This window comes from Phaseolus vulgaris, chromosome 9 (assembly GCF_051622355.1).
Source record: "Phaseolus vulgaris cultivar YP4 chromosome 9, ASM5162235v1, whole genome shotgun sequence".
NCBI lineage: Eukaryota > Viridiplantae > Streptophyta > Magnoliopsida > Fabales > Fabaceae > Phaseolus > Phaseolus vulgaris.
In genome coordinates this window covers 25,840,782-25,907,475 of record NC_143506.1, presented here as the reverse complement: position 1 = coordinate 25,907,475, position 66,694 = coordinate 25,840,782, and the positions used below count along the sequence as shown (strand labels likewise).

Here is a 66,694-nt window from a genome sequence, read left to right as displayed (position 1 = left end):
TGAAACTCATGGTATTTTACGAAGATTCTTAAACCCATGGTATTTAATGGAGGTTTTTAAACCTATAGTATTTTACGGATGGTTTCAAACCCATGGTATTTTACAGAGGTTTTGAAATCCATGATACTTTACAAAGGTCCTTAAACTCATGGTATTTAATAGGGGTTCTGAAAGACTTTTCCTGAGGTTTAAAAAAACCCCAGGGAACACCTTCCCCAAGGATGGTTTAGCGGGGGAAACTGTAACCATGTGTAAATGACTTAATAGAGGTTTTAACCCTAGATAATGTAAAAATAAACTCATGTGAAAACCATCTTTTCTTGTAGTGACCTGAACTTGAACAAATGCTCACTAAGAGCTCCAAATCGTATAATTGTTCAAGGGTAGTTTAACTCTATCTGAGATTTTGATCGGACAGTCCTGTAGAGTTCACTGACAGGAGTCCAATGGTGAACTCCAATCGTTGATCTGATGAGTGAGGAAGTTAGAATCTTAGAGAGAAGGTAGAAGAAATGAAAAATGTGATTTTAGAAAGATGACGGTTCTTTTATAATTGAAACCTCAATAACTGAATTTCTATTTATATACTTTTTTCACTTTAATAATAAATTATTCAGGTGACATTTTAATTGTACCACTTCTAATTTAGGACTAATTTTCTTAATCCTTACGCTATAGAATTGACAAAATTAAATTAAGGGTTTTCTACCCTATAAGAACTAAGTAGAAAGAGCAAGAGAATTTTGTTTTTCAAGAAACCTAATGAGATTTTATAAAATGGCTTATAGATTCTGATAAGTCTCCTAATTCTTTTATAAATATTGTAGAATACAACATATATCATAACATACTATCTAAGATTCTTACAAGATAATTTGTTGAAAGTTGAACCCTACAAAATCACACAATATCTACAAGTGATAATTATCTCTTAATATGTTTTCATTAGATAATAACTTTTACAAAACTCGTATGTAAAATAATTAATTCATTTTATTTTATAGATATTTTTAATTATAATGATACTTTAACTCCTTTATTTTGGATACAACTACTTGAAAATCTGACTATAGTAAATCTTATTATAGTAGTAGAAATTTTATATATATATATATATATATATATATTGTTATTTTAAGCATCCATATTATATATCATAACAAGTTGGTAAGTAATTGTATCTTTATCATTAGTCACTATAATATAATAATCCATACTCTTAAATATAATATTTATTGATTATAACTTTTAATTTTATAAAATAACATTTATTTGGTAGTTATTTGCATTATTGGGTAAGATACTCTTATAAAACTAAATTAAACCTTTTATGTTGTACCACCTACCCCATCACATTTTTGCTTTTATTTTCGCATGACATCATCTTGTTGTAAAAGAGTACATTTAGCCAATAAAGCAGACATTTTTGGAGGTAAGTTGAAGACATAAAACTTCTGCGAAATTTAAAACAGAATGTTTTTAGCACGGACTAAAGTTGATGAACTTAAGATGAAAAAAATGGTAACCATGATATGATGAAAGTAAATATAACTGTAGTAGAGATTCTGAAATTATGCGACGATGTAATAGCAGCATAAAGAAGGAAGAATCTGAGGAGAAACATACAAACGATGGACAGTACAAAAGAAGTACAAAGCAAAGTAAACGATTTATGAAAGATACGTAATCCAGTACGCATTTTTTGGTAGCTGAAAAGAAGACCTCCATTGCTATACATATGTTGTTCATTTCATAACGTGGCGTGGGAGGTTCTACACATATAATAATAGTAATAACTAAATACATCTATTACTAACTATGCCATATGCCAGTTACTAAACCAGTAATACATCAAGACTCCATGCATGCATCTAGAAGGGAAGGTGGGCGCTGCCCACAGACACGGAGCTCGAAGCGGCGGCGCTGTTCCTCTCCGCGTGACAAAGCTGACGGAGCTTCGTCGGAACGTACCAAATGGAAAGACGAGGGTGCGCGTTGAATATGGCATCAATGTCCCAACCTTGACGCGCTGCGATGGCCACAAGGGGCTTGTAACATGCTTGTCTCCATGCTCCAACGTTCTCTCCTCTCTCCTTGAACGCCCTACGAAGCTCGTTCGACACATCCTCGTCGAGACAATGTAAGGCGTAGCAGTGGACGTAGTGTCGCATCTTTGGCTTGTTGATGTAGCTTGCTCCAGCTTTCTTCGCGTACCTAAACACCTGATTTGTCACCTGCACTCCCAACTTCTAGTTAGTGTGCATATATATATATGAATAAACATCTTGGTACGGCAAAAACATATGAAAAGGACAAAAACAAAATTATGTTGTGTAATGAAAATGAGTTGGGAGTGTTAGAGTAATGGTAGGCAGAAAAATAGGTGTGACAAGGGAAGAATGATATTAATAATAAGGGTGTTGGTGAGGGAGATGAGATGAAATTAACAGAATGAGAAATGATAGATAGGGGTGGATAGGGATTGTTATGAGGGCATGCAAGGATCCAGTGGGTGTAAGGGGAAATGGGGAACTTGCAAGACTTGGACTTGCGGGTGGTTGAGGTGAAGTGTGGTAGGGAAGGAGGTGTAACTGGATAATTCACTTGGCTGTACGGAGACAAAATTCCAGTTTTAAAGGAACATGGACCCCTCACGAGACTCCCTGACTTGTCACGTGTTCCGCGGCAACGTCACGGCAACACAACATTATTCAAACGGAACTACACAACAACACAAGTGAGTGGCAGAGTCAGAGTTATCAGAAGAAAGGCACGGATGAGTGAGTGATGCAGGACTCATGACAAGAATACCTTGGTGGGGCACTTTTCACCACGGTCCTTCGCGATGGCCTGAACTTGCATCAAGAACTCACGGCACTGCTCGTAGAGGTGAAACAGATAGTCCAACCCATTCTTCTTCCCACGTGCAACCTCCCCAGGCTCCGTCACGATGAACGGGTGCTCCCTCTGCCTCTCACATCCTCCACCACTGTTGTTGTTCCCTTCCTCGTTCTCTTCTCCCTCCTCATCCTCAACATCCTCGTTCTCCTCCTGCTGAAGATTCGCCTTCATCCGAGTCCTCCGTCTCCTCTGCTGCTTCCTCCTCTCCTCCGCCGCAACCACCTCCCACGTGCTCCCTCCCCCGCTCCCCACCGCCTCCTTCTCTCGTTGCACCACCGGCTCCTCCGACAAACCTACAATATAATATCAATCTCAATACCCCTCTTCATCATTCATCATTCATCATTCATCATTCATTATATCATATATATTTATACACACACTTTTCTTCTCCAGGAGATCCATAGATCCATTTAAGAGACTATTACATTCTTAGCACAGGTTCTTTCTTTTCTAGTCCACGATGCACACTCACGGAATACCAAATTGTTCAGCCTATTGGCTACGTACCTGCTGGCTTTTATGTTGTAACATAGAACAGTAGTTTAATATAACAGTAGAATAATTTAGGTAGGGAAACTTCTGTTTCAAATTTAATTAGCCAAACGATTATAAAGCTGCCCAACGTAGTACCATGTAATAATTATCATTATTGTAATAATAATAATACTAACTATAAACGATGACACAGTTACTGCACATACAACAAGAGCTGCGTTATGAATAAGTTAATTAGGTATGATGTACCTTCCTGAGAGAGGGCATCGAGGGCGTTGGTGGTGGTGGTGTCGGTGGAGAGGAGGTTGCTATTGCGGCGTTTGATCTCGTCGTCGTCGATGCGACGTCGTTCGGCTCTGACGGCGGCTTTGATGCCGTAGCGTTCGCCCACGAGGAGGTCCCAGCGGAAAATCTGGGAGAGGCTGTTCATCATGTCGTCGAGCTCCTCGTCCTTCATGTCAACCAGCGTGCTCACGGTGAAGCCGAGCTCGGCGATCTTGGCCGCCGTGTAGTAGCGTATGCCGTAGGCCTGGAAGAGCTCCTCGAGGCCGCCGAGTTCGCGGGGAGCAGCCCTGGCGAGGTGGTAAGCCGGGGCAACGGGGGGCGGGGCGACGGCGTAGTCAAGGAGAGGCGGCGGGGGCCGAGGAGGCGGTGCGGCGGGGAGGACGGTGCGTGGGTCCCACTTGAATAGGCTGGCGGTGAATGCGTCCGGATCCATGGTTTGGAAAGTGAGGAGTGGGAGGTGGGGTGCGTGTGTGGTACTGTTTGGGTGGAGATAAAGGCGAAAAGCATAAAGGTGGCGAAAGAGAGAGGGGTTAATTTCCTGTGCAGAGAGAAAGAGAAAGAGAGGTGTTAATTCCCCAAACTACCCTTTTCCATGATTCTGATTTGATTCTGGGGTGTTTTTCCCGAGACTGGTTCGGGGTTGTGGTTCCTTGTTCTCACCTCCTTTTGCGTCTCAGTGAGATCTTTCTTGAAACTCTTCAGCCTTGGTTCCCTTTTAGTTACTCTCAAACTGAACTCCCCCCAAACAAACTACCAAACCTTCCCTCAACAAAAAATCCAACACTCTCTTATCAACTTTTACGTCATAAAATTAATCTCTCATCATAGAAGATGAGCTTTGACTTATGATTTGACTGATTTTTTTGGGTTTGTCAATTCTGTTTCCTCATATATGTGTTGGTGTGTACTTAATCAGGGTGGTCCTCACAGTGTTACAGTTTTGCTTAAACAACAGTTAGAGTGGCCATTTCGGGTTATAGCTGTGATTTGAAGGTTTGGAAAGGCAAAGACATGCATGAAAATTGGGGCAAGCAAAGCATAATTGCGTAGGTTAATTGTGGTTGTTTTTTGAGTTGGCGGGTTTTACGATTATGAAGTCGATAGTGGAAGTTTAGTACGTGAAATGTTTTTTTGTTTGTCTTGGGAAGGCGTTTACTTTGTCCATGTCCCAATCCCACAGGAATTTATTGATCCTAGCGACTCTTATTCTCTCGCGTTGTCTCGTCTGTAATCAAATTTATCTGCTATACATTCCCGTGAAATACTTCTCAAACACTTTCCAACTCAACATATCTTCTTTTCATGTCATTTTCATCCCAAACACAACCCAAAAGATATCTTTTAACTCATCTCCTACTACTAATCCATCACAATCATTTCATTTTCGCCTTTACTTTCTTCCTCGCATATTAACATTCCATCACTCCCTCTAAATAAAGGGATACAGTTCAAAAGTGAACTGCACTCCTAAACTAATCAAGTTAAAATGAATTTTTATGTTGAAGATTATTTTTTCATATAAATGAAATAAAATAAAGTGCTGAGACACATGCATTTGTCAAGAAACTGCATATAGGATCAAAATTTGGGAGTAGTAACCAAAGATCTGATTTTTTTTTTGTCATTTTTAAGATAGGATTTGACATTATTTCATAAGTTAAACATTCCTGTATGTCTAGAAAGATAAAATGCAAGTCTATATACTGCAATTTGTCGGGCACCATTTTCTTCCATTATATAAAAAAAAGATTCTTCTGTGATTGCAACAACTGCACAGAATTTTATAGCTGGAAAATTATTTCAGAAACCATAACAAAATAATTTATTAATTTGCATTGTATTGGATGCAGCAGCAGGAGCCGACAGTTCATTTTATCAACTGCATGTGATCTTGGTCCTATTGGAGAAATTTGATTTAAAAATACTTTCATTTTAAAGCATTTACAATAAGATTATTTCCTTTAATCATATTAGTCTCATGTCATCATCCACTTATGATATTAGCATCATGAATTGGAGTTTGATATTTTCTTTAAAAAGTTGCTAAACTTTATGGATGAAAGTCTACTACTGATCGATATGTAGAAGAAGTGGTATTGATAGGTTTTTGAGTTTGAATAATATAATATCTCACTAACTGATATTTATACTGCGATATTTAATCGATTTCAATGCGTGTTAGTTACTTTTAATATATGCAAAATACACTACTTTTACAAGTGATTAATTTTCACTATCTTGGATGAATATTTTCTTATTTATTTATTGGGTAATACAACTTATTTTTCTCTTTTTATTGTTTACTTTCTTTCTTTTTCATCTAAATTCAGTTTATCTGGTGGAATGTTATGAGCACCACCGAAAATATGTATTAAAACTCTGAAAAATACGATTAATCTGTCTCGTGCAGAATTAGGCTATGTTTGGAACCACATTTGTATTACTGTGAATGAAGATTCACACATTTTAAAGCAATCACAATACAAAATAAAACTAATAATTGGTAGACTATTCTCCTTTTCACACTTAGATTTTGTTAAAGTTATCTTCAACGAATTTCTCATTTTCTACTCTTACTTAGTAGTTGATATACATGTATGTATGTATGTATTATGTATTATGCTGTAGGCTTAGCCTAGGGCGGCACCTTAAATATTGAAGTCCGTAAGGCCCAGTACGGCAAAGGCCTTGTAACCAACCACTAACTTTCTGTCATGCCCTAAGCTCCCTCACCCTACACTTATGGTTTAATGTAAAAAGTTACTCAAACCTACTCATAAATTATTCCCAGAAAAAAACCCTAATATATTAGTAACACACCTTTTGTTTACAAATTGATTGAATTGTACTTTATTTATATCTTGTTATAGTTTTTATAGTCATTATCACTAATATAATTGTTCATATTTGGTTAAACTTTTTTTGTGTTTTTTTTTATGGTTTTTGAAAAAAAAAATTGTGGGAAACTCGTTTTTTTTTTAACTTTTATCAATATTAAAATAAGTCTCATAATGATATAAAAAAATACTAATAATGGTCATCACTTATTATGAGTAATGTTGCAACGTGAAACTTTAATAATAAAATATACGTCTACATATGTAAATAAATCAAATAGTACGGAACTTCTAAGCTAAAAAGAAAACAAAGACTAAAAGAATTACATCCATAAAGTAAAATGGTCATATGAAATATTGTGAGCATAATTATACACAATATTTTGAAAATTAATATATAATATGAAATATTTTAATTGAATAATAGTTTTTATTATTTTGATTATTTAGTGAGTAATAACAAATTTAATTTAACTAAGAACTATCTGACTATTTTTTATTCTATTGCACTTGTTTTGAAATGAATACCTATATCCACGATACAAAAGTTTATTATAGTACTATTTTTATAAACTACTTGCACCATAAACTTATTGATTTTAATAATAATTTATTTAAAATTAATGATATTTTCAATTAATTGATAATATTGTGTATCAGTCCAACAATAATGAATGAAAATATGCTTTGGGAATTGCAGATCACAACAAATAAAAAGCAAACAAACATAAATATAAAAAAAAAAAAGTTGTTTAGTATCTTATATAAATTAAGTATTTTAGTTTGCATTTCTCCCATAACGTCATATTATAGTGATAAATTAGTTAAATTTACTAATATGATAGTTAGAAATATTACACATATATCGGTAATAAATTAGTTAAAACTAATCATAAAACGAATACAATGTCTACTATTTCTGTAATCATACAGTGTATTCGTATAGTCTATAGTGAGAAAGTCGACCTTAGTAAGAATTCATTGTATTAAGGTTTACCTATAATATAATATTGTATACAAATCAGAATAAAGTTTTTGACTTAATTAAATTATAAATTTTAGATATCTTTAATTTTTAAATCTAGTTTCTCTTAAAAAAATTCATTTATTAAATATCTAAACTATTAATACTTTTTATTTTGATTTCTATCTTCAAATGAACTACACAACCATTTGATTCTGTAGTCTCAAATAAAACACCACGAATTTAGAAAATAAAAAAATAAAGTTCTAAAACCTAATTATCTTTATGAAAAAATGACATCATCTCATTTTATAAAATAAATATTAAAATAAAAATTAAATCCAACATGTGGAGAGCCAAAACAATGACGTTTGATAAAGGTTACATAATTTCATTTTGTTATTGTTATGTAAAATTAAATAGTCACATGATTTAATTAAAGAAAATAGAAAAAACTCTGTCTTAGTAGAACACAATTTTGTAGACACTTAATTGAAAATATTTAAATTACAAAAAATTAAAATTTAATTAAGCTGTATTTTTATTTTTTATATAGAGATACACAAGGATGCAAAGTAACAACCACATCAATTAACAACAAAATAGAACATTAAATACTCTACTAAAAATATATAAATTGTAAGTAATCAATATAATATAATTTTTAATAAATATTTAATCGAGAATATTCAAATTCATCACACACTTAAATTTAATTAAACCTAAACTTTTTATTAAACATCAAAACAAGATGTAACTTTGTTGGAAGGTAACAATTTTAAGAAAAAGGGATTGAAATAAAATATTATTGAATTAATTTAGGTCAAAATATTACTTTATGTCTTTGATTAAAAATATAGAAGTTTTTCGTTTGATATTAGTGAAAATGCAAATAGATAAACGAAGTGTAGAACATATAAACAAAATACGGTACCTAACTTTATAATTGACACGCCACCAAGAAATGTAACATTAAGTCAACAACAAAAGACACTTGGATGCAAACAAGGAACCTTCGTTTTCTCCATTTTACCCCTTCTCCATGTATTCACAAGTAAACAAACACTAATAAACAAAAAGCTGCATGCATGCAACTTTTTCTATCGAAATTATATTTATAATAATGAATAAATAGTATTTTTTTTATACTGTGTTTCAATTGCAAACTATCACAGGGTAACTTGGTTAACTTTGATAAAACTATGTTTTAGAATATAAATAAAGTGATGTTGAGTTTTCTAATTATAATAAGTTGATAAAATGAGAATAAATAGTTGGGACACACACACAAAAACCAGTAAGATGAGGTGCAGAAAGTTATATACAGTAAAGTTTATAATTGTTCAATGATGAAGGAATTGTGAGGAATGGAAAGCATGCAGTAGTGAAATGGTTAAAATATGAGAAAAATAATAGTTTTGTCCGATTGATATAAAAGTATGAGGCATTAAGAAGAGTTGAAAAGCTATGTGATAAAGAGAAGAGTGTGTTGAAATTGGGATATTGAAAAGGTGAGAGTGAATGGAGAAAGGTGGGGTTGGTCTGTTTGGTTAGCATTGAATTCGCGAAGGAGTGATTGGGTTACTGTTAGGGTGTTACAGAAATCACAGAAAATCTCACTGAGGTATTTAGCTTTTTACAAAGCAGGAAGACTCATTAAGGAAACAGACAACAAAGGACGTCAATGCACAGTAAAATCATTAATGGCAAACAATGATACTAAAGTCACCACAACACAACAGAACAAAATTATAGTATTTATTTAAGTGTTGTTATGTATTATAATAATAATAACAATAAGCAATAGTGTGTATTCCTTGGCAACGTGAAACAGTGATGCAGAAAAGTACAGGAACCCCCGTCAGTTTGTTACAGATAAACCTCTTTCTCTCTGTGTAAAGCAGAAAAGCCTGATTTGTGTACTTACAAAGACCACCACTTCCCACTCAAACCCTAACCCTAACCCTTTCCAACAACACTTCTCACACCTACCATTACCACTCATAATATTAATAATTCATTAATTAATAGAGGCTGAGGTCCCCATAGTGTCACTCATCTCATCAGACACCACACTGTTACAGCCAAATGCAGTCACTGCAGACTCTCCACTTCCAAATATGTGTATTAGTTTATTTAATGCATGCTTAATTTATTTTACATTTTAATCACTTTTTCACTTCATTTTTAGTTTGATTGAGTAAAGTAGGAACCAGCTGATGGTTGATTGAGATGTTATCTTTGTCTTTTATGTTCTTTTAGTATTAATTTCATTGTTTATTTAATTGTTCTTTAACTTCCTACACTTGTCTTAACCAAGAAGATTAAGTTTGATAGAACATATCAATCTATTGTGCACAAAATTTTGAATCTTCACTTTAAAATCTTTTTGTTTGGAAATTGAGAAAGTAAACAAGAAGAATAAGATTATTTAAAATAAATGAAAAAACTTTAAAATCTTTTTGTTTGAATGGGGTGATGAACACAGTTTTGTACCACCAAATGGATCTTCCAATGTAATCTCATGAATCATCAAGTAAAAATATGATGAACCCAGTCCCACTTGAAGGAAGGTTCTTTTTCAGCTCGAAAATTGATGGTTTAGAGAGTTTTAAGATAATTTCAGTTATAATTACATTTAAAATGTTATTTATTATTCTACAATGTTTGTTTTCTAATTGATTTTTCATGTAGAAAGAGTATAGGTGGGATTCGAAACAAGACCAACTTAGTAGATTAATTTTTTATACAAAAGCTCCTGTATCTTTAGAACAAAGTTAGGTATGGTTAAGATAAATGGACCTGGTTTCCACCACCTGTTTGAGTAACCTTGGACCAACATTAGAGTTTTATAGAATTCCAAAAACAAGAGTGTCATTGCTAAGAGAAATTGGGTTGTTGAGAAGGAAGCATCAACCTATTGTGATGGTTCCATATCTACTGCAGCTCACTTTGAGAAAATGGTAATATTATTATATTTTTGTGTTTTTATAAATTTAATTTAAATACAATATATTAGACTTAGTTATTCAATTACATTTTTTTATTAAATTTATGTAGACTAAGTAGCTTGAACTACAACCAACTGCTTAGGAGGTTGGACAATGGAATTGAAGACTGGACAATGGGTCAATGATAAGACCCGTGAGCTTGCGGTGTGTTTAAACTTTAAGTTAAAATTTAATTTTTACTATATGTTTTCTTCACAATAATCAATTTGATTTCATTTTCAAGAGAAATATAAGCAATATCGAGAAGAAGCACAACAACATTAGATGCTTGAAGGCTCATCTTTGCAAAATCTCATGTTTCCTCCATTGATGACACTGAAATATACATGAATGTTGTTGGAGGTGGAAATAAAAAAGGAAATGTCTTTGGACATTGTGTATTGAGCAAAAAGTTTAATAGTTCCACAAGTGCTACCCTAAATCCTAAACTCAAATCCTACAAGCCAAACTCCAGTAGTCCATCAAATTGAAGAAATTTGTGAGACTATTCACAAGTTAAATGTTGAACTTATGGAAAAATATGATAAGGAGCGGACACTAGAAGAAAAGATGAAGCAATTGATGAAAAATCATGAAGAGCAAAGTGAACACATCTTCCAACAAGATGAGTAGATGAAACTTGTCTTACAACACATTCAAATGAATAATTCCATGTCAGACCGTTTAGATCCTACTACTAGTGGACATCATAAAGGAAACCACATTAGAGATAATAGTGCAAAAGAAGATTAGTGGTATGTTAAATTGTATAATAGATTTGACTCTTTTAACTTGCTTACAATAATTTCCTAAATTATGTATTAGAGTTCATTTCTGTTTAGGTTGATTGAATTTTGAGTACTTATAAGCAGGTTTGAAAATTGTTTATAAATAGGTCGAAATACCATTTAAAATAAGTATTAATAATACATATAAAAATGGCCACCGAAAATGATTTAGAAGCTAAATCTACAAAGCCTTTCATTAACGATCGAAAATATGCTTGGTCGCTATTAATGACCAACCCAACATTTAGATTTTGTTTGGATTAAAGGGTGTGAGGGAGTGGAAAGTTGAGGGTGTGGGGGAGTGAAAGTGTGAAGAAAGTTGAGGTTGTTTGGATTGGGGTATGTTAGAATGGATATGTGAGGAAAGTTTATTGAAATATGTGAGTGATGTGATGGTTGTAAGGATATTTTGAATTATTTTGAAGTGTGTAAATTGTAAGATTACAAATTTACCCTTATGTAAATTAATGTATTTAGATAATTTTAATATTATTTATGATTCTTTAAATTATATACATTTACAAATTTACTCTTATCTTTAAAATATTTAAATAATAAAATATGAAATATTTTGTAAAAATTAATTTAACTAAATTTTTATACTATTTTTATTAATATATATAGGCATCTTTATTTTATTAGAAATATATTTAATATTTTTATTTTTATTATAAATGATTAATTTTTTTTGGGTGTGTACAATTTATTTGAAATAAAATTAAAATAATTGAAATGATTTTAATTAATATTTATTATCATTATTTTAATATTTATATTATTAATATAGTTAATTTTTTTATTAATATATAAATTTTTTTACAATTTTAGTTATTTTTTTATGTTTTATTATATGTGCATGGGATAGTTAAAAAAATAGATACAAAATTAAATGTGATTAATTCATAGCAGATTTTATAAAAAAAATGGGGGCACATGCATAATTGCAGACATCCTTAGGTAGCTTTGAGAAGAAGCCTGAACCTTCCACCCATCACTCCCCCGCTCCCTCATCCTCCTTCATCCCCAGATCCAAACAATGGGTGCACCTTCATTTCATTTCCGTCCGCAGGAATAGTCCACCCCCTGATCCAAACAGGCACTTAGCAACCAAAATAGGATCACTCACTGTAATTAAAAAAAATAGCCATCAAAATGAATTTGATCACTATAGGTCTCAAATTTAGTCATCGAATTAGCCATCGTAACTTATTTCATTTTAATTATTTCAACCCATTAGAGACAAAAAGCGATAGTCGCTATCTCCTTTTACTTTAGTGACCAATTTAGCAACCGATTTTCCTATCAAAAAATTATCGCTAAATTGATCTCCTAAAATTTTGGTGACCAAACTTTCTGTGACAAAATAGTGACTAAAATTTTGGTCACTAAATTGCGATTGATCTATGAGTCGATCGATAAGTGCTTTGAGATTAGGGTATTCATTGCCATCTTTATTTGGTGGCAGGATCTTTAGGTTGCCAATGTGCATAGCAACTGATTTTGGTGGTTGTTCAAAGTGATTTTTTTTTTGTAGTGATGATCGGTGTTTATATTTGATGGTCAATGAAGGCAAGTTTATTTTTATGATTTTGTATGTTGATGATATATTGCTTGCAACTAATGATCTTGCTTTATTAAGTGAGACCAATAAGTTTCTCTCTAACAACTTTGAAATGAAAGATGTGGTTGAGGCATACTATGTGATATAAATAGAAATATTTTGTGATAGATCATAAGAATTGTTAGGCTTGTCTCATAAAACGTATATTTATAAAAATAGATTTAGAATGGATAAATGTTCAACATCTCTCGTTCCAATATAGAAGGAGACAAATTTAGTCTTATGCAATGTCCAAAGAATGATTTGGAATAGAAATCGATGGAGAATATCCTTTATGCATATGTTATTGGGAGTTTGATGTATGCTCAAACATGTTTGAGACCAAATATTAGCTTTGCAATTGGTATGTCTGGTAAATACCAAAGTAATATAGGATTAATTGGATCATTGAAAAGCTGCAAAGAAAGTCTTAAGATGCTTGCAAGGGACACTGAAACAAATGCTTAGTTATAGTTAATTTGATAATGTTGAGGTAATTGGATATATAGATTCAGATTTTGCTAGTTGTGTGGATATAAGAAAGTCTACATTTAGTTATGTAAATCTTTTGGTTGGAGGAGCAATTTCACGAAAAAGTGTGAAGTAGTTGGTCATTGGTGCATCCAACATGGAGGCTAAATTTTTGGCATGTTTTGATGTCACAATTCAGGCTAATTTTTGTTGCGGAAATTTATTTTAGGACTTGGAGTAGTTGACAATATTGTCAAGCCACTAAGAATTTATTGTGATAATTCTACATTGTCTTCTTTCTAAAATCGACGAGTATTTTAAATGTGTTAAACATATGGAATTGAAATATTTTTTTGTTAAAGAAGTGTACAGAGATATAAAGTGTTAACGGAACATATTAGCATTAATTAATTAATTTTATTATTGTTGGTCATTTAACAAAAGAGTTATTGCCTAAAGTATTTACTTGCCATGTAAAGTATATGGGCACTATAAATTATGTTATTGTTGATGAGATTGACATTATGTTTGAACTTATTATGGACTTCTCATTGTAAAGTCATATTAAGGAGAAAGATAATATAGTAATACATGGAAGGGAACATGTTTATTGGATGACATGTAACCATCATCACTCTTATTATTTTTATATCTTTAATTATGATTAATGATGAAACCAACTCATTTAAGGTCTTTTAATGCGCATTATGATTTATGTAATTATTAAATCATGAAGTATTACCATATCACATGAGTCAAGTCAGCGAATGTTAGAAAAATAAGTAAATAAAATAATGTGACTCGTGTGAAATGTAGTTATGGCCTAAATGTGATTTAATAAAATAAAAGGACATATTGCTTAGTATGAGAAGTTACCTTTTTAAAAAATATAACCAATTTGATGGTTGTTGACACAAGAAAAGAAATAAGAATTTTGTCTTTACAATGAACAATTGCTCACCATTAATCATGAAGAAAGATTCTGACAAAAAAAGGAAATTGAAAAGAAAATTATCAAGACACAAGATTGAATAACTTATCACATTGAGTATCTTGTGAATCTAGGTAAGTGTTTCTCTCCTTAATATAATGTGTGTGAGAAATATAAATTGCAAGATCATTTTATGATGTGTATTTTGTATTTACACTATAAAATTGAATGTAGAACTTTGATGAGAGATAGAACTCCTCATTAACCTATGTTGATGTAATAAATGTGTTTAATGTTATGGATAATGTGATGTAATAAATGTGTTTAATGTTATGGATAATGTGATAGAAGTTCATATGATATTAGTTCATTTAATGGAATAAAGTTTATATCAAATTTTGTTTTGACTAGTTCATCTAGATGTTATTTATAATTTGGTTGTCATGACGATGGTGTTCACAAAATAATGGTATATGTGCACACTAACGCATGAATCAGCTTAAGTATTATATTTTACATTAGAAGTTTTATTTCTAATTGTTTTGAAACGCTTTTATATATTATTGTCTTTTTTAACTTATTTGCTTGGGTATTTTATATTCTTTGTATGTATGTTTATGTTTTTTTTTTTGAGATCATACATACACTAGATATAAAAATATTCAAAAAAAAGTCTTCTACAATCTCAATTTCCTCTATATTTCTCTTTAGTTTTAAATTTCTACAAATAATCAACAAATCCATGTAATAGTATCAAGGTAGGACATCGTTCATCAATTTCACACGAATATAGAAGTTTGTCTGTAACACTGAAATTTAGTTATGATTCTGCCATGGTGACACGAGCAAGCCTTGTCATCTTTGCCACTGCTTACTAAAATGGTGCCATTGAAATAGTCTATTTTTCCATTTAAAATTTTTGGACACTTAATATTTGAAGGCCTAATCAAATAAAATATTCCACAAGGCACCTTTGTTTTTATGCAGTTGGACTTGCAGCGAATCAGGTACATCCAAATTGGTTATTGAATATAAAATTCAGGATTGTTCCATCTCTAAAGAGGTAGAAAATTGATACATGACAGAAAAAGTGAAAGAATAGCAAGTTTATATTTGCATTCATTGTTGATTAACAAATGGGAGAAAATTTACACCCATATACAGGAGTGACCCAAAATTATGGGATAGAGTTTGTAATCCACTAATTTAGTATAAATTCTTCACTATGGACTATATATACTGTATCTATAAGTATGGATGGGGCTAAGTAGATTCCAACTCATTAGGTATGATTGGACAAAACACAAACAAACCATTATATGTGTATGAATTTTGTCATTAATAACAATGTTTTACTTTTGGAAAGATACTTTTATGATAATTTGACGTAGCAAATAGCATACAAAGAAAAGTTCTTGTGAAATAGCCTGTTATAAGCCTCACTAAGCAATGAATATCATAGATTATAGATTATATGCATATCCTAATCTGATAAACTACAGAACTCCAATATGTATTTAACTTTTCTGGTACAGAAGTTGAAATTATTTGGATAGATTAAATTGGCAAACAAGCCTTAAAAAGTATGGTTTAATCAGCTATCCTGGATAGGCACTAACGGCATTTGGCCTCCGTATATATCTGGGAGTTGACTCTCTTCTATCTCTTCTAGCAATGTTGATTTCAGCTTTTTGTTCTCCACAAATACTATCTGCACACAACTGCAGCATTCAAAATATGCTCCTACAACATCTCAAGCAAATATAACATGCATTATGAATTTGACGTGTCACCTTTTTCTTGGTGTTGTCATCAATGAAAGGGTAAATCATTTTCCAAATTTTCATAAACAAATAAGGTGCGTGTACAATAAACATCTTTCCCAATCTTTCAGGGTAGCAATCCTGCAGTCAGAAAAAGGGACATGTGAGGTTTGGATGTTTCAGATTTCAGTTAAACACAAATTATGCACATGATTTGTGGAGAAAAGTGGTTGATGAATGGAGGAAAACTTAAACCTGCAAAATGGATAGAGCATTAAGGTATCCACGAAGGTCAGTGTTTGCATATCCCCATCCTTCAATGTCTGCAATGCTAAGAAACTTTTCTTGGCCCGGTGGCATCCTGACATGTTAAATAGGCATATTAACAATCTTTACAATCTTCTAATGATATTCACAGTTCTCAGTGTAGGTTGTAACTAAACTTTTGGACCAAAACATCAATTTCACGTCTATACTCCAAAATGCAGCTGCACATACATCTCAAATTCATTTGTGGAACTTTTTGGTTCAAATAGAACTTTTGATTTTAGTTTTCTCCTTTAGTAGTCCCCCATGCTTCTGTTACCCTCAAATTAGTGTTTTGTAGGTATCTAATTGCAAGTTTTAAGCCTCTAGAAATGAGAAGTTTGAGTAACATATAAAAGGGAAGACCTAAATCCACAATCTCACTGTCTTAATTTTGAGTTGAAGTTTGTGTCCTAGTTTCTTATATTAGATTGATTGATTGCTCATTAACATCAAATATTTCTAGTCAATCACCCGTCAAAAGACCCAACAAGTCTTTATGTCAATCAGGACAAGTTGCGTACCGACCAAATTTAATACTATGAGTTCATAAAAGTGACATCAATGGTATGAGAAATTGACAACATGTTGCAGATCAAATTGAACTATAATAACCAAAATTAATAATTCATTTATTTTTCAGTAGTGTCAATTACTAAAGTTGACCAGAAGGATCAATTGAACGGACTAAAGTAGTATGGAACTCAACATTTTAGTGTGCACATGAATGAATTAACAGAGAAAAAGGGATGCACCTTGAACATAGCTTCTCAAGAGCAAAGGCTACATAACCTGCATACAGAAAAAGTACTTGCCATTAAGTAAGAGGACTTGAAATGCAAATTGCAATGGATCTGAAGTGAGAATAATACGTTTAAATCCATCGGCACCATTTTTGTTTTGAAAATGTTTTGCTGCAAAGGCAACAATTATAGGTCGACCCTTCTTGTCGAGCCCTTGCACAAACAGCTTCTCCTGTGCAATATCTTCGGCAATCTCTGATGGTGATATATAACCATTTGGAATCATCGAACGTTTCCAATTCAAGTACTTCAGGAACATCGCCGAACCCTTCTCCACATCTAAATTACGAGCCCGCAAGAATCTTCTAATCATCAAATCATCCACTTCCTGCCCACTCACCAAAGCTCAACCAAATTCAATTCCAAACTAATCCGCCAAGTGGTAGGGGAACAAAACCACTTCGGCATCATCAATTCTGCATTTTTTTAGTTACTACACTTCTAGTTCCAAATAAAAGTCAATTTTCGTTTTTGGGCATTCCATTCTGATTGGAAATATCAGGGTCACAAATAGTTTTATTCAGGTATATACCAACATTGCTGTAAATCCAACTGCAACCCAATTCGAATCTCTCAAATAAAGTTTTGAATTCTAAAAGCATGTTCGAAAGGTTGAACCATAGATTCTTGGGCAGAAATTAGCTATGCAAAAAACTAGTATGGTAAAGAAGAAAGATAGTTTTATTTTATGCATATGATCCACAATAATGGTAAGGAAAATGCAGCACTACTTTCATAAAACCATGACAGTTGCAAGAAAAGGTGGCAACTTGAGCTGTTCTGAATGGTTTTGTGCATGTGGGTACCTTGGAAGAGGGATCTCGGGCTTCAACAAAGGCCCTCATGAGACGAATCTTGGTGATTTCGGCATCAGTGCTGTCTTTCAATACTTCATTGGTTGTGTCTTGTTTGGAACTGGAATCCAACGGTGACCTCTGTGATGGTTCTTCAGGGCTCACAACACCCTCCATTCTCTTCAATCTCTGCCTCAACACTTTTTCTTCGAATTTGTGTCTGGTGTTCGACTCACACGAACATGGAGACAGGAAAAAGGTGTCTTATTTTCTCCTTATTAAATGCGAAAATCTTTCTGGTGATTACAGCGGTTAGTATTCACAGTAGTGGTTGAATGTTCAACTACCCAATCTTGTTTTCAGATGCCAATTTATTAATTCATTTTCGATCTGTTACAATCTAAAATCAAATCATACCAGCTTTTAGTGTTATTTTTTAGTTCTATATAATAATTTTAAAAGTTACTATATTTAACAATATTTATAATATAGCCTACAAAAATTGTACTGACAAGAATTAAGCTTTTAGTTTAAGGATAAATAAGAATAAGAATTGAGTACAATTGAGGCAATAGACGTAGACCTCTAAAAAATAGAAAGTATTGGACTTTTTGGGCAAGGGATGTGCAATAATGATTACAATTATATTTTAAATATATTGAGTAAAAAATAACTTTCTTATTGAATTTGAGAAATATTAATGGTGATAGAGAAGGTTAACAAGCTACTTAATTCATAAACTAATTTAATCTTCATAAAATATTGTAATAAATTGTTATGAAGTAAATTATTTTATAAGTTTGCAGTTAATAAATTACAAAGTAATTCAAATCGTTTAAATTTTATTCCTTATAATTTTTTTCTTGCATTATTTTTATCTTTAATATTTTTTTACTTATTATTATCTACTTTTAATTTTATAGAGATAAATACCATTTTAATATAAAGTATTATTAAAAAGATATTGAATATTTTTATTTATGTTATTACACTATATATTTGATGAGATACTTTTGAATTTCTATGTAGTTCAAATTAAAAAAAAATTAACATTATAATTTAAAGATTAATGTTTCATTTTATATGAAAAGTAAACACATTAAAATTTGTAAAAAAACATTAATATGAAATAATTTAAATTGAAAAGTTATTCATTAGATCAATTAGTTTGAATAAAATAATTTATTCAAATAACAAAAAAATATACAGCTTTTAAAAATAAACAAAAACACTAAAAGTTTAATAATAATTTTTTTTAAATCTAAAATTATAATTACATAATAAAAAATCATAAAAATATAAATTTTATTTATATAATAAAAAATATATAATTATGTTATTTTATGTTTACTAATTAATATATCTATTAATTCTATCAAACACTTTTAGTTTAATAAACTAATTTATTAACTTGAACCTTTGAAAAATTTGTAAGTTAACAACTAATTTGTTGAACACATTTATTATAGATTTATTTTTTCACCAAATATATATTTTAGTATTTGAATATATTCAAAGTTTTGTAAATATATTTTATTATTAAAATATAATTGTAGTAAATAATTAAATAATAAATCATAATTTTTATCATGAAAATTATAATATTAGAAAATAATTTAATTTCATCTCCTTATATATTATTCTCCATGTATTGGTGGTTACTATTTTAATAAAATTATACTTGTACAAATGATATGTATAATATCATTTTCAAAAGTTAAATATTGAAAAGGTGGTTGGTTAGTGGCGGACGTGATTTGAAGATGCAATACCTCCAGCCAGAAATACACGGATTGGAAATAAATAAATTAATAAATAAATATATTATAATTTATTTAAAAAAATTGAAAAATAAATATTTTGTGATGATATATTGTTTTAGATTTTTTAATATGGTTATGGTCCTCCACTGAAGTAAATGGTTTCGTGGCCAATAAATTGTCCACAACTTGGAGGATTCAAAGTATAGCAACACCATGTGTTTGTTATCTTCGTGCAGCTATTCAAAATATTCCCTCTAATTCCATCTATAATAATAACATCTAATTTATTTTTATAATCTTTCTTTTAAAGCTCATCATTTTTTCGACAGTTACTAAATTTAATTTTAGCTTACATCTTTTTTTCAAACCTTACCTAAAATATTAACAAGAAACACTTTTATCTTTTCCTTTTCATATATGTTTCAATGTCATTCTCTCAATATCTTTCATTATTAAAAAGTTTGCATTTTGTCATTTATTTACTTGAATGACAAGTTGTTGCTTGAATTATAAGACTCGTTGAATAAATTACTTATTGTTTGAGTCATTCTTTGTCATTTATGTTAAAGGAGTTTTAAGTTATAAACTTTGCATTCAATTTCTCTGAAGGCTTGAATCAAATATGCATGAACTAGCAACCAAAAAGATATAAAGAGGTTCTCTAACATATCACATGTTTACTAAACTAATTCCAAATAAATATACCAATTTCTAGAGGTATAATATATTAAAAAATGTTTTCCAAATGTATATCAAGGCTCATAAAAGACCAATATAAATGCAAAAATTATCATTAAATTATAAACTTTCATTTCTCACACATCTATACATTCATTTTTCAAACACATAAGAAGGATTCCCTCAATACTCATATTGTCAAAGATAAACACTATAAAAAATAATACACTTATTGGTAGATTGAAAGCTCGTTCAATCTTTTTCATTTTACAATGTTATATAAAATAACATTGTACATCTCGATTTGAGTCATCAATTACAATTTTATTGGATTTCACACACACAAAAAAACAATTTGTTTTCCTTCAATCATATAACATCCCCAAATACTTTACATAAATATTATATTATACAATTATATATATATATATATATAATTTTAATGTTCATAATATTGTATTACAAAATAATATCCTTTTTAATAGGGTTTTTAAATATATACATCAAAGACAAAAATCTTTCTCAAATATCTATACTAACTTCTCAACTTTTTATTGCTGAGATCTATCACTTAGTGGCCTCTACAACCACGTAACACGCGCTCATAGATTATAAGAAAATAAATAGAAGCAAGAAAGTAGGGTAAACTAGTATTTTTAAAACTTTCAATATAATTATATAATAGATAAACATTCAAAAAAACATCTCATGTCTCATAATTCAAACTACAACATACCAATAATCAAGTGTTTATTCTCAATTCTCATATAACATTCACTACTCATGTCAGAAATCCACTAACATACAAAACAAACACTTGACTCTACTTCCAAAAGACTTGTGCGTTAAAATTATTTTCAGAGACCTACACATGTCACACCACTAAGAAATCCTCATAACAAAGTGTCAACATCAGAAAAATTCATCCTCATATGATAGGGTAAATTCCTTATGACCTACCTAATACAATTTTTTTCACACCACAAGATAGGTCATAAAAATCTTCTTTGACTCTTAACGCTTGGCCACCTTCATCTATGTGATTCCAATGTATAGGGAGAGCAAGAACATCTCTTTTATAGAGTCCAAAAATCAATGCATCCTCCTAACATCTCAACATAATACTCGCACTAGTAAAAACTCTATTTACATTATAACACATGCTATAGCACAACCAAATCATCAATGATTTGCATTCATACATATACTTCCAGGTTAATTTAAATACTAATAAATTGAAATTTACCAATCATAACATCATACAAATGTTCAAATACAATATATTAGTCAAATATAAATATTGAGTGAAAGATAAACCCATTTTAGCATTTAGAGATGTTTAAAAACATGTTTTTATCAAAGTTCAAAAAACACCCTCTCGCCCAGTGAGCAATTGTCTCACCCAACGAATTTAACACATGATGAAATTTGCCTAGCTAGCATTTTGCTCATCCAACCAAAGACATTAGCACAACCCACTACTTTTGGTCACTCAGCAAACAAAATTTTCTTTCATTGACTACTTCAGTAGAAGTTTTTCATAAAAACACTTTGCCCAATGACCTATGAGTTTTCATTTAAAAGGTGACATGAGTTAATTTTAGGATTGCAAATTTTTATGGGTTTCACTTTTTTTATGTTTTTTTTAAGCAGAATATGGTGAGAAACCCAAAGAAGATTGTCACTGGACACGAACTTAACCAAGTGGTTAAGTAAGTGTGAAGGTTCTCTTCTAGAGGGCAAAGAGAAAACACAATTATATGGTGATTTAGATGATGATGATGATGGGCGGAAATGAAGAACATAAAATGGAAAGAAAACATAATGAAAACCAAAAAGGGAAAGAAGAACACAATAACATAAAGAATTGAAGAAAAGTGGCGTAAAGAAAATGAAGGAAAAAGGTAAAGAGATTATGGAAACTTGTGGAGAAGAGATGTTGTCACACCACTTGAAGGATGGGATACTCCAAGATGAGTAGGATAGAGCCACCACTTGAAGTGTAGTGCACTCAATATAAGACCCAAGGATAATAGGAGACTCAACTCACTAAACACTTTGACATTGTTTCTCTTTCTATTGAAAATTCAATGTTGTAAATACATGGGGGAAGACACCCTTTATATAGGAAGGAGTGACTTGGAGAGCAAGATGAGAGAGGGGTAGAAAAGGGAGAGGAGAGCGGTAGCCTAGGGGCACTGGTGCAGAAAGGTTAAAAGACTGCGACTATTTTAAATTTAAAACGGCGGCTATATAGCGGCATTTAATGTACACATAGTCTTAAATCCAATAGATAAGAAGGCGGCTATTTAGGTGCATTTGTAAATGCGACTATGGTAAATAGGCACATTCTTATATGCTTCTGAATGATCTTGAAGAGGAAGGAGTAAAACATTTACAAATGCGGTTATTTACCATAGCCGCATTTATAAATCGCATTTACGAATGCGACTATGGTAAATAGCCGCATTTATAAATCTTTACGCTGGATTTAAGAATGCAGCTATGGTAAATAGTCGTCGTTGTATATGGTTGTGTTTTTTTAGTACAATTTGTTTAATGCTAATTCCCATATAAATTGACCTGTTCAATTATAACCCAGCCAGACAAATACATAAATTCAGAATCAAATTGTATATATTGATAAAAATGTATTACAAACACTACTAATATATCTCTATCTATCTATCTCATTCTTACATTATTCATTAGTTATCCTAGAGTTATAAAAATTTAGGAATATGTGGACCAAGAATGTCTCACATATGCTATGGGTTCCGAAGACATTGGTCGCTCATCCGTGAAGAATTGCATTACAAAATACAGTTGACATAAATTACTTTTAAGATACATATATGTTAAAGAATTATAAAAATAATTTACCATCATGTTACCTCATGCCACTTTTAAGGCCTAGTCTTACAATGGTAACCATCCATTGCATAATGTTATAGCCACACTCATAGCTTCTTGGTTTTTTATTACACTATAATTCAATAAAAGTAAAAGTTAATATTGATAAACAATGAAAAGAGAAAGACAAAAATTACAAACCTTTAGTTTTATCCAATCCAGATTTTGAAAATTTGAATTGGATCGACCTTTTAGGATGTTATCCACGCCATGAATCGATTAATACAAAAAACTACGTTAGTAGATGCTTAATTAGTAACATACAGAGTTAATTTTATAGTGTACTTACCTATCAATGATATTCTTCAGACTTGTGGATGACTTCTTGTGTAGGGAACATAACCACACAACAGTCTTTTCAACCATTGATAAGATAAGTAACTGTCAATGACCCCTATATCATCCATAAAAAGAGTTAGTAAATATTTAAAACATGAAATAGTAATAATTGACGACTTATAATTAAACTTACTCATTAATATAAGGGCATAAATAAATTTGTTTTCCAGGGTGTTAGTAATGTATGATTGGGTTTCAGTTGCCTTTGTTCCAATGGGATTAGTATATGCGGGATCAAAGAATCCATACACATTTTCCTTCCTCTAAGTGAGAGGAACTCCATTCAAAAACCTACAAGTTATTAGTTAAAGCATAATCAATAATAATTTAACATAAAGTAAATTGAAATATAGGTAAAGATACTTACATCATAAAAAAATAAATTATATTTATATTGAGCTCCTAATCCCCAGCTACAAATATGACATGTATATGTACAGTGGCATGTCAATGTTTATTTCAAAAAACGTATCATCCCACGGAACTTCCAAAGGGTCTCGACCAATTTGTCTAGCAATTACAGCTAAGGAAGCTATAGGATCGCCAATCAGAACCTCATGCTTCCTTTTCGGACTTGGTTTCCGACGAGGCTTCTACAAAATAAAATAAAAAATTGTATTAAATTAGATGTAATATATAAGTATAATTTAATATAATGAAATGAAATTATTACCGAAGGTTCTGGCATAATTCGAATGAGGTGTCTAAGCCAGTCTATGAATGTCTAAAATGCATCGGCCATAGTTGTTACCTCATCTGAAGGTAGTGGAACACGAGCATCAGGTACTCGTACTCTTTCAACTATTACCTTCGCCACATCAAGGGAGAGAGGAACGTTATGTGGTGGCCTCTTGATAGACTTTTCCAATGGCCACCATTTAAGGAAGCATGTCCCCCTCTACTAGTAGCTCGCATTGGCTCGTCTCACCAATGATATCCTCCCCTGATGTTGTAGGAGCCACACAAATCCCCTTTGTGCTCTTTGGAATGGGACTAACAAGCACCTCAACCGGCTCGGCACAAACTTGTTGCGATAGAAACTCATGTCGCAACTCTAGCCGCATCGGATCAGCCTCCTTTCTCATCTCCTCCATTAATTCTTGATGTATCTTACTCATCATTTATGCTTTGGTCTCTGGGGGAGGAGGATAAGTGTCGTGGTGCAACTCCAAAATATAGTTTAATTTCAACCCTTTTCTAGCTGCACGAACACGACCACAATGCTTAGGTCGTCCAATTGCTTCAACCAGGATATCGCGACGACCTTTAGGGACAAAATTACCTTGGGAGCTTTCCTCAACCAAGGAATCCTACAAGAGACCAAAACCATATAAATTTTTAATATAATTAATGCTTTAAAATAAATGCAAAAGAGGATAAAAATAACTTATAATTTTTTCTAAGACTATCTTTGATTGCTCAGAACTAAATGTACCCGACTTTTTAATTCGAGTCATCTTCCATTTTACATGGCACAAAGGTGGTGATGGAGGAGAAGTGACGATCGTGTCATAAATGAAATAAACAAAGTGAATTAAATAATATTAAGTTATTAATGTTATATGAATAAAAATAGTTAAGTAACTTCACTTATCTTCCAAGCTTCACATTCATGACTTTGAACAAAAAGACGTCATGTCTCTTCATCAATATGTTTATACTTTAAACAAGGATTTTCTCCTTTAAGCTTGCCAAAAATATATTTCATCGTCAATGTTGACTTAAATTGACGAAATTTAAGTCCGATATTGGATATAATCTTTGATCGAAGCGGTTCCACATTAGGGATTTCAAATTTGTCTTAAAATTAATATCATCAAATTAAAATTAATCAATAAATATTAAAAAACATTATATGATAACGATAATAATGTAAGCTTACCCGAACATCCTCCCAAACACATCATCCCATGAATTAATCAAAATGGAGAGCCTCTAAGGAGAAACAACTCCAAGATAGTTGTTAAACGTCTCAGTATTAGGACCAGAAGTCATTCCAGTGTTGACGTCAATGTTAACATGTGTCTTCTCACCAGCAACACGTCTCAATGAGACGCTTCAATCTAGTAGGTCCTCTGTTGCCGACGCTATATGACCTCTTCCAAGATATTTAAAACACTAAATATCTCTAGTTCGAGTGTGTGAGGTGTGCTCATTTTTATCTTTAGATAGGTTTTGGGAAGGTTCTGTTGATGTTTATTTTAAATGCTCCCCCCTCCCCTTGGAACTCATCCTTGTAATAAGGTACAAAGTATGAATTGTTTTTAACTTGATCATTTTCTCAAAATTTGTTGTTTAACTTTAATGCAAAGTTGGACTAAGTCATTTAAATCTCTATAAGGTAAAATTGAACTTTGGCTTTTATCTCAAGATTGAGACCACTTAAGAACCTAGATATGGTGGTATTATTTTCTTTCCTAATCTCTGTCCTTATCATATATAACTTCATCTTTTGTCTATACTCTTCTACACTCAGATTTTTCTAATGGAGTCTATAGAGCTTATCCATAAGCTTTGGTTATAATAAGAAGGAACATGGTGTTGCCTCATAGCACTCTCAAGATCATTCCAATATAATATTGGAGGTTCATTATGGGGATGTTTATCTCTTTCTAAGGAAGTCCACCAATACATAGCATAATTTTGAAAGCTTAAAGTGGTCAATGGTACTTTTCTTTCCTCACTAACTTGGTGATAGGTAAAAAGTTGTTCTACCTTCATTTCCAAATTGAGGTAGATTTCAACATTTTCCCATGAAAGTAAGGTGGCTTTAGCTCTGCAACTTTCTCTTCTAGACCTTCTAGGTGGGCTTTGATAATAATCATGAATTCTAAGACTCCCTTCTTTATTAAGCTAAGTCTTTTGAAGTTCGAATAATGTTCCCATCCTACTTCATGGGTTTATTCCTTTTAAGTACGATAATGAACTTACTTTACTTTTAATACTACAAGAAATGAAGATTCCACAAGAAATGAAGATTCCACTTAGACAAGTCAGGAAGAACTCTAGTTTAATATGCAAAGCAATGTACTAGACTAAACATACATTTATAGAATAACATAAACATGCAGACAAACAAGCTTCAAATTCAATGTATAACTAATGAGTATCAGACTTACCTATAACAAAGGAACTGCAGATTTTGTATGCAATTGAAGAACGGCAGATGCACATACAACAAAAGTTCTTTAGATTCTAGATGTAACTGAAGAGCGTCAAATGTACATGCAACAAAAATTCTTCAAATTCTACATGCAACTGAAGAACGTCAAACACATGCAACATAAGTTCTTCAAATTCTACATACAACACAAGATTATTCTACTAAAATCTTCAAACAAAACGCTCTAGTTTAAATTCATACACTACAATCACACTATAAGAAAATCATTAAATAGCAACCAAATTTATAAATAAAAAATAATTAGTCACTATATTTACTAAATTAGATAATATTTTAGAGACTACAAAATTATTAATATCTAAAGTGGTTTCAATTATTAATAAAAAAAATTATAAAATTGTTTCTAAATTGGTATTTAAATTAACTACCAAAGTTTTTGCTACTAATATTTTAGATTCTAAATTAATCTCTAAAAGACTAATAGAGACTAGTTTATAATATAAAGTAGTTAATAACTAAAATTTTGGTAGGTTAAATATCAATTTAGAAAGTACTTTATAAATTTTTATTATAATAGAAACTACTTTAGACCAATAACTTTTTTTAGTCTCTAATTTAGTCAATATAGTAACTAATTATTTTGGTCTCTAAAATTAGTTTCTATTTAATGATTTTCTTGTAGTGTCATCTAAGGTAGTTTCGCTTATCTAGAACTTTTCACTCTTAAGAAACTCCTAGTTTAAGCAAGAGAATACCAAACATCTAAAAGCTTTAAGGGAAGACTCATAAGCTAAGATGATCTTTAATAGAATGACTAAACAAAACGCGATCAAATTTTGAAAGAGATAAGATTTAAAAAGATTAAGGTAAAGAAAAACTAGGTAAAGGAAATACTTAGAGAGAGAAAAAAAAAATATACGTATAAGTGATAGAGTGAAAAATAAGATTTTACAATAATTTTTTCTAAAATATATTTTAAATGTGTTCTATTGTGAGGTTTTGACAAACTGCCAATATAATTTCACATTATAAGAACGGAAGGACAAACATGATAAAAATTTGAGTTACTAGACAATAAAGTGAATAAGAAAATGATAAGGTCAAAGAAATAAAAAAGTGAACTTTATTTCAGAAATAGAAAATAATATTTTTACCTTTTTCTAAGAAAGACAAATTATTGAACTTTTCTTAATGATATGTGATTAAATATATAGCAATATAAAACTCTTAATTAAATTATTATACATTGTTAATGTATGATCATTAAAATAATAAAATTAATAATAATGAGTAATTAAAGAATAAAATATAAGATCAATGAACTCTAATTAAATGCTATAGAAGTTTCTAATTCAAACACATAGAAATATTTCCCAAAGATTGTTGTAAAGAGGTAAATGACATTTAGATTAGTTTTCTGAGTAAAGTTAATGTAAAGTATTTTTTTTTTCCTATAAAAAGTTCAAATTAAATTTTATTATTAAGGATTAAAAGTGAGTTAACATGAATTGATGAAAGTTTAAAGCGACAAAGAGACTATTTTACCAAACTTTTATTATTACCTTGAATTCAATCATTTACTAATTTCTCTTTTAAGAAAACCACTCACTAATTTGATGGCTGTAATAATTTTGAGAACAAATTGTTACAAGAACGTGGTTCTGTTATACTTAAGGTTATGACACGGTTCAATTTCAAAACACAGTGACACACACTGACCCAGGTAAAAAGCAAAAGCAACTATGTTGAAGTAATGGTTGAACTTCACAGGCTGTGTGCGTGACGTAGTTGAATTTTGGTGCCTAATATGGTTTCTGAGATGGACCTCTCATCAAACCGTGAATAAAGAAAACCAGACATATTCAGGAAATTTTGGCAAAAGTTTCTTCTTCTTCTAAAATCTTCAGCAATAACCCATTTTCCATATTGTTTGTTTCACTAAGGAAAAACCCTTTGTCCTTATTTCTTCAAAGCAAATCCACTCTCTTTTGGTCCCTCAAATAATATTTTCGTATCTTTCTCTGTCTCTCTCATTGTTGCTGGGAAGAACACATATCCCTTTCTTCCATTGCCAAGAAATCTCTCGCAACCACTTTCCCTTGTGACGTTTTAACCATCGCCTTCGCCACCTTCTTCTGCTGACCACAATTGACTTCTTTTTTTTGCCTTATAATCTCAGCTCTCTTTCTTTGCAGTTGCAGCCACCACCGAGGTTAATCGGATCAAGGATTTTCTGGGGTGACAAAAAAAGAAAAAAAAAATGGATTTTTGGAAGGTGGGGTTCCTTTGCCTTCTTTGGGCTGCTTCTGTTCTTGCAATTGGGGCTGTGGAGCTGGGTCGACATCGACCTACTGAGAGAATTTCAGGTGGGGGTTCTTCAAAGTTTCTTTTGCTCCCTTTCTACTTCTTTCATCACATTCCTTCTGAGTTCGATTTATCCAGTGTTCTGTTGATTTGATTGGATTGGATTGGTTTGGTTTTCTTCTGTTGATTTTTGGGTCTTGGAGATTTCAGTTGTGGTGAATTTCATTCCGGTTTGCTGTCTTATTTGGTTTGATAATTTCTTGTTATGGTTTTCAGTGGTGTGTTTTTGTGGGTTGTGAGAGTGGATTTAGCTAAGATCTACTTTGGTTTGGGTTTATTTTCGGAAAATATTTATTACATAAGTTGTTGACTTGTTTTAGACATGTTATTCTTCCATTCAGTGTTTCAATCACAGAATGTTTGTTCTTCAGCATTGCATGTAGTGATTTAGATTCTTATAATGGCCATTTCAAAATTGGGAAGTGCCAAATTAGAAACAATTATTACTATGTCCTAAAAAATTTCTGGTTTGATATTTTGGGGGTGCAGACGACCCCAGTTCTTTGTAGTATAATCTATTTCAGGGACTGAAGTTGTTTAGTTGTTTATATTGTAATATATGGCAATGCTAAAACAGCTTCTTATCTGGTGCATGAGGATCTAGGGCCAGGTACAATAAGTTATGTGTTGAAATTGGTCCCAGAATTTGAAGAAGCCGTACACTGGAAGTGGCTATTTTTCAATGTAGGGTTGTGTTTTAGTCAATTTTCACTTTGGTACGGTTCTATGGATTGGCAGGAGATCTTGATGAACTTTGTTGACTTATTTTAAATCATGCCCTGGCCTGATTTTGAATCTGACCTTTATTAGCAATGCAGTACTTCGTAATATAGTATGAGGAGGAGAAGGAAAACCAGTTTGTTTCATAGAGATTTGTGTTGTTGTCCTCTTAATTTGTAACGAACATCCTGTGTTCCAGTACTAGCAATCAGCTTAAGAGGTTGGAAGAAGCATATATGTGCACATGGAGGATGCTTTTAAGATATTGCTTGCAAAAAGATATTTGTCCGATGAGCCATGTAAAATATACTTATAGCATTTTAGAAACATATTGATAGGTCCCTGCATCCCTCATACTCGATCGAACTCACCAAGAAGATGAATAGGTTCTTACGCTGGTAGCGGAGCAAATCACTGTCATTTTAAGTTAAGGTTGAAGTTATGCCATTTTTCAAGCATTCTTCATTATTAAAGGTAGAATATGCCAGAAGGTTACTGTCATTCTGAATTTTGGGATCCTCCTGAATTACATAAAGGGTTTCTCATATACTTTTTCACACTGGAATCAAAGCAAAAGCAGGACCACTGTATCCCTTTCATTTCTGCTAGAATTACAGCAAAATAATAAACCTTTTGTGTCTAAATTTTTTTAAAATGTAAATTAAGTTCGAAATTCTGCAAAATACCTCATTAATTAAAACCTTATAATTCTGTACCCCTCTTCTTGCAGGCGAGCTAAGAGAAAAATGAGTGTATTTTACATGCATTTGCTATCACTAACGGATGCTGCTCCTAACTGTGTAGATACTTAGATGTTATGATGGTGTAGAGATTGTGAGGAATTAGCATATGTTGGATTAAAATCCAATGACGAAGCAGTTGGAATATGGTGAAAAAGATAATTTTTATGTAAAACTCTGATGATACATACACATAAACAGAGTGCTATATATACTCCTTACCTGGTTGCATGTATTTCAAGGGGTTAATATTAAGTTTCGTTCTTTATATTATTTCTCAATGACTTGCATTAAGCAATTCTGACTTCTTTGTGTGGTTTTATCTATTTTGAAACCGCTATATTGTAGTTAGATAAAAAAAAATGAGAGTACTAAGCATTTTGTGGTTGAACCAATTGTAGGTAGTGCTGGTGACGTGTTAGAAGATGATCCAGTGGGAAGGTTGAAAGTTTTTGTTTATGAACTTCCAAGCAAATATAATAAGAAAATTCTACAAAAGGACCCTAGATGCCTCACTCATATGTTTGCTGCTGAGATCTTTATGCACCGGTTTCTATTATCTAGCCCTGTCCGAACCCTTAATCCGGAAGAAGCTGATTGGTTTTACACTCCTGTATACACCACTTGTGACTTGACACCAAATGGCCTCCCTTTACCTTTCAAGTCACCACGAATGATGCGAAGTGCCATACAGCTTATTTCTTCAAACTGGCCTTACTGGAACAGAACAGAAGGGGCAGATCATTTCTTTGTAACCCCTCATGACTTTGGGGCATGCTTCCATTATCAAGTAAGAAATTTAGTGTACCATTTCAATTTTGTTATTTACATAACTAATAGTTCAATTGAGCATTCAAAAAAATTATGCTATGTTTGGTGAGAAGCACCTTGAATTCCTCTATTAAAGCTGTACATGGATATTGTAACAAGCATTTTTACCTTGTTATTTTGTTCCAGGAGGAGAAAGCAATAGAAAGAGGAATTCTTCCATTGCTGCAGCGTGCTACCTTGGTTCAAACATTTGGACAGAGGAATCATGTTTGCCTGAAAGAGGGCTCAATCACCATTCCTCCATATGCCCCACCACAGAAAATGCACGCACACCTAATTCCTGAAAAGACTCCTAGGTCTGTTTTTGTTTACTTCCGAGGACTATTTTATGATGTTGGAAATGACCCTGAAGGTGGCTACTATGCAAGGTAGGTCCGATATTTTTTTACACCTCACAAACTTAAAGGAGTGGATTTGGAAATGTGACATGTGAAGCTTTTCAGTTTTCATTTACTTTGTATCATGTCTACATAAGACTGCTAACTGCATCCTTTGGCTTAACATTTATTTAGTATTCAGTTATTGAAACTAGTCAAGCATAATTAGATCAACTACATTCATGACCCAATTGGTTATTTCTAATATTCTGACTGAAAACCAAGTAATTTAAGCATGCATGAAGTTGGTTCCATGTCTTCATGCTTTCATACCAAAAGCAACAAAATGATGGTGAAGGCTCAAACTGACTTCATTTTGGAATGTTACAGAGGTGCAAGAGCAGCAGTGTGGGAGAATTTTAAGGACAATCCACTTTTTGACATTTCCACAGAGCATCCAACAACATACTACGAGGACATGCAGCGAGCCGTGTTCTGCTTGTGTCCGCTTGGGTGGGCCCCTTGGAGTCCAAGACTGGTTGAAGCTGTGATATTTGGCTGCATCCCAGTGATCATTGCAGATGATATTGTTCTTCCATTTGCTGATGCAATCCCATGGGAGGAGATAGGTGTATTTGTTGATGAAAAAGATGTACCTCAACTAGACTCTATACTCACATCTATTCCACCAGAAGTTATCTTAAGGAAACAGAGATTGCTTGCCAACCCTTCCATGAAGCAAGCTATGCTGTTCCCTCAACCGGTGCAACCCGGAGATGCTTTCCATCAAGTTTTGAATGGCCTTGCTCGGAAACTGCCGCACGACCGAAGTGTATTCTTGAAACCAGGGGAGAAGGTCTTGAATTGGACTGCTGGCCCTGTGGGGGACCTTAAACCTTGGTAGCAGTTATAACAGCTATCTGGGGCAATCAGGATTCTTTACATATTTTGGTCTATACTTCCAAGTGTGCATAGGTGGGGTTGGAAATTGAGATGCTGGTTTTTGTTGCCCTTGTAAATCTTGATTGTTTTTCTCAGACCATTCATTAGATCATTTAATATCCATTTTTCAGCTTTTTGCTCAAATGGTATACATACAAAAACTATGGAAATCAGTGACCTAGCACACAGACAGACAATAGGAGTCGTTGGCTTGTTAACTGAATGCTATAGTGAGTAGTGACCTAGCACACAAACTATGGAAATCAAGATGACATCAATACATTATAGGTTTCTTGTTTTGGTATGCATGTTGTGATGATGGTAGTTAAACTTTAGAATACGGAATTATTCTTAGTGGATTAATAATTGATTATATCTATCATGTGTTTTGTATTTTGGAGAACTTCTTCGAATTGTTTTTGTTCTCCAAATCACTCTTTCATTTCTTTATAAAGATATTGATACTCTTGAAAGCAAAGTTACTGGTTTGATGATGATATTATTGTTGCTCATTTGGTGGTTAGCTAGGGTGGTCCCCTTGATATGGCTGGCAATGGAGTATCAACTTTCAACACGGTGGGTTGTTTTTGGCGTTTTGTGTTGCTTTTCTTTGATGTAATGTCTTTGAATTTTATATTTGCTTCATTTTAAATTTAATTTGTGGTATCTGATTTGACCCGTTTATGTCCTACCCTCTTCCCAATTTCATGTATGTAAGAAGAATGTTTACAAATATAAAATAAATTATTTTACTATTAACAATAAAACTAATTATCTGTTTAATTTTCATATACAACATTTTCAATTTTTTTGTTGAAAATAATTTCCCTGACTCTTTAAGGAGTGACATTGATTTGGTTCATAAGGCTAGATGCCTATTACATAGATTGTCGCAACATACTCGTAATTAAAGATGACAACGAGTTGGACCACTACTTACCCGTCTAAAACAATCTATTTCGCTAAAATATAAACTTAGATAAAAGAAGTTAATTTTAAAGTATAGTTTAAATAAAATTGCATAATAAAAAATTAGTGTAAATAAATTTGGTATTTCAAACAAAATAAACTTAAATAAGTTACACCTCAAAGTATAAATTAAGAAAATTAATCTTTTTAAAACAACTTCAATTTTGTAGGTTTAAATAAAAAAATATAATTTACAAAATCAAATTCTAAATATTTCTTTTTGTTAATATTTGTCTCATCAATAACTTTATTTTGATGTGTAGCAAGTTTCATACTCAATTTGCTATAAGTAGACTACACTTTACTTCAATAGCCTTCAACTCAGAAAGGTTACTTTGAATACTAGAAACTTTGACCATGAAGTAACATTGCATCATATGGTTACAACTCTCAATTTGGACGAGTTAAGAAGAGTTGTCAAGTTTATGTAATTGCAAGAGCTAAAAGATTTTTAAATAAGGTGAGAGATAACAATCCCAAAGAAAAACGGGTATGAGAATAGCTATAACAAAAAATCTCAAACATAAGATACCTCTCTAAATGAAAATTGAGCAAAAATATTCGAAAGGGGCCTTATATAGCAAACACATTTCCATGTTGAGAAAAGTGTCCATTCCACTAAATATTGTAGATATCATTGCAACTACATGCATCCTATCAAAAAATATATAGCCATGCATGACAAGATGGAAGGGTTACAAGTAGGAGAAGACAACTAAGGAATATTACACGACCACTTTGAAGATGATCCCCATGGTTGCAACCTCTAAGCACCAATAATTATGTATGTGTATCTACTCTAGTAGTTGAGCGTTGCAAGAATCTCAATATTGATGCCAAACATGGAAAATATGTCCTTAGTACTAATTATAATGTTAAGAAGGTTGTGAACTTAATTTCAAAGACATCACATTATTGTTCACACAAATTAACCCATCTCTAAGGTATTTAGAAAACTTGATCTCGTTGGTTGAATGATTGAATGGTCCATCAAATTTATAGACAGTAGTGTAAACATGTACTAATCAATTTTATACACCTAACACACATTTATGAATTATGAGTATAAATGTGTGTTAAATAAATTCTTTAAAAATTAATCATAGAAAAACTTTAAACAATTTCTTTTTTAGCCTATTAATGTTAGTATAAGTTTTTGAGTCAAGGATGGAAGGGACTTAATAACAAAGGTCCAAAAAGTAGAGGTTAAAATGTGGACTTAACATATGTGACAAATTTAGTCTAATCTTATGCGTTGAATCTCTTATTAGAATAGATGGAATAAATCATCTTAATCACCTTTCAATTATGTAAAAGAAAATAGTAGTAACATTTCAATTATCTTTATTTGAATGTATGTATACATGACCATGACAATTTAAAGGAACAACAAATGAAATTAATGAAAAATTGGAAATAAAACCAGTTCAGCCTTTAACTAAGTATATGGAGTAAATGATGATATTCTTTAAACCGTATACAAGTTTCTTGATCTATAATGATTTTTTTAAGAAGTAACCAGAATCTCTATTCTTCAAAAGCTATCAAAGAATATTGGGAACATTAACATAATTTAAAAAAATATTGATTTGATATATGTTAAGATCTTATAAAGAGTGAACATATGACTATATTAAAGTACATAAAAACAAGTAAAATTTATTTTATAAGACAATATGAAAATTTATCCTAATAAAAATAATAAAACACTCACTATATAAATATTTAATTTTTTATTCAAAGTTCCTAATTCTCAACTTAAAGACTGTGTTTGAGATTATTCATTTACGAGAAATACCATATTATAGACTTTCTAAATTTATCCTGTTTTATTCTAGGAGTGAAGCAAAACTAAAAATTACAACGTATTCTGAAGTTTGGGACCATAACATAGTTGCAGTAATACATGGTGGCAATTGCATGAGAGTGGGAAAGAGCTTGTGTGGGGATTATGAATGCCACGCTTTCCACGTAGGCTTCAGACACAAGCCGATTACACAACATTCACATTAGAATCACCCGTCGTTTCACAACCTTTTTCTTATCAACTTGTCTCTCTTTATAGTCTCTCTTCCTTGATTCACTCTCTGTCAACTCAGATACATCAGAACAGCAAAGGAAAATAAATGGCCATGCATCTGCAGCCATCCACAGTAACCCTTAACACTGCAAGGTCCCCTCCTTCATTAGCCCCAACTCCCAATGCTGGCTTGCGACAGCAGTTCAACCCTTTAGTTTTGAAGTCATCTTTCTTCTCTGGTCCCCTTAACCTATTACTTCATCCAAAACAACAGCCTCTTACTTCTGGAGCTCCCAGGATTTCCATGCGTGTGACTTCCAAGCAAGCTTATATCTGTCGTGATTGCGGGTTTCTTTTTTATCTTTTCCCTCACCCTTTATCCTTCTCAAAGCTTATATTCATGTATATATATATATATAGCACAATTTTATGCCTCTGTTGATAATGATGCAGGTATATTTACAATGAGAGGACACCCTTTGAGAAATTGCCCGATAAATTCTTCTGTTCTGGTAGTTAATCACTTTTTACTTGACTTCCTACGTTGCTAAGCAAAGAAACTAAAGGAAAATCAATGCAAAACATAATTTGCTTTCCATGTGATACAAAAGAAACAAGAGGGCCACTGAACTAAGTAGGTATACTGTATTTTCATTGCCTCAAAATGGTCTTTTGCAGTTTGTGGTGCTCCAAAAAGAAGGTTTAGGCCCTACGCTCCAGCTGTTGCAAGAAACGCAAATGATACAGATGTAAGAAAGGCAAGGAAATCCGACATCCAGAAAGAAGACGCAGCTGGGTAAGACATTTCTGGTCTTTTGCATAGTGTAGTATCTTCACTCCCTCACATCATTTTTGTGTCCTGACATTATCTATGTAAATATATTTTAAACAGGAAGGTACTTCCAATTGTAGCTGCTGTGGGAATTGCAGTGCTTGCGGGATTATACTTCTATCTGAACAACAAATTTTAGGCTGGATGTTCCATTCCATTATCCTTTACTTCAAAATATATAGGCATCTAATTTATTCCTATTCGTTTGTTTATTTAGTTCAGTTTTGCAGGTTTCTATCTTATTCCTTCCGTTAAATTACCAATATATTTTACTTGCATCACCAACAGTTTGTTTTCAATGAATCAGATTATAATCTCTAAACAGAATCTGATCCAAACATGATCTTAACAAGCCAGCTCTTTATTTGACTATTGCTTTTAACACTGACAAAAATATGAGTGGAAATATTGACAAGATAGTGCATACTAACAAGAAAGGCATTATATTGACATACAGCTACAATAGCAGAATTACACAAATGTAGTATATGGAACCCTTTCATTCTTGCAAAACAAATGAACCCTCTATTCTTCTCTCCATGGACGGCGGAGGGGGGAAGTTCAAGGGAGAAAACATATCATTAAAACTGGAGGTTGGTGCAGGCTTAAACTCATAAGGGCCTTCTTTTTGTCCCCAGACCTGCAAACAAATAGGAAATAGTTAATGTTTCTGATTTTCTTTGTTGTTGTCATATACTATATATCTATATTTGCAACTATAAAGATAAAGCAATCCATCAAAGTAGATAACAAGATATGAAAAATACTAACTTGATTTCCATCGTCATCATAACCCCTATCCCAGGTGTGTATCTCATTGTTCTTCATAATTGCAAGTTCTGAAGTACAATAGCTTGCTCCATTCTGCTAAAAAGAACGCAGGTGTTTCAAACCCAACTTTTATATAGTAATGGTAAAAAAGGATGGAGATGGCGATATTAAGAATAGTGTGAACTGAAATTACCCATGAATTAGGAAATCCACCAGGTGGGGTTGAACCTTCATATAAGCAACGTTTTCCCCGTGGACAACGCTTAAGATGTACTGTTGTCAAATGTTCTGCAATATCCTGCAAGCCACAGTACAAGTAATACAATTGTTCAAGTAAAAAAGATATCAAGATATTCAAATACACAAACTTGTCATGAATCCCCATTTAGAACATGCTTAAGTAATTGCCTAAGAAATTGTCAATCAAATAGACTTTTTGCTCCAAATTTCAGAAAAGATAATTCATTATTGTAAAGTCTTTCAAAAATCTAAATGTCAACTGAAAAATCTAAGAAAATCCACAGCAACACACACAGAAAGAGCAAGAAAAGATGCAGAAGTCAAAATCAATCCATGGATATATACATCTGGTGATTTATCTACTAGCATTTCATGAAAGAAAAGTCCTTTATACCAGATTCTGTCCAGATAATATACTCAAAAAGCCAGCCAAACAAACTTCTACATCCTACTTTCCTAAGTCATAGAATTATCATCATCACCTTATAAACAAAATTTGGAGAAAATAAAAGCTGCATTTCCTCAAACAACTAGAACATTTATTCAATCATTTGGTCAATTGTCATTTAAGAATGGTAGCTGATACTGTGATGCATTTGACACGCCACACTGCCTTTATCAACCTCATGGTGACCAATCAGATTCTTGGCATCCATGACATTTCGTGAAATGGTCCTTTTACTAATGGCTCCTTAATTATTAATATATTATGTTTATGTGGTATTAATTTGGGATATTTTATACCCAACTCTTGATTTCAGCTGTGGTTTTCTAATTGTTTGCCAAATTACATGTCTAAGCAGTTTCAGGATATCCACTAATCTAACTACAATAATTATATTCTAAAAAATTCCATGGTTTTTTTAGCCTCCTCCTTTCCTTCTTTTCCATCCTGAATATATATCTTTAATTTTCACCTATCTCTTTCTTCCTTTTATTTACTTTACACTCTACCTACGCAGGATTTAATTTTAAATCCTAAGATCTTTCTCTTTTCATTTTCAAACCATTTTCTTCTCTGTTCCACTTCTCTCCCTCTCTAACAAAAAAGAAATCATAAATGTCTAGTGAAGAAGCTTCTAAGCTAAGAATTCTCTTCTCTGTTCCACTTCTCTCTCTCTCTCTAACAAAAAAGAAATCATAAATGTTTAGTGAAGAAGCTTCTAAGCTAAGAGTATGAACAATGAGGATGACTAAATGCTTACCCCAATAACTTCATCTGGCTGTGGACGCTGATCCCTTGGCCGATCACAGAAATTTTTGTACTCCTCCATGTCTCTAATGGCGTATGCACTTAACTGCCATTGAACAGAAATTAGTATGCATATTGTGATTAAACAAAACCAGGCAGCACTTTTTGTAAGTTGCAACAAGAAAAAGAGTATGCTATTCCTCTGAAAAGAAATAAGCTAAAATGAAATCATAATTCTACAAATCAGAGCAAAAGCACAAGAGCAAGTCTAAATAATAATCGAATATTGTCAATATTTGAATCAATCATCCACGATAGCCCAAATAGCAACCCAGCATTAATTATATGTCCTGCATTATTGTGCATATATAAAACCAGAAAAGCTTCGTAAGAAGTTTTATATAGTCCAGACCACATTACGTAAGGAAGGTTTAGTATAACATTTTATAATGTCATTCTGTATAAAGGTTATGATACATTTCCTTTAAAGAAGATCTCAATATTGTTTTACAAAGCTATAGATGTAAGAAAGACAAAACATCAATATATGGAAAACATGGTGCTTAAGGCAATTGTGGTATGGCTAACTAAGCTACTCTTCATTAAGAAAACTAATCACTACCACCAGCACATGCCTCATACAACAAAGTATTAGAAGAATAGAAAAGGCATCTGCATCATTGAAGTGAACAAATACATACCTCAACGTCACATTTCAACTCTTTCGGACAAGGTTTCACCATAAAAAACCTCTGCAAAAAAAATGAATGATAGAAACGAAGAATAATTTAAAAAGAGCAACAAGCTAAAGGGATTAACATGCAGACTTTTTCCATCAAAAACGTATCAAGCATCTTCCTCCCGCTAAATATCACAAGCACGAAGAAACAGAAACAGAAAACATAAATAGAATTTCTCACACACAGGATATGAAATTCTACCTGCCGAAAGGGTTTTTGTGGACTCCTCCAAAAAGCCTAGCAGCAGAAAAAAGAGCATCATTGAGCTCATAATATTTAATGCAAAGATAAAACGACTGAAAACAAAAACTCACAGAGAAGTAACTTGCAAACTCGCATAGCAATGCTCACTCACCTGTTCAAAATACAACACCTTAGAACCATCCACTAGCTCTGCGGCGGGGCATGTAAGCATTCTGCAAAAAACAAGTCTTAGCGTTGTCCCATTTCAAAAGCCTCTCTCGTCCAAAAAAAAGGATAAAAACGATGATAACAAAAAAATACCTAATATTGAAATAGTTATCAGGGTCTCTGGAAGCTTGGTCCTTTGAATACTACAGCAGCAACAATAACAATAATTGAGAAATGGAAGTGAAAAGAAACATTAGGGGGTGAGAATAGGGAAAAAAGGAGAACCTTTTGGCCGGTGAGGGCCTTGGAGACGAAATGGGTATGGTCCCAGCGCGTGGTGGACTTGCGAAGTCGCTTGACGAGAAGTGCGCCACCAATGAGTAACAGAGTCTTAACCGCCAACCCTCGGGCACGGTTCCATCCATTCGAATCCGACCCCGAACCCATCTATTCTTTTCTTTTATGCTAACAATAATGAATACTCAATGATGCAATCTAAAGGAATTGGTGTTAGTCGCGGCGCTTGAAATCTCAGTGGAAGCGCCACAACCATAACCAGAATCGTGAAAGCTTGAATCCAGAGAGAGAGAGAGAGAGAGAGAGTTAAATTACTTACCTCTGCCTGCGTTATTGGACTATACCCTGTGAATCGTTCATCATCCAGAGGTAGAAGCAGACACAGAGGAGGCAGCAGAGGTTCCAATTTCGCGTTCAGTTTCTTTATACCCAAAATCAAAATCCCAAATCACTAAAACTGCTTATGTTCTGCAATTCTTGTGTTGTGCTATGCTCTGCATTGTCACAATTATTAGTTAAAATACAATATAAAATCAATACTCCTATCTCTATAATAATAATAATAATATTATTATTATTATTACTATTTAAAAAAAAAATATGTTCTTATATCATTTGTTCTCAAATTGAAAATTTATTTTCATTTTTCTAGTTTAAAAAAATGTGATTTTAATCCGATTTTAAAAAAGGTGATGAAAAAACTATAATGCAACACCAACATTATGTAGGAAAATAATGAGCGTACATTTCCGTGTGACATAGGCAACTTGATATCGTGATGAAAATGTACACAAATGGTGCAGTTTGGATTTCTTACTTCATTTTTTTAATGTTGTTCCTTTTTATTTCCTTACTATTGTCCTTGCTTTCTAGCTTCTTATATAGTGGTCGTTTATTTGTCTTTATGTCCCATAAATAGTTTTGGGTCGTTCTTTTTTGTGATGGTCTCCGTTGTTTCCCTGGTACGCATTCTCTTCGTTGAGCATTTTTTTTTATCAGTATAGCATTCTTCTTTTATTAGGGTTTTGAATCAATATGCGAATTGAGAAAAATTTGTCTTGAATTATTTTTTTTAACATAGTTTTGTCCACTATTCTGTACACAGTGTTGCGCAACACTTTGAATTGATAAGCAAAATAGAAATAAAGTTAAGTGTATATGTAAAATTAATGTCCATTAACAAAAGTGATTATAGTCAAGCATTCCAACAGCTATAAAAGTAAATGGCATTATTGAAGAGATAAGATTAAGAATCATTGTTTTTAATGAATAACAAGAAAGCAGAAACATAATAGAAAACTAACTTCTTTTCCAATGGGTTTGGTCTGAGGCCTCCAATTTACAACAGAGAGAACAAAAGCTACAATAACAACAAAGTAATCTAATCTATATCTTGTTAATACTTACGGAGGAATTTTTGTCAATAGGACAATCACTTTCCTCAAATATTTTCTATAAATGATTATCACCACATCCAATAGTCAATGCCAACAAACCTACAAAATAATCAAATTATATGTTTAATTATATTGTTATTCGGATGCAACATTAAACATTACCAATGGCATGTGATGTCAAAGTTATCTCCTTTGTAGATGCCTTTTTGAACACCTTTTTAGTTAAAGCAAGATCCAAATATGTTAGAGGAAATGACCTCAAGGTTAGAAACATCATATTTATAGAGATAAATAAACCAATGGACAAGATATAACATCTTTATACTTAACATAATTAACATAATTGATATTATCAAGTAGTAACCATCCTATTGAAATATATATATATGGGAAACATAAAACTATTTTTTCAGACTGATATAGTTTTGCACACAAATCATCCAGTTGACAAAGTATATTAGAAATAAATATAAGATTTAGGAACACAACATAAAACACAAAGGCATAACACTGAAATTAATTGGCAACTTGGTTGTGAATTTGATAAGACAAAAACATTGAAATTTCTTAGACATGTAAGTCTAAAGAAGGATATTTAGGCATTAAGGGATACTTCATGGCAGAGGCCTTAGCTCGGAACCAACTATTAGGACAATGACCAGAAGAATTCAAGAAGATTGAGACTCTGTTACAGATGGCAGAGACACTCTCTTATACATGTTTGAAGATGTCATAACCTAGTGTAATTTTTAGAGTAAGATTTATTTATTTTTCTTAAAAGTAGAATAGGATTTTTGACTTGTATTTTGGCCTTGAGTATGTTAGAGTTAGGGTTGGGTTTCTAAAACCTACATAGGGTATAATCAGGCTTAATTACAACCCACATTAAACCCTAGGTTGGTCGTTAAACCTAATTAGGCACACGAATGACACCTTGTCACACTTGTCATGTGACTTGCTCTAGGTGCCAACTTTGAAAGCTTTTTTGTTTGAATTTTCCCACCAATTTCTTGTGGCTCTTGGTCGACCCTCTCTCCTATATATTGAGGTGTTTGGCTCATGAAAAGGGAGATCAAATATATGAGTGTTATGCTGTCAAATTACAAGCATATAACTCTCTTTTGTCTAGCCTCTCTAGGATAGACACCTTTTAGTCTCTTCTCACTTTCTCCAAGTGATTTGGCCTCACCAATCACTCTCCCCACACCTCACGGCAGCTCCAAGGAAACCATGGCTCAAATGGAGATCTCTTTGATTCATCTCCTTCTTTTGCTTTCGGCAACTCCAACCTATGTTTAAGGAAATTCCAACTGGATGAAGAGGATGCTATCAATATTATTCTTCTTTTATTTTTTGGTCATCAAAACATAAAAAAGCTTTTGTTCAGTGTAAATGGAGGAATCTCAAACACCCAAGTACTTTGGCACTTTTTCAATCAATTTCATTTTTGGCAAGTAAACAAAGGTGGGAATATTGGAATTCCAACAAACTACTCATTCATACTTCACTAAATACTTTTAATAACAATTCTTTATATTCTATGAACTACATTAAAAACTATTAATGGAAAGTGAGTTGCGTGGGATATGAATAGCCAATTGAAAGTGACAATAGCCACACTTATTAACAATTATTAAAGTGACAATTGAAAGTGACAAATATTTAAGTTGTCTTCATCCTTTATATGTAATCTATGAGAAAGGAAACGTAAGTCTTACTCAACCTTATAAAATCAACTTGTAAGGTGATATTTGTAATTATTTATATAACATTTTTCTTATCAATTCAAAAGATTGGGGGCTTCAATTATGTACAAAATAGTGTCACATTTTTCATAACAAGTAAAACAAAACAAATATACAATTCACTCGTTGAAAATACCATCCCATAACATACATCTTCCAATAATTAATTAAGTACTTGGTATAGTCAAACACTTGAGTATTTTTGTTTTTCAAACAAATGTTTAAGATTAGGTTTCTTCATGACGCTACTATCAATTAATTGGAAAGTTGTGTTATGCATATGATAGAAATAACATTAAAGCAAACTTCTAAATTGTACCTTTATAGCAAGTTCCCCAAAGCACTGCTCCACATTTTGGGAGAAGTGTTAATAACGACTCATGTGTTATTGCTTCTCTTAAATTGTAGGTTTGCATTCTAGTAAATGCTTGTACAAATATTGTTAAGTAAAAATTTTAAAGTTATGTGATTTATATTTGGATACTTCTATTCAAAAACCTAGTTAATAGTAAATCATGGTATAAAAGTTTTGATTCAAAGAAACCAACTGTGAAAATATTTATTTAAAATTGAATTAACTGGTGTCTCAATATAATTGTATAGCAAAAAAACTACTTAAATGAATTATTTAAAACAAACTGTGAAAATATTTATCTAAATTTGTATTAACCGGTGTTTAAATATAATTCTATATCATATAATGTGAATCCCAACAATTTTGGTTTAGAAAAACCAATTTGTAGAATTTTGACTTCTCCTTTAGAAAAATGAGAAAAAAAGTGGAAATCAATTCATGTCCACCTAGGTTCATCCTATTTGAAAAAAAATTATAGGTAGTAAGAGAGAAATGTAACTCTCTTGACTCTTTCCTTAGTGGGTACAATCTTACTGAGAAATGGAATTGAAGTGTGGGACATTTATTAATGTTAGGATGAGAAAGTAAATAGTTAATAACGGATAGATGCAAAAACCAATTAAGATAAAAAAAAATGTTTAAACCGTGAACTACTTCAGGAAAATTGAATACTAGAGTTTTGTTATCCCAACTTTTTGTCTAAGCAGTTTTGGAACTAGTTTGTATATTGTGCATCACCTTCTTAAGGTTATAGCATACAAAAATTTGGTTGGAGATGTGTCTAAATATGCTTTAAACCTTATTGTCGAAGAGCTTGTTAGAGTTAAATTTGTGGGCTTTGATAAAAATAGTTGTGGTGGTTGTACTCTTACATTACTCGTGGTCTTCTCTGTGTGTGTGTCAATTGGCTTCATTTAGTGTGGGTAGCATACCACTTAAACTATTGCATGTAGATGGACTCAATTAAGCTTTGAAGATATTGCAACTAAACATTACTCATATGAGTTGTCAATTGAGAAAGAGTTTGAGGTCATCTCAAAGTGCTTTAAAGAGGTCGACGTTGTAGGTAAGGTTAACATCAAAACTAAATTGCAAGAGATTGCCTTTCCAGATAAGACATTTATCTACGCACCACATGATAAGGTCAAAACAAAAGGTGTTATAAAGGCTCATCCTACCAAATTCATGAGATCAACTAAATGAATCCTTTCTTATTTTGAACATGTGGATTTCATACACTCACAACATGATAGTTGTTCGAGTAAAAATTCTAGTGAAGGACACATACCACAAATTCTTCCAGCACAATCCATTCCTTTGCCTGATTAGTTCCCTGTAGGGTATCACCCATACATTCTTCATGTTGTCAATGTTGAGGCTGATGGCCATTGATGATACAATGTTGTTGCTATCGAATTGGGTATGGGAGAGGAGTCATGGGTTGTTGTTCGAATGAATTTGTTAAAAGAACTCAGTGAATGGAGGCAAGAATATGTTGAACTGTTTGGTGGTGATGAACGATATGAATCTTTGAAGAAGTCACTGCTTGTTGATCGCATGTTAATGGTACCAATCAATGACACCCTTTCATTTGCACTTTGTATTTGCTTTAGTGATTTAACTTCATTCGCACTTTGTACTTGCAGGCATGAACAAATAACTGGATGACAATTCGAGACATGTGATATATTATTGTTAATCGGTATAATGTGATTTTTGAGTCATTGTCTTTGATACAAACATCCACTATTTTTCTTTTGAGAACCCAAGCACCAAGTAATTTGACTCACCATCAAATAGTTTCAATTGGGCACGTGCATGGAAATCATTTTGTTCATGTATGTCATAACTCAAAACTTATACGAACTTATTTCAGTGACCAACTTAAATGTTATGTAACTTATATTGATAACTTTTATAGGAGAAGCCGAAAGATGGTTGTCCAATTCCACCGACAAATATATTGTGGGCAACACATTGTTATCCAACGGCCCAATTTGGTCATCATACTACACTAGTTGGATACAAGTTTTTACACAAATAATGTCCATTAGAAAATATCTGTAATGATACATGTTTGTAATTATAACATTTGTAATAGAGACTTCATTGTTGATGTTTAAGGATTTTTTTCGAATTAGAATAAGTATATGATAAATGAAGTTTAAAGGATCATTATAACTTTGTACTTGCATGGCATTTTAAAGCTTACGAATTAGATGATCTGGAAGCCATTTACATGGTTACGGATTCCATTATCCAAAGCACACATCAATGCCTACATATATCATTATCTGGAAGCCATAAGAATGCCTACAGATTTACATATCTAGAATGCATACATGTGCCTACGGATTTCCATATCCGGAAAGCATATTTGTGATTATGGATTTAATTGTTTGGATTTCACACCAATGCCTACATATTTCACATTGTGATGATTTGTGGTACTTTGAATGGAAAAATTTAAATAACAAAACCAATTTAAAGAATATAAGCAAAATCACGCACCAAATATACTTAAGCATAAACCTATAGACATTAAAAAAATGAATTCATAGTTAAAGTTCAAACAAGAACGTTCATGGATGAAAATATTACAACTATTCCAATTGCCCTAATACATGCAAAATATATCATTCATTCCTACGCGAATGCCTCCTGACATACACAACTCTATCATTCGTTGCTCCTCGTGCTAACATCAAGGCTGCTTTTATTCCTTCCCACATAGGGTTGTCCTCCACCAAATCACCATCATTAAGTAATGGTTGTAATGTTTATGTAATTCTACGACAAATACCCTACAACACAAATCAACACAGATAAAAAAATTATCTACACAAATCAACACAAATAAAGAAATTATTAATGGTTCATACATACTAGAGCAGGATGTTCAGGATGTGTCTCCCAAGGATGCATTGCAATTGGTTTGTGGGCAGGTGCTTCTGAGGGTATGACTTCAACACGATCATCCTCAGCCATGTTAATGACATATGAATGTGATACCGATCGAAACCACTCCACATACTGTTCAAAGCAGGTGCCATGATAAGGTGCTAAGTACATATCCTGTATGACATAATCATTGAAATGTAACCATCGTCAGTCCACTTCATTTGTAGTGAGATCATCATCTTTAACTAAAGGCAAGGGATCCTCTACACATATCCATATTGACAAAGAACACACTCAGACAAGTGCCATAATTTCCAACTTTTAAGTTGAGAATAAGGATATCCACTCAAATGGACATTATTCCCTATGCATGTAGTATGGGGAAAACCGAATGCCAGGTAGTGTGATTGTATCTAGCTGCAACTGCACAACTGTAACTGAAGTAACTTTCCTTGGTTTATACATCTCGTGCCTATAGATGGAAAATGCTCATAAATCCAACATTGCAACAAAGTCGCATAACCAGCTAGTTGCCTAGTCTTTGCGTAGCTACAATCTAATATTTGCTCATACATATGGGTTAACGCAGTTCCCGCCCAAGCATATCCCCCAGTCAGCCTCAAATCAACCAAAAATCCCAGGTATATCACACTCACTAAAGTAGCACTCTTGTCAGCGAAGATGGTGCAACCAACAAGGTGAAACAAATATGCTCTGACAGCTATCCATTGCCCCTTTGAGCATGCTTCCTCGTACACATCTCTCAACTAACTGAGGCGCACATGAGCTCCCCTACAATGTCGTGTCTCTTCAGTTGCAACTCCACGGTCAACACGTAGGGATTCTACCAACAAGTCATTTGTCCCATCTGCAGTGCATATAAAATTTCCAAACAATGGGCAGATGCAAAAAATTTGACACATCATCAAGAGTGATGGTCATCTCTCCAATAGGTAAATGAAATGTGTTTGTCTCTGCATGCCACCTCTCTATGAAAGCACAAAGAAATCCTATGTCTAAATTCTTAACTTGCATGAATGAGACCACCTGAGCCAGACATATCTACTGCAACCTCTATGTGCTCATGTGATGCTCCTAACTTATTCACCTTTCTCCCATGAGAAATGACTTTAAGCTCACCACAATCCTATAATAATCTACAAATACATACATAAGACACTCAATTAACCAGTCATATAAAATGTTCATTACTTACCAAACCATTTTATAACTGTCTCGCCACATGATCTTCTTAATTAATCAGTAACGACTTATCCACTGACCCTCCTAGATAACCTTCATCATCAATTTCCACTTCTTTTTGTTCAATATTCTCTTTGAAATCCTCATTTGCAACTGAATTACTAGGATCACTACGCTCTCTTCTCATAGATGCAGTTGGTCGCACACGGTCCACACTAGAAGATCCTTCTCTAGCCCTCACCATGTTCCTAAGAATTTCATAAAATGGCCTTAAATGGAAAAAAAAAACACACACACACACACGCAGTGTAGAAATCACTTCCAAATTATGATATCTGAAACACACTTTTGGATTTATGTATTCAGAACACTCACTAAGCATTGGCTTCCCAATTATCATATCCGGGATATTTTCGGATATCCAAATCCACAAACCTGTCACACTTACTTTTTGCTTCCGGACCACAACATCTGGGAAACTTCTGGATTTCAACATCCAAATACAACTTACCCAAAAAAATCCACTTTCGGATATACATATTTGGGGTGCACCAGTTTCACGAAAAACTGACCTTCTTCTCCAATGAGCACACTGCCTTCTCCGATGAGCACAACCAACTAACACCACTGAAGCAGGACAATCACTACCACACACTTCTTCTTCGATGACACTTTCTTCTCTGAGATCGCCGCCCTGCACCAGTATCAATGGGGGTTCAAGTGGGGGATTTCAAGTGTGCCTTAATGAACCCTAAGAGGTCTTTTAAGTGAGTAAGGACAAAATAAATATGTTCTGTGTTGGGTGCAAATTTGAATTGATGTGGTGCAAGAAGAATTAGTCAAATCATAAAGTTGTAGTTAAACAACACAAATTAAAAAATATTAAAAAAATAAATTAACAAAGTCCTTAAAAAAGTTTTTAATATCAAATTTAAATATTTTATATAAACAAGAATTGACTCCAAATACAATATTTAGAAAAAAAAATTAAAAAGTAATTATTTACGAAAATAAAGAAAAATCCTATGAAAAGAAAATATATTAACATAAGTTATGAAATAAAAATTATATTTATATTTATAAATACAAAGTATTGTTAAATGTTTTGGAGATCCATATAAAGACTTTTTATAATATATAAGTGTGTACACGATTTTTTAAGATTGAGTTAGGCATAAATTCACTTTTTAATATGATATCAAAGTCATCTAAAGTTTATCCTAAAGAGAATTTGTTGAGTTTATAAGGTCACCCGCTGTCGGACAACTATCATACCAATCATAAATGTATAGTTATATATTCCAACGTACGAGTTGGAGGATTTTGACGTAAGATGAGTGTGATGGAGATCTCACATCGATCTCATAAGGTCGAGTTAAACTTAAAATTCACTTTTTAATAAAATTATGAATGCAAATATTTAATATTATTCAACATATAAATAATTTTATACAACAATAAAAAATTAAAAAAAAATTATGGCAGCAGGAAGATGTGCAAGCTATGTACGTAACATATCTCACGTTACCATCCCCAAATAATACAATAAACATGTCAACAATCTATTCAATGAAGCTTTTCTCAACTAACCTTCCAATTATGGTTTTCCTCCTCCATTCCTTCTTGCATCAATACTTCTTTTTGCTGAATTTAGTGGTGAAGTTTCATCCACAAACAGAACCAATTTGGCCTTACTTGCTCAATGGCCATTATTGTTTTAAAGTTACAAAATATTGGATAAAACCTTATTTTTCATTGAGAGAGATTTCATGACCTCATAGCTGTGTAACTGCATGAGTTTGGTTCATGCATGAATACTACAGTCGTCACTTTCTATCCTTGCATGTAAAAATTATGGTGTTTTCTTCATTTTGATTCTACACCTTCATCCATTGGTCATAACTTCTTCTTTTTCATTCAAGACAATTTCCTTACCCTTATTTTCTTCCCCTTTCACTTTATCTGATTTACTTACCTTTAAATTAGAGTTCAATAGAAATGGGGAAAGTTGTTTAACTTTTTCAATGATTTCTATTATTGTGCCTTTTTTTTCCTTTTCAATCCTTTTTAACATTTAATGATGGATCCACATTATTGTGGATGTTCATATGTTGAGCTATTGTTTTTTGTCCCTTGGATTGGAACGTCTGTTAGCAACTTGATCGGTTCTGTTTTTCGATGTGGTCTTTGGGTAGTTTGGAACATATGGGTATTGAAACGAATCAATAAAAAGAATATAAAATTGATTTTTTTAACAGAATTTTATAAGTTAATTTATATTTTAGATTGAATATAAAGAATCGAGATCTAAACGTTTATTATATTTAAATAAAAATTATATATTTAAAATCAAAGATTACTATCAAATATATTTATTGAAAAGGGTATTTTTAGTTTTGATTATATTTTCCTTACAATTATTAAAATAGGGTATTAAATTTATATTACAATCTTTAATTATGAAATTATGTAGTTTATTTATAAATGTATATGAGGAAAAAAAAAAGAGAAATGGTTAATAAATTCCAAGTGAAAGAAGTATGGAAGAGGTGGGAATTGAAGGGCAAAAGCCCAAGAGTGGGACCCAAAATTCTTATTAAAAACAATAATTTAATAATAATTAGCGAATAATATGATTTGAGGGTTTTGGCGGTTAGGGTTTAGCTTGGTAACTTAAGAGAGGGAGAGGGAGAGGGAGAGGGAGAGAGAGAGAAAGTAAAATAAAAAAAGTAAAAAGCAGAGAGTACAGAACAAAGAGTAAATAACGTTATTTGAAGCGGCAGGCACGGGTTTGGTTGTGTTTGGGTTTTCTTCGTTTCGTTTCGTTTGGTCGCACATTCTCTCTTTTTCGCGCTTTCAACCTTTCGTTTATGCACCCATTGGTACGCTTTCCTGCTTTCTTCTCTTCTTTCTTTCTTTCTTTCTTTTACCTTCTTTTTCTCAATTTGCGTTTCGCACCTCCGATTCTTAGGTTTTCCTCCTCTTTCTTCTCAATTGGGGGTTTCGCTTTTCCGTTGCCCTAATCTCATAGCATTCTTCCGGAATCGGACGGCTTTTTACCGATTTTCTTGAGGGTTTATGTGGGTTTTGCGTTCTCAGATTTGCTTCTGATGCCAATGTTTTTGGTGATATTAAACGTTTAGTTTTTAGTTTGGGTTTCAGTGACCCGTTTCGTTGCTAGGGTTACTGGGTGACGGCGATTAGAGCGAGGGATCTTGATTCTAGGGTTTGTTAACTGTGTTTTTTCTCGTGGTATGTAATGTAACAGTTGGAATGGCTTTTTTGGCTACTTGCGTGTGTCCAATGTTCTAAAGTGGGATTTTCTTTTAAATAGAACTTTTGGTGGTGTTCTTTAACGTTATGAACTATTCGGTATGTTTGAGTTTTCTACTTGCTTCGTCATAATGGACTTTGATTGTGAACCTTACCTGTATTGGTAGTTCAAGAATCACTGGGTAATATTCACATTGGGGGATTTAATGGTTCATTAGCAAGACAAATCTTGAGGTGAAATTGCTCCGATTTTTGTGGTCTGATTGAATATTTTTTGAAAAATAATTTATCCAAGTCATTTTTTTTAGATTGGATAATTTTGTAGTACAGTACGGTCCATATGAGCTCTTGGTCACGCCCACTAATGGCAAGCTAAGTTCATTTTCTTGTGCTCTGGGGCCCTGGATGAACGAAAGCCTTTCAGTGAATGAAGACTGGCTTTCGGTGAAACTAGCACCATGTCATGTAGAACTTGCTGTCTGTGGGTCTGTTGCTTCACCGCTCTTGGATATATATGAAACAGCGGGTTAATGCTGTACGAATTTTGTTTATAATCGTACTTTTTTGTACTTGTTAATCATGATGCCGTATAATGAGGAATTTAAGATTTTAAGATTAAATTACATGTCATCCAAAACCAAGCATTTGAGTTGTTTTCTTAAATTTGTTATGTGTATATATTGTGTTTGATTGCACTCAAGATCCATATGTGCTTCTTTTGGAGTGTACAGAATTTGTGAGGACAATTAGGACTCAGCTGAAGGAATGGAACCGTGGGGTGCTCATCATCGAGCCATGTTCATTAGTGGGCATGAGGAAGATGGAACTCCTTCTGATACTTCTAAGGGAGACGATTCAAACGATGAAGAAGAAAAAATCGTCAAAGCTGAACCTGCCTTTGTGCCAGAAATTAAGAAAAGGAAACGCCTTAGCCTTAGTCAGCTTAAAGAGGTGAAGGGAGAGTCATGTGGGAAGCAAAGCAGTAGTAAGATTAAAAAGAAGAAGAATGAAAGTAGGGATAGATGGTCAGCTGAGAGGTAAAGAAAATGTGATATTCTTTGTGTACTCTTCCTTTTTTCTGTCATATAAAAATGTAATATCATGTAATGTAGGTATCAGTTGGCTGAGCAAAACATGTGGGAGGTACTAAAGTCTGAAGGGGCGACATTTGATAACCCAATAACCCGACCTGCACTAAGATTGGCTGCTCGCAAACACATTGGTGATACTGGACTTTTAGACCACTTACTGAAGCACATTGATGGTAAAGTGGCACCTGGAGGTACTGAGCGATTCCGAAGATGGTTCAACACCAATGGAATCATGGAGTATTGGTTAGAGAGTGCTGACTTGGACAAGGTGCGCCAGGAGGCTGGTGTGCAGGACCCTTACTGGATACCACCATCTACATATAGGGCAGGCAGTGCACCCTCTCAGAATACTGATTCTTCTGGTGAATTGAAACAGCTTAAAATAGAATTGGCGCAAATGAAGAAGTATTGGACTTGGAAGCTGAATATCTAAATAATTTTGTATGGATGCTATTCTATTTTCTTTAATGATTTTATTTGTATTGCAGAGATATGCGTGAGCTCATTTCCATGAAGGAAGAAAAAAGTGATATTAATATGATGGAGGTGAATGTTAAATAATTTATTAATCCGATTGTTTGCTGTCTCTTAATGTACTGTGATTTTTAGTGTTGAGTTGCCATGGCAGGAGACCTACAAGGATTTTGTGAAGTGGAAAGCTATGACTGACCATCGCCTTACTGAAATCATTAATTCTTTGAAGGGTGTGCAGGTATCTAGGAAGTATATTACTATAACTTTTTCATCCTTGTAAGATTTAATAGGATTCATTTCTTATTGAATGTTTTCTTTAGTTGATTGATTTCTTCACTTAAGTGATCTCTAGCTCACGTAAGGGTTTTAGCCCTGTGAAAAGGGGTAGATAGAGCCTAAGAGGAAATTATGTAATGGGATCTCATGGTGAATAGTATTCATGATAATTTAGTTTTTTAACTAAGCCCAATGTTGTATAATAAATCATGTAGTCGAACTTGTCTATTTAGATAAGGCGGTTGCTGTTTATGATGATGCTGAAGATGTGACCGCTGGCTCACTGTAGTTCATATATTGACAGGGGAAGTATGGTGAATTGATGATTTGGAAAACTAAAGTTGAGCAACAACTTGGGGAAATTACTAATAAATTGAATGATCTTCAAGCATCTAGGGAGTGCACCACTTTTAGTCCTCCTTCAGAAAGGTGGAAAGATTGGATAGAAAGCACCAACCTAGACAATATTCAGGAAGATGCATTTGCAACTTGGATTGGGAATCCAGAACTACTTAATGTCCCACAAGAGGTTATACCTGAAGATCCCAACACAGCCATACCAACACAGCCACTCAATGAGGAACTGACTAAGAAGAGGTAAGTCAATCTTATTCTCTCTTTCTACTCTTTTGAAATGGAAGTCCCAGGAGGGGAAAATATTAGTACTTTTGTTCTAGTATTCCTCATTTTTCCCCTCAAAATAATAGCGATGTGCTGGAGCTGGAACCTGTTAAACTAGAAGATCAACCCAATGTGACCCCCGATTCTTCTACAACTGTTAATTCGAAGTCAGACCTTGACAACTCATTGATTATGTTTCAGGTGATGGTGACAGTGTGTACAAGCCACTTGTAATATTTTTAAAATTTGTATTTATTTGAGCACAATGTCTTAAATATGTATTTTTTTCTCACAGGAAATGTTTATGGATTTATACAAATGGAAAGAAAAAATGGAACAACAGCTGATGGAGGTGTCAAATACTGTATATGGTATGCTGGCAATGAAGTAGGCATCACTCCAAAGTATCAAGGCTAGGATAGGATTATAACCACCGTTTCGTTCATGTTTTTGTTACTCTTAAAACTGGTAGAGTTTAGATATTGTACAGCATTAACAATCTGATCCTGAAAATCTATGCCAACCACTAAGTTCACAGAAGAGGTTGAGTCTCGCCCTGCTGGCCGAGCTGCAAATTGTTGATATGTCTGACTGGCCTTTTACAGTATACTTGGTTATGACTTAAGGTAGGTCTTCAGTGGAATTGAAATTGGTTGTTCTCTGGACTTTGGGGGTAAGATTATGAGTTCCTTTAGTATATAGGTCTTTTAGGTAGGCTTTACCCGTATTTAACGTATTACCTGGAACTATCTTCTTAGAGAACCTGTACTTATTTGGGAACAAATTGCAATATTAATATATAAAATTTCTACCATATCCTTCTTAATTTCAAAACATTTTCTTTCTTTACCTTTCCTCTCTCGCTATAGTGGATATTAAATAATGATTTAATTATTTTATTTATCTCTACATTTAGGATCAATATTCAATTTAGTATAATGATTTTTTAAAAATTCAATTTGGTTCTATGTTTTTTAAAAAGTATCCTAATTGGCCAATTTTGTTAGCTTATGGTGTCAAGTATTGCTAATGTGGTGGAGAGATGTGAGTTTCTCTTTTTCTTTCAATGCTGCCTTCAAGTTTATGAAGGTTTAGGTTTTCCTTGGTAGAATTGAGGGTCTTAAATAAGAGGGACGTGAATTATTTTTAAACGTTTTTCGCAAATATTGAAGGTATGAAGAAAATTAAAGAAATGAAGGAACACAAGATAGAAAAAAAAATTAGTTGAATTCTAGAAATTTAACTGGTTGTTTTTGCGATTCAATCGGTTGTTTTTATGAGTATAAAAACAACTAAAAACAAATATGAAAAAGTTAAGGTAGAGAAAGAATCACACAAGTAATGTTATACTGGTTCACTCTCATCACCAAGAGTTACATCCAATTCTCAGAAATATCTGAATATTCACTAAGTAATCAAAAACCAGATTACAAACACACAACCATAAAAAAAGTGATCATAACACCTTCTGATTTTGTGGTACTTACAGAATTACAAATGAAAAAAGAAATATGATTGATCACATCTAATACAAATCAAATCAAAGTAGAGAGTAAGTCCTACTTCACTCTTAGAGAAATATTCAAAGCCTTCAGCAATCTTGGAGAAAACTTAATTTTATAAACTAATCTTGTAAAATTAATGCTAGGAGTGTAAAATAGAACATTTATACTACAATTAACCGTTGAAAATATTTATTATAAAAGTCAAATCATTTAAAGCATATGTTAAGATGATTAAAAGAATAGTCAGTTGTTTTATCGATAAAACAAGTTTCAAAAACCTTAAGTATGAAACAATCGATTAAAACGATAAAACAACTAACTCTTTTCAAAAAGATTTGAATTAAACCAGCTTTTGATTCAAACTAAGAATGAATTAACAAATTCAAACTACCCCAGAACACACACAACTAAGCTACATCAGCCTTCAAGCAATCCATGAAGATTTGGAGTCATTAAAGCTCTTCTTCAACACTAATTTACTTTTGAATAGTTAAATTTAGGTACTCCTTCCTCTCCACCTCCTAAACAAACCCCACCAACCACAGTACCTACTCGACTCGAAACTATCCCCAGTTATAACTGACTCCACTTTCGCCGTCGCCGCCATCGCCACTGTGTCCAAGCGTTGGAAAGACATTTTCAAGAAGAAAAACGCAGAAAGCAGCACCAACGCCAAGAAGAAAGAGAGAAAAAATGGCGTCGCACCCGACTCAAATTATTCGCTCCGGCGACCCGCAAAGTAAACAACGCGCCGTGCTCACGGAGGAATTTGACGGGAGAGTCCTAGTCAAGGAAGTGGTCCAGCAACCCAAGTCAAAAGTAAACCAGTACGTGCACGAGGATGGAGAAGTGGAATTGGCTGTTGGCGGTGGAGGGGTGCGGCTGAAGGCAAGGCAGGGAGTGAGGACGGTGGACATGACAGAGATTGACGGCGACAGCGAGAACCTGGACGTTCGTAAGCTTGAAGACAGGGTTAAAAGAGAAAGAGAAACCCACATCTCTCTGCCACATAAGCCCTCTCTCTGCCACATAAACTCTCTCTGTCACCTAAGCATTACTTGACGCTGTAAGTTGAGATTTAACGGAAATAACCAATTTGAATACATTCTAAAAAAACATAGGACCAAATTAATTTTTTTTAAAACCATTGTATTAAATTAAATATTGACCCTAAATGCATTAACGAATAAGATAATTAAATCTTAAATAATCTAATATTTACAAATATTTTTGAATACTTTTAAAAGATAAAAAATAATCAATTTATAAGAAATCGTTTTATTGATATCTTATATTTTCAGAAAGAAATTCGTTTAAATCATTCAAAAAATTATTCTCTAAATATAAATCGAATTTCCCATAAGGAAATTCTGAAATATAAATTTAATTAAAATTATATTTCTGAATACATTGTATGGATGTATGTGTGCCAAAGACATTTATTAACATTAGTATTAATCATACATTTAATCAAAATTATTTTTATTAAAAAATTCACTTTATATCTATATCCACTTTTCTTATGTCAATATTACTAATAATAAGGGTGGAAAAAAAATTCAAATTACAAAATCCAATCCATAATTATCCAAATCCATATTAGTTTTAATTCATTTAAATGGATTTATCTCAAATCCAAATCCATATTTTTGGATTTTAAATCCAATCCATTTAATTGGATATATTTTTGGATTATCCAAATTGCATTTTGGGTTGGATTTTGACTTGGCCCGATCCAGGTTGAGCCAAGACAATTCAAACCCAGGTTTAGCAAAGTCAGCCTAAGTCCACATCGAGCTAAGTCATCCGGGCCCAAGTCGAATCGAGTCGGTATGGACCAAAGTCGAGCCAAGTCATTTCGGCCCAAAGTCGAGCAGAGCGTTCCAAGGTCGATATTAAGCTGAACGGGCCCCGACCAATGTCGAGCCGAGCAGGCCTGAGCCAATGTTGATTGGGCCTAGTTCGCACTCGAGTCGAGGTCGAGTCGTCCGGTCCCATGCCAATGTCGAGTCGTTCGGGCCTGGGCCGAGGTCGAACCAAGCGGGCCCGGGTGGATGTCGATTTGTTTGAGTCGTCCGACCCGGGCCAATGTCGATTCGTCTGGGTCTGAGCCGATTTCGAGTCGTTCGGGCCCAGGCCGATGTTGAGTCGTCTGAGCTCGGACCGATATCGAATCGCTGGGGCCTGGGCTGATGTCAAGTGGGCCTGGACCGAAGTTGAACCAAACGAACCCGAGCCGAAGTCTATTCGTTTGGGCCCGGACCGATATTGATTCGTCTAGGTCCGGGCCGATGTCAAGTCGTCTATGGCCGGGCCGAAGTTGAGTCGTCTAGGGCCGGACCGAAGTTGAGTCGTCCACGCCCCGACCAATGTCGAGTCGTCCGGGTCCCAACCGTTGTCGAGTTGTCCGAGCTTGGGCCGATGTCGAGGCGTCCGAGCCCGGGTCAATGTCAAATCGTTCTGGCCTGGGCCAATGTTGAGTCGTCCGGGCCTGGGCCAAGTTCGAGTCATTTGGACTCGGGCCGATGTCGAATCGTTCAAGCTCGGGCCGATGACGAATTGTTAGGACCTCGACCGATGTCTAGCGGGCTTGGGCCAATGTCGAGTCATTCGGGCCCGGGTCGGTGTAGAGTCGTCCAGGCCCGGGGCGATGTCGATTCGTCCGGGCCCGAGTCAACGTCGAGTCGTCCGAGCCCAGGCCGATGTCGAGACATCCAAGCCCGGGCCAATATTGAGTCGAGCTGGCCCATGCTGCTATCAAGTCGTCTAGGCCCGAGTCGATGTGGAGTTGTTCGGACCCGGGGCGATTGCGAGTCGTCTGGGCTTGGGCGAAGTTCGAGTCGTTCGGGCCCGGGTCGATTTCGAATCGTTCAGGCCCGGACCGATGTCAAATCCTTCGGGGTTGGGCCGATGTCGGGTCGAAGTCGAGTCTTCCAGGGTCGGGTCGAAGTCGAGTCGTCCAGGGCCGGGCTGATGTCGAGTCGTCCGGGCCTGGACCGATTTCGAGTCATCTATGCTCGGGCCGATGTCAAATCGTTTGAGCCTGGCCGATGTTGAGTCGAACAAGCCCGAGCTGATGTCGAGTCATCTGAGCCCTGGCTAATATCGAGTTGTCCATGCCCGAGCAAATGGCGAGTCGTCCGAACCCGGACGAATGTCGAGTCGAGCGGGCTCGGATCGATATTGAGCCGAGTTAACCCAGGCTGCTGTCGAGTCGTCTGGGTCTGAGCCGATGTCGATTCGTCCGGACCCAGACTGAAGTTGAGTCATCCAGACTTGGACTGATGTCTAGTCGTCTGGACCCAGACCAATGTCGAGTCGTCAGGGCCATTACTAGCATTTAAAAATTCTTAAATTTTAGAAAGATATTAAAAGTTAAATTTTTTTAGAATAACGTTTTTAATTTATTTGACATTTTACAGGAATAAAAACCATATTTTACTTATTAAATATTGTATAAGATTAAAAAATGTAAAGTTAATTAATATGGATTGTATGAGTTACAGAATGTTTCTAACACGCGTCCGTGAAGAGGGAGTGGGGAAAATCTAGCTATATACGTTAGGAAACCGACAGAAGTCCAAGATATCAATGGTTATCTTTTTTTTCCTTTCTCTTTTTATTTCTCTCTGCTTCCATGGCTGTCTTCTCTCCACACGTCAACCACCCAATCAAATAGATCTCTGGATTTTGAAGATAGGAGAGATGAGGAAGAGTGAGCCAACAAGCCAGAACGCACTGTCATTCTCATGACATCATACCCAAACACCTACTAAGAATAATATACTTTTTCATTCATTCTTATAACTAAACAAAACTTGAAAGATATAATGATGTTTAACTTTTTAAAAGAATAAGACAAATTTTCTTCAACCTACCATATTTTACCTTATATGGAATTGAATAAAAATAAATTAAATGAATAAAATATATATATCTTTATAAGTTAAAAGTTAATAATAGATAACAAAGTAAGTTATACTTTTGCAAGAATATTTAAATGTTTTGTCTTTATCTATTTAACATAAAAAATTGACAGTGCATAAACTCATTAAACAAGTGATAATTACATTATTATAAATAAAAATAATATTTCGTTTAGTTAATTAAGGAAATCTGTAACAAGGCAAAACATAAGTTTCTATACCTAATTTTGTTTATTTCCCATCTTGGATCGTGTTCCTTATTAATTTTCCACTAATACCGAGATATCTTGAGTTTTTGGATTTATTGACTTAGTCTTTTTCGAATTACTAAATCATTCACTCACCAGTCTGATTCTTAGTTAAATTAATAAAGCTAATCGCTCATAACAATGATAAACTACATCAACTTCAGCAAAAGAAAACACAGGAGCTTCCTTTTGTAATTACTACATTTGACATCTCGAAAATCCTTATTATACGATTTTATTTTACTTTAATCAATAAGTTACATTATTTTTTAAGATCCTCCAAGAATCTTATAAAAATGTAAAGTAAACTTTTACTTTTTTACATTCTATGAAATTAAAAAGTACTTTTAATCCAGTGTAATAAGAAATCCAAGAAGAGTAGTTGATGGTTATGTATGAAATTCTATCATGCAAAAAAGAGTTTAATTGACATAGAATGTAAATTTAAATATTTATTATTATCTCTTCTGGTTTAAAGTTATTTTAAGTTAGAGAGTTCAAGTCTCATTTTCAAAGCTAGACAAGGGTCAAGTCCCAGGCTACTTGATAGTCGTAAGTACTGAAAATAGATTAAAAAACAATAAATTTGAAGTAACAGAAAAATAGAGTTCTGGAATTCAAATATTTAGCTATTTCAATAACATGTTAACGAGACTGTCCCTTAAATGACATATTCAGTACATGATTAGTTTATAATACTTTGTACTGAAGAATACATGTATTTTGAACTTAAGTATCTAATAGTAGCTTGATAGTGTTTCTTTTAATTTGACTTAGGCTTATTTTATAGTTTTGTTCATGTTCAGTCTTCTGATGATTCTAACAAAGATTCCATATAATTGAATAACCATTTTATATTATGCTTTACACCAATTTCGTTATTTGGTTTACAATTAATAACTAAGTGACAAACGTTGTGATCGCCCTTTGCCTACATGTTATTATTTAAAACTTTTGACGCCTAAATTTGGAAACGTCCTAACATTAAAACAAAACCCTTTTTGGCACTTGATGAAATGACTTTATAATTTAAAGTTACCTTTATCGTGATTGTAAATTGGCCACATGATGTTCAAGGTTGTTTGAGAGTAAATATTAATCATTTGGTAATCATCTTATGTTCGATTGATTAACAATAATTTAGAAAGGATCATCTTATTACTTGATAATATTATTTGTTTGATAATCATCCAACATCCGATTGATTAATAATAATCTAGAAAGGATCATCCAATTATTTGATAGTATTATTTGTTTAATAATATTGATCACTTAACAATCACCCAGATTTTGGTTATCTAGATTTAGCATTTATAATAATCTTACCCTTCGTTCAATTTCATTGTTTAGACACGTTTAGTCAAACCTTTGATCTATAATCGTCCAGTCAACAAGCTTAGTGTCAAACTGGGTCAATGTTGATCATTGCCAGCCTACAGTCGAGTTGGGTCAATGCTACCTCATTAGCATTGTACTTTTATACATTGTTCCTGATAAGAAATTAGTAAACAAAATCGAACATTATTGTAGCAAACGAAAATCATTAAGAAAAAAATGTTTTTGAAAAAACTCAAGCAAAATGAGTGTAACGCTTTTGTTTACGTAACTTCAACTTAAATAAAAATGTGAATTTGTTGTGTTTCGTGTCTGAGGGATTAAACCCCTATCCAACTTTTCTAGCTTATATGCTCCCATGCCTACGACTTCTCATACTTTATATGGATCAACCCATTTTTGGGAAAAGCTTATTCTCCATCTAGTTGGGTTGTGTTCTTCGTAGTACAAGGTCTAATACCTTGAAGTGTCTTGGCATAACTTTGTTTTTATGTTTTAACTCCACAAAGTTTCTCCTCTTATTTTGGCACACTCCCTGGCTTCATCAATCATATAGAAGTTTGTTTGGATATCCTCCTCTGATTGAGGGAGAAAGTTAGTCACTCAAAAAAGAAGACTAGAATATCTCAATCAATATCAAAGCATCAATATCGTATACTTGTATGAATGGTGTTTTTCAGGTTGTTGATTTAAAAGTTATGTGGTAAGACTACAACACCTTCAGGACTTCGTCTGACCATCTACCATTAGATGCCAGTAACCTTGTTTTCAAACCTCATAATATTTACTCATTAAAAGTTTTACCTTGTTCGTTTGTATGAGGATGTTCGACAAACGTGAAAGTTTGTTTTATGTCGAGGTTGTGGCATACTTGCTTGACTTGGTCACCCTTCCTCATGTAGGCCATACAGTTTTCTTTCAAGGTCCGCCAATAGTAACCTACATAGTGTTCGTCCCCCAATGTGGCTTCCACATATTCCCATATAGAGTTCTATCAATACCTCCATTTGCTTGAGGAGGAGTCAAACATTTAAGCAGGGGTCGGGAATAGTCGTGTTTGAAAATATATTCATCCACCACGGTGAAATAACAAGCGTTCTCCCATAACTTAAGCTTTCTTGGAATAATTTAGTACTACCATATTCATTAAGTACCATACATAAGGTGTCATCCTCGTTTCTTCTCCAGTTAATTGGAGCACCAATACCTGTTCACCATCGAGTTCATTGATTGCCACGGTAGGAACTTTTAGTGTTTCTTGAATTACCAATTAATAATTTTATGGCTTAAAAAAGCTAGTGAGCTTTGATAATAGATGGACTCAAGAATTTTGATCCATAGTTACATGCAAAAGTTCAAAAGAGTAAGATACTTCTAATAAGGATCAAACATATCTCAGATACCGAACCAAGTGAGGATCCTTGGCTTGAAATTCACTAGAGACTTGTCCTATGACCATCCTTGGCTTGAAATTCACTAGAGACTTGTCCTATGACCAAATATGAGTCGTTTTTTGCTATAAGACTTTGGACACTCATCTCCATAGCTAAAAGCATTCCTCCAACTATTAATGTGTCATACTCGACATGATTATTGCTCACCTTGAAAGAAGGAAGGAGATTCGAAGTAATTAAACGATAATGACCCATTAAGTCCTTTTAGAGTTATACCTACAACCCTACCTTTGAGATTAGTAGCACCACCCACTAATAAGACCCATTTCAAGCCTTCCTGCTCGATCACGTTAGAGGGCGAGGTGTCTTATGCTATAAAGCCTGTCAATACCTGACTCTTGATAAGACTTCAAAGTTCATATTGTAAGTCGAATTCTAACAACTAAAGAACTATTTTATCATTCAACCTTAACTAATCAATCACAATAAACTTGATCGAATTTTGCAATTTTTTCTTCAAGAGTATCTTATCGTGACATGACTTTCATCAAATACGACTTTCCACATAATTCTATGTGTATGAAATTTTGTTTACTCACTTGAAATTAAGCATTCATTTTCACTTTTCCTATTAGGATTGGAAATCTTGTATTACACATCCATACTTATTTAATAACTCCTAATAATTTCTGAATACTTATTTAATTGGGAGATCAGTTATAATCATAACCGTATAACTCTGAAAATAGTGTCATAGTTGCCTAACTTTTATAACTAATGTTAGTGTTGCTTCTTCTATCTTTTCCTATCGAGTTTCAGCGCCTTGTAACACCTTGCTAATAAAAAAAAATGGCCTTTGTTTCCCTTCAACGAAGAATTGGAGAAGTATTCTTTTAATTTTAAAAAAGGTCTCTTCACATTCTTCTCACCACATAATACGCTCAATTTTTCGAAGATACTAACACTAAAAGTGAAAAAAACCCTTGTCTTCACCCTTAAAAAGGAAACGAGATAGAGCAATCACTCATCCTGTCAGTCATTTACCTCTTTCATATGTGTACGACTCCTCATATTGATAATAGTTGAACATGCGTCTGAGCACTCTATTGGATAATAATTCGAGAGGCAAAGGGTATTTCCTGATATTTTGTTAACCATGTTAAACATGTTAACGAGACCGCTCCCTGACCAACAAATTCATAGCCTAAAGGGCGTTTTAGCCTTAGTTAACAGTTAGACTTCTCTCGCTTAACTTATATACTACAGTGGAGTATCACTTGATCAGTCTGATACCGATCTCTAAGTCCGGGACGATACACAAATTTAGTGTATCGTTGATCATTGATAATATTTTTAATTATAAAAATAAACAAATTTAGTGTGCATACTCTGTAGTTATATAGTAATATAAAAAAACCTTTCACGTTATTAGTATTTATTCTAAGAATTAATATTCAAGAATTAAGACTACTAAGCTTTAGTTTTTTGTCCCAAATATTGATGTTATATTTGGTTTAGATACCTTTAGTTAAAATTAAATTGTAGCCGTTGGACCATACGAGCTAATGCATATGAACAAAAGATAAATCATTTACGCTATCATACTTTATCTTTATCATAATTCTAAATGAGTTCATTAAACCAAACCAAATTAAATCAAATAATTGAAATATAGCAATTCCACGTTAATTATGTAATTTGGCCCTGCGGTAAGGGGATGAAAAAAAAAAATTGCGCTATCATTAAAGGATTAATATGCAGTACATACTCTAATCGGTGATGTATGCCACATCCATGATTCTGACAGCAACCTCTCGACGTCTCCTGTGGATGAAAATTAATAACCTATCAGCTCCAATAAAGATGACATCAGGTCAAACCTTTGGGTTAGAACTTGCATGATAAATCAAATGAAACCTTCAACGAGATTTTAGCCACGCATTGAGTTCGATTGGATTTTAATTTTCACTTCATCGTAGCAAGCCTGAAGATCCCTGAACTCGTCGGTATCGGAAAAGCTCTCAGCCTGAACATACAAGTAACAAATTATAAAAACTTTCACGGGATGGGCAAGACAAGCAAAGAAGATAGATTTATATACAAGTAGACTTTTTTCAACCCTCTCACCTGTCTGATGACATTCTTCAGGTGCATCTCAGCCGTAGACAATTGTTTAATACTACCAGTAGATGAAAAAATTTCCACGTACACCTGGCAAAGCTCCAAAGATGCTTTTGCAAACTTTTTGAAGCGGTCTCGGTCCTTCCATGTATCAGATCCCTGAAAGAATACAATCAATCATAGTCGTGAATAGGATATTAAAATTGTCGCTACAGATGTATAAGGGATTTCAGCGATTGCTCTTAATAATTAATAAATAATAACATTGCTTGGTCCCCAATTTGGTTAAAACTGCAGAAAACAACACATCAACGAACAAGAACACTTCATCTGATGTTTATTTGTATATCTATATCGTTGTTGCTATGTAACTGCAGAGATCTTCGATGTGAAACATTGGTTTACAAATCTTATTCTTCTTGTGTACATACACATAATCCAAATTAACACTACTCTTTCTTAGGGTTATAATTCTAAAATAAAAATGTCAATAAATGTCGAAGGAAACATTGTATGATATAAATAAATGTATGTTAAGTGCTTTCTCTATTTCTTTTTATTATCTTTTAAGGTTTTGTTACGTAGAAATTAAGAAATGCAATATTTTTTTTATCCTAATAAATATTTTCCCTTTTTTTTACTCTTACATTATAATGAACGTGTGTGTGTATTAATTGATTAAAGACTAGGTAGAGAATAAGAATATAATTAATAAAAAAAAGTCATTAACGTTATCTTGAACTTTGAAAGAGAAAGATAAATGGAAACCAAAATCTTCCAAAAATCCAACAATTAAAAACGAATTGAGGAGTATTTTATGATATGAAAATCGACTTACCTGGAGTGACCTAACTTGCTTTAATAGGGCTTCAGAACACATAGTGAGATCTCCATTAATTCTGTGCCATTTGGCATATAAGCCCCAGATATCAGGTCCACATCCACTCCCACTTTTAACTATCTGCACCAGAGTATTAAATATTAATCTTTATTTTACTTGCAGAACAGACAACACTCAATTGCACTCTCATTCTGTCACTGGCAGTCTAACAGTTTGATGCCATCACCTGTGGATGGTGAATGTTCATCAATCACTTGACTAAGTAGAATGGATATAGGAAAACAGGTTCTTAATAGAATTGAGTACCTGTTGTAAAACTTTTCCAAGAAATAATAATAATTGTTCAGTTTCACGTGATCTTCCTGCAATAGATACTGATCCGGAATCGACAACGCAGAATTGATCTGCTTTAGGCTCATTTTCAGTTATCAAAGGAGGCACATTGCTTGTTGAAACCCGCTTTTCCAGCTCCGTTGTGATTCTTTCCAATAATTCAGAATCTACTACCTTATTATTGGTCATGTCCAAAATCATCTGGACAGCTTCCAGTGCCTAACAGAATTTTATCAAACTAATCAATGAACGACCAAAAGAAGTTATGCCTCTAGGGCTATTTCTTGGTACAACGCACTTGAATTTTAAGTCATGTTAAAAATTTAAAATTAATTGCTAAACTATAAGGGCCTTCAAAATCATTGTTTTCCACTATATATACCAGCTTCAGCTTTCGACACTATGGGGACAATTGGAAGAGTTTCCACAGCTTATTTGAGCTTATCATACATGCACCAACTCTGAAAACTAAAGGTGTTTGGCTCAAGCTTGTGAAAGAGCCATATGAAAGCAAAACTTACTTTTAGGAAGCTAAAGAAATTTATAGATGGGTCATAAACCATTGTCATAAGCTAAGCCTATCAACATAAATTCATTGAACTAACGACCTTTATGAATCCCCCTTGTATGTTTGTATGACCCATATGAACGAAGTCAATATCGTTGAGCATGAAATTACACAGGAATTTAGAAAAGCTAAAGTTTATAGAAGGCTCATAAGCTCAGCCTGTCAACATATATTCATTGAATTTATGAGCTTTATCAAGCACCTTGTATGTTTGCAAGACCCATATGAATGAAGTCAGTAACGTTGAACATGAAATTAGATAAAAATGTAGAACTGAAACTATATATTTGTAATATTTAAATAAAATCATTTTAAATGCTGAGTTTTAAAGGAAACGCCTTTATTATCTTAAATGTGCTTATTTAAATTTAATATGTTGAGGAAATTGAGTTCCTATAAATTCAGCTATTGCTGCTACATGCTCAATGTTTTCATCAATTATATTCATTTTGCTAGGTATTAAGAAAACAACAATACATCGTTTCACTGATGGAACTTATTATCGGCAATAATATGAAATTTCAAACAAGACTAGGTCTTTAAGACTTCTTTTGAGAAACTGGTAGTATTTCATAAAACATCCAAAACAAAATTTCTACACAATCTTGAAATCACTTTTTTAATGCTTAAATAAGTAACCATCTAGGATATCTATGATGAGTGAATGGAATAAAATTTGAACAAAAGTTAGCTCAATCACATACCCCCAAACAAGGGCTGGTGATTGGATGGAATAGACCATTTCACTAGGTAACTACTTCATGCATTTTCATAAAATCCAGACAAGGCAATTAATGCATTCATTCTTTCATTCAATCTAAACATAGCCCAAGGAAGATGGCAACAAGACATATAGCATGCAGGATAGAGAATAAAACTCCAAAAGAAAAAACATTTGTCATCATTCTATTACTTCAAGCAATATAAGACCATATGTATCGCACTTATTTTGACCAACAAAGGAAGAGAAACCAAAAATGGCAGATACCTGACTGATATTGCCAATGTCAACA

The 66,694-nt window shown here is 33.3% G+C and overlaps 7 protein-coding genes across 18 annotated transcripts in view; 3 read left to right on the top strand and 4 right to left on the bottom strand.

The window, feature by feature from the left end:
• Window positions 1–1,669: 1,669 nt before the first annotated feature.
• Window positions 1,670–4,464, bottom strand: LFY (floral meristem identity control protein LEAFY). Its single transcript, XM_068628201.2, has 3 exons — window positions 3,649–4,464; window positions 2,812–3,194; window positions 1,670–2,234 (listed from the first exon to the last, which is right to left on the bottom strand). Exons 1-3 carry the CDS (start codon window positions 4,115–4,117, stop codon window positions 1,872–1,874), a joined length of 1,215 nt encoding a protein of 404 aa, XP_068484302.1. The 5' UTR covers window positions 4,118–4,464; the 3' UTR covers window positions 1,670–1,871.
• An 11,151-nt stretch (window positions 4,465–15,615) lies between these two features.
• Window positions 15,616–18,328, bottom strand: LOC137821626 (Sec14p-like phosphatidylinositol transfer family protein). Its single transcript, XM_068626307.2, has 6 exons — window positions 17,944–18,328; window positions 17,207–17,465; window positions 17,090–17,126; window positions 16,284–16,389; window positions 16,059–16,169; window positions 15,616–15,976 (listed from the first exon to the last, which is right to left on the bottom strand). Exons 1-6 carry the CDS (start codon window positions 18,106–18,108, stop codon window positions 15,860–15,862), a joined length of 795 nt encoding a protein of 264 aa, XP_068482408.1. The 5' UTR covers window positions 18,109–18,328; the 3' UTR covers window positions 15,616–15,859.
• Window positions 18,329–28,426: 10,098 nt separating this feature from the next.
• Window positions 28,427–32,966, top strand: GUT1 (Exostosin family protein). Its single transcript, XM_068624766.2, has 4 exons — window positions 28,427–29,114; window positions 30,974–31,362; window positions 31,530–31,771; window positions 32,111–32,966. Exons 1-4 carry the CDS (start codon window positions 29,009–29,011, stop codon window positions 32,622–32,624), a joined length of 1,251 nt encoding a protein of 416 aa, XP_068480867.2. The 5' UTR covers window positions 28,427–29,008; the 3' UTR covers window positions 32,625–32,966.
• A 2,650-nt stretch (window positions 32,967–35,616) lies between these two features.
• On the top strand, window positions 35,617–36,720 carry LOC137820943 (Rubredoxin-like superfamily protein). Its single transcript, XM_068625292.2, has 4 exons — window positions 35,617–35,999; window positions 36,105–36,163; window positions 36,330–36,447; window positions 36,544–36,720. Exons 1-4 carry the CDS (start codon window positions 35,758–35,760, stop codon window positions 36,620–36,622), a joined length of 498 nt encoding a protein of 165 aa, XP_068481393.1. The 5' UTR covers window positions 35,617–35,757; the 3' UTR covers window positions 36,623–36,720.
• A 103-nt stretch (window positions 36,721–36,823) lies between these two features.
• CRL (crumpled leaf) lies at window positions 36,824–40,601 on the bottom strand. Of its 2 annotated transcripts, none has more exons than XM_068625290.1 (10): window positions 40,394–40,601; window positions 40,063–40,242; window positions 39,931–39,980; window positions 39,782–39,842; window positions 39,628–39,663; window positions 39,388–39,438; window positions 38,700–38,792; window positions 37,448–37,552; window positions 37,255–37,347; window positions 36,824–37,123 (listed from the first exon to the last, which is right to left on the bottom strand). In XM_068625290.1, exons 2-10 carry the CDS (start codon window positions 40,222–40,224, stop codon window positions 36,983–36,985), a joined length of 792 nt encoding a protein of 263 aa, XP_068481391.1. In that variant the 5' UTR covers window positions 40,225–40,242; window positions 40,394–40,601; the 3' UTR covers window positions 36,824–36,982. The 2 variants fall into 2 exon arrangements, with proteins under 2 accessions (XP_068481391.1, XP_068481392.1); XM_068625291.1 differs by having other exon boundaries at window positions 40,063–40,234; window positions 40,394–40,578.
• A 9,736-nt stretch (window positions 40,602–50,337) lies between these two features.
• On the top strand, window positions 50,338–54,224 carry LOC137820803 (DYAD protein). Of its 6 annotated transcripts, none has more exons than XM_068625057.1 (8): window positions 50,338–50,557; window positions 51,680–51,985; window positions 52,061–52,444; window positions 52,528–52,585; window positions 52,671–52,751; window positions 53,094–53,386; window positions 53,497–53,611; window positions 53,706–54,224. In XM_068625057.1, exons 2-8 carry the CDS (start codon window positions 51,714–51,716, stop codon window positions 53,799–53,801), a joined length of 1,299 nt encoding a protein of 432 aa, XP_068481158.1. In that variant the 5' UTR covers window positions 50,338–50,557; window positions 51,680–51,713; the 3' UTR covers window positions 53,802–54,224. The 6 variants fall into 6 exon arrangements, 4 of the variants coding, with proteins under 4 accessions (XP_068481158.1, XP_068481156.1, XP_068481157.1 ...); XM_068625055.1 differs by having other exon boundaries at window positions 52,668–52,751; XR_016515436.1 differs by having other exon boundaries at window positions 50,340–50,557; window positions 52,671–52,762.
• Window positions 54,225–60,228: 6,004 nt separating this feature from the next.
• Window positions 60,229–66,694, bottom strand: part of LOC137820605 (uncharacterized) — a 19,770-nt gene continuing 13,304 nt past the window's right edge. For 2 of the 6 annotated variants that reach the window (XR_011082653.2, XR_016515433.1), the window contains exons 16-22: window positions 66,670–66,694; window positions 65,087–65,332; window positions 64,778–64,900; window positions 63,946–64,098; window positions 63,736–63,844; window positions 63,587–63,642; window positions 60,229–60,579 (exon numbers count right to left, since the gene is read on the bottom strand). The exon at window positions 66,670–66,694 is cut by the window's right edge and continues 42 nt beyond it. Coding sequence is in view for 2 of the 6 variants with exons in the window: in XM_068624767.2 (XP_068480868.1) it covers window positions 63,749–63,844; window positions 63,946–64,098; window positions 64,778–64,900; window positions 65,087–65,332; window positions 66,670–66,694 (643 nt within the window). In the remaining 4 variants the exon portion in view is untranslated. Of the gene's footprint in view, window positions 60,580–63,429; window positions 63,643–63,735; window positions 63,845–63,945; window positions 64,099–64,777; window positions 65,007–65,086; window positions 65,333–66,669 lie in introns of those variants that run through there. The other 4 variants (XR_011082654.2, XR_016515434.1, XM_068624767.2 and 1 more) reach the window with 2 other exon arrangements.

What these genes read in the sequence shown, in the direction of transcription:
- LFY (XM_068628201.2), bottom strand. Translation starts at nt 4,117, where the DNA reads ATGGATCCGGACGCATTCACCGCCAGCCTATTCAAGTGGGACCCACGC. An exon ending in CGATGCCCTCTCTCAGGAAG is followed by an intron (nt 3,195 to 3,648) that starts GTACATCATACC and finishes ATTATATTGTAG; the next exon opens with GTTTGTCGGAGGAGCCGGTG. An exon ending in GTGAAAAGTGCCCCACCAAG is followed by an intron (nt 2,235 to 2,811) that starts GTATTCTTGTCA and finishes TTGGGAGTGCAG; the next exon opens with GTGACAAATCAGGTGTTTAG.
- LOC137821626 (XM_068626307.2), bottom strand. Translation starts at nt 18,108, where the DNA reads ATGGAGGGTGTTGTGAGCCCTGAAGAACCATCACAGAGGTCACCGTTG. An exon ending in CTTGAGAAGCTATGTTCAAG is followed by an intron (nt 16,390 to 17,089) that starts GTGCATCCCTTT and finishes TTAACATGTCAG; the next exon opens with GATGCCACCGGGCCAAGAAA. An exon ending in ATGACAACACCAAGAAAAAG is followed by an intron (nt 15,977 to 16,058) that starts GTGACACGTCAA and finishes AGTTGTGTGCAG; the next exon opens with ATAGTATTTGTGGAGAACAA.
- GUT1 (XM_068624766.2), top strand. Translation starts at nt 29,009, where the DNA reads ATGGATTTTTGGAAGGTGGGGTTCCTTTGCCTTCTTTGGGCTGCTTCT. An exon ending in ACCTACTGAGAGAATTTCAG is followed by an intron (nt 29,115 to 30,973) that starts GTGGGGGTTCTT and finishes AACCAATTGTAG; the next exon opens with GTAGTGCTGGTGACGTGTTA. An exon ending in GGGCATGCTTCCATTATCAA is followed by an intron (nt 31,363 to 31,529) that starts GTAAGAAATTTA and finishes ATTTTGTTCCAG; the next exon opens with GAGGAGAAAGCAATAGAAAG.
- LOC137820943 (XM_068625292.2), top strand. Translation starts at nt 35,758, where the DNA reads ATGGCCATGCATCTGCAGCCATCCACAGTAACCCTTAACACTGCAAGG. An exon ending in CGATAAATTCTTCTGTTCTG is followed by an intron (nt 36,164 to 36,329) that starts GTAGTTAATCAC and finishes GGTCTTTTGCAG; the next exon opens with TTTGTGGTGCTCCAAAAAGA. An exon ending in CAGAAAGAAGACGCAGCTGG is followed by an intron (nt 36,448 to 36,543) that starts GTAAGACATTTC and finishes TATTTTAAACAG; the next exon opens with GAAGGTACTTCCAATTGTAG.
- CRL (XM_068625290.1), bottom strand. Translation starts at nt 40,224, where the DNA reads ATGGGTTCGGGGTCGGATTCGAATGGATGGAACCGTGCCCGAGGGTTG. An exon ending in CACAAAAACCCTTTCGGCAG is followed by an intron (nt 39,439 to 39,627) that starts GTAGAATTTCAT and finishes TTTTTTTTGCAG; the next exon opens with AGGTTTTTTATGGTGAAACC. An exon ending in AGTTGAAATGTGACGTTGAG is followed by an intron (nt 38,793 to 39,387) that starts GTATGTATTTGT and finishes GTTCAATGGCAG; the next exon opens with TTAAGTGCATACGCCATTAG.
- LOC137820803 (XM_068625055.1), top strand. Translation starts at nt 51,714, where the DNA reads ATGGAACCGTGGGGTGCTCATCATCGAGCCATGTTCATTAGTGGGCAT. An exon ending in GAATTGGCGCAAATGAAGAA is followed by an intron (nt 52,445 to 52,527) that starts GTATTGGACTTG and finishes TTTGTATTGCAG; the next exon opens with AGATATGCGTGAGCTCATTT. An exon ending in ATTCTTTGAAGGGTGTGCAG is followed by an intron (nt 52,752 to 53,093) that starts GTATCTAGGAAG and finishes ATATATTGACAG; the next exon opens with GGGAAGTATGGTGAATTGAT.